Raw genomic sequence first — 72089 nt, 5'->3', positions numbered from 1 at the left:
CCAAGATAGCGGTATACAATAAACGTTCTTTAAAAAAAAAACACATGTTATTGCAGTGTCACTCGTCGAGATGCTCCTGACCAGTTACTGTTTAGCAACGAGCCACAGTCGACTGTGTCACAGATAAAGGCAACAGTAGTTTCTATATTTGAATCTCACATATCGATAATGATTACAAATTCAGGTAACAAATATAATTACAGGATTTGGCAAAAATATCCAAAAAGAACGAAACTGGGTGCGTGACCGTCAAGTGTTTTCTGCTACTTAGTATATTTCACAATTGGGAAGCGGACATGATCGGTAAATTTTACAGATTGAAGAAATATTTTAGTATTTAAAGTTTCAAGACTGCGAAAGCATGTTGCTTGTGAATTGATACAAAGATTTATCATACCTCATATCTCTGTTAGAGCAGTATGTGTTTAAGAAACACATTTCTGCTGATGAATTCCATATAGTTTGAACATGCACAAGAACAATGTATCAATTGAAATGTGAACGATAAACGACGGCGCAAGGGTTATGTTACTGCCGAGAAATAGAAAGTAGACAATAATTGGAAAGTGGAAATCGTCGTGTTATAGCTACAGATTCTAGTTTGAAGGCATCCATATCTGTCAACATCCAAATATAAAATTAGACTTTTTATAGATTCCGCAGTATCCTTTATCTGAAGTTCCAAGGGATATGTTAGATTCAAAGACTGTCTAAAATATTGGCTTTTGAGATCATCAATATATCTGAAATTGAACGTAAAGAACTTTTGTATCTTTTTAAATATGAGAAGATTGTGTTAGAACTATGTTTGCTTAATATGATTACACAAAAATGTCAATCAGTAGTGGTGCACATTTAGTACTCACTTTGATAACGACTGTTCGTTGAAATATCAATCCGCTAAACTAGACAAATATGTTGTCGATAAAAAAATCCAGCATCTTGGTTTACCCACCTACCATGTGTGTGTTTTAAGAATCAATGCGTTTGTACACAAAATAAGATTTGCTTTTATCTCAACCAAGAAATATATATCGTCGATTCCCATTTATGAAGAAAAGTTCTTTTTTTAGAATACCATGTATTCTATCTCAGAAATATTAATGTTCACAATTTAACTGCATCAGCTGTGTTTCAATAAATAATTATTCTTCTGTGGTGCTCGAGGCCAAAATATTTGCAGATTCGAAACCAATTGAAATTGTCTACAAGTTGATGAAGTATAACCAAATTTTGACAAGGAATCAGAATCTTTTACATGTTTTTAAATTGTGCATGTGGTATATTCATACAAAGCATAGAAAACTGCAAAACTGTCAAGAGTATGATTCAAGATTTTGCAGTACAGTTTAAGAATTTTTAAAAATAACCATCTGATAGAAATTCCTAGTTGAATGGTCCTCATCTTAATATTTCTGAACGCCACGTTAACCGTAGAAGGAGTAGTGGTAAAACATTGAAAAGATGTTATTTTAAGAACTTGTCGACGAACAGGCAACACATCGTTCGCTATAAGAATTTTTCTGAAGTTTAGGTAATCAGTCTGAAAACGGCAGATTTTCATTTTCCTATTATGATCTATTATGTTCGTAACAGAGACTAGAAGGACGGATTTATGAATTGTTTCTAAATAATTCCTCATTCGAAAATTCCGAAATTTAAGCGAGACATTTCAATTAATAGTAACTTTTTGCTTAACAACACACTATTGTTATAGGTTTTTTTTTCTGTTAACACATATTTGTCGAGAGAGATTAATGCATCAATAACCTACAGGTTTTTAAACTATTCTTAACACGTCTGCTCATTGGCAATGAACAATTTTGGATACGCTTCTGTATGTATGACCGAAGAGCTTTGGTTCATTTAAATTAAGTGTCCAGTTTTTGTTCAACTGAATCGTGCTGTACCCATTTTTCTGGAATGGTCGACAACTGTATTCATCGGGAACCTCAATTTGCTCTAGTTTAAAGAGTCTAAGAAATGTATTTATTACTAACGAAGCCAAGGTCTCAAGTATAAACAGAGTTGTGTTTTGGTGGATTGAAATTTTACATCCGTGAAGGTAAAGGTCTCTAATATCATCTTGTGAATGAAAATCGTGTATTCAATAGGTTTAATGTTGGTATAACTTATGACGGGTGCAGTTTTCTCTTTGCAATAGTCAGCCCTGTTTTCTTTTGATAGAAAACTTTGATTATATTGATAGCATAGAACCCTTTATTATTTATTATGTATACTACATTACATAAACTATTTTCTTACTCAATTTTGAAAATAATTTTCAGTGAAAAGCCTATGGATTTCATTGTCCATATTTACTGCAACCAATCTGTACTACTGAGACTTTTAATTAATAACGGAAGAGTTTTGTGCCTTTAGAAATAGAATACCATCATTGATAATGATATGAAAACAGTTTAGTTCTAATATAATGAGTTCCCAAAGGTTAAGAATACATCATCCTTAGACACGATGTGAACTGCAGGTGGTGTATACTTTCAATGTCCGTGACTCCTTTTGTGTTGAGCAACGATGTTTAATAATTATGAGTTTTTCATATCAATACACTTGAGACTGAGGAAATCGCCTACACCAATTTTGTCGTAGCATCCTTAAGGAATCGCATTTTCAATAATTAGAATCCAGAATCCTTCTCTTTGTTAGCCATATTGTGTTCTCTATATGGGCCATTCTTTAATAACATATTTTCTTTATAATCCTGGCTGTATACTATTAAGGTCATTAACTTGAAACCTGTATTAATTCTTTCTTTTCTGTTTGTCATGTATCACCGACATGGATGTCCATGAGTCTTCTAAAGGTACATTCAATATCGCACAAAATATAAACAGCAGTAAAAATTATATCATCATGACTACGTGTTTGTAATAGTTGGTGTCCAATTTCTTTTGAAAAGAGGTATAGTAAAAAGTGTACCTTCGTTTTACTTTTATAACGATTACATTTAGAAATGAACAAAATGTCGCAAGTTGTACAGTTCTATTACCTAAATAGACAAACTTTATGTTTGTAGTACATAAAGGAATCGGAAGACGGAACGAAGGTCGTTTTCATTACACCTTTTAAGATTTTCATAGGGTTACCTATTTCATTCGGTGTCGTTGGGTCATTGAAGACATCCGATAAAAACTTTTACTGTTGGTAAGTTATCATCAAGTATATTGTAGAAAAAAAGGATATAGAGAGTATCATTTCATGACAATGACACACATCCAGTACATGCACAGCCAAAAACACAAAAACAGCGGTTTCATTTATGTTCTTCAACTGAATCATGAATTGCTTCTTTTTCTACAATTGAACATGCTGCTAAGGTACCTGGATGATAGAATCATCGAAACAGAACTGTTTATCATAAGAGGTGCCGACTCGGTGGTTATAAATATAGTCAACATAGGTTTACCGATGTTCAAATCTGGTAAATTTAATAGAAGATGAACCTATGAATGACGAAACATAAACAGAGCAATCTGTAACACAGATATTCTATTGGTGGGGTTCGTGTTGTGTATTCTTTAGTTTTTTTATGTTGTGTCATGTGTACTATTGTTTGTCTGTTTGTTCTTTTAAATTTTAGCCATGGCGTTGTCAGTTTATTTTCGATTTATGAGTTTGACTGTCCCTCTGGTATCTTTCGTCCCTCTTCTATAACGGTCAACCAGAACCTGCACATTTTCAAAGAAATAACTTGACCTTGAATACCAATGGGATCTCTCCCTTCTTATCCTCACAAAATTCAGTTTTCTTGTTGATGGATTTTCGAGTAAGTTGGGGTCTTATGATATAGAATTTATTTTTGAAAGACAGTTTTCGGCAATGATTAGATATTGCGTATACATTTATACCATACGTTATAGATCCACTTTGATTTTCGTTCTGGATAAGTCATTCTTTATAATTGGTCCTTATACGTGGATATAGAAACATTGATTGAAAATATTAGTTTTCCGTACTTCTTTGTAAAGCTTGTAGTATTTGATTAAATATTTATCATACACTTTTAAGTTAATATATATCAGGAGAACAAGCAACAATTTAAATTTGAGTACTGTTCTTGTTTTTAATAACTTTTTCGACATACAAAATTGCAGAAAAACATCGATGTTTCTCAAGAGGAAAAATACAATCTTATTCCTTAAGGATTAGTTTAGTTGGAGTTGCAGTTTTGGAAATATATCATAACTTAAATATATTGTGCGGTCCAAATCTGATAAGATGAAAAACTCCAACCACGCCATATAAAACAAGACATTTTCTACAAGTGATAGGTTTAGCAATATTTAAAACCAGGTTTAACCCACCATGTTTTACATTTTTACATGCCTATAACAAGTTGAAAATATGACAGTTGTTAGGCATTCGTTTGATGTGTTTGAGGTTTTGATTTTGCCATTTGATAAGGGACTTTCCGTTTTGAATTTCCTCGGAGCTAGGTATTTTTGTGATTTTACTTTTTTTTCATTTTTTTTTATATGAACACTCCTCTAACCTCCTCAATCAGAAGCTTTTTCCCCACATGAGTAAAATCTCTTTCAATATTTCTGCCGGGTGGAATATTGTATTGCAATACTCTCAGAATGATTTTTCTTGTCGTGAGGACCACATTGCAAATATTTTTTTCTCGGCAACCATTTGAGAAACGTCTTACATATAGTATCAGCAAGACGATTTATACATTGTATGCAAATGCAACTGGAATATTGCTTATGGAAGTGTATTCTCGTTGACGTTAAATTAAGCTTTTGAAATAATCTGATGGCTAATTTTTATATTTATTGTGTTATTAGAAGACATGACTCCAGGTGTTATCCTCTTTTGAAATCGAGTGCATCGACATATACTTATCATTAACTTGTACCATATTTATGTTAATGTTAATGAGTTTAATCTTAACAATTTAGTATCATCTCTCTACTAGTCATAACAAATTGACTAATCACACAATATAAGATCTGAACTCTTGAAATTTGTATCGCGATATTCGCAACCTATGTGTTAAAAATGCATGTGTGGCTTTATTGTCAGCATTTGAAAACATCACCAATATTGACTGCAAATAAACATTGATGTGAAGGAACGGCTATATAATTCTTGATCTACCGTCTTTATTCCATTGAATATTTGTTGGTTTCGTAGCCCATTGGAATGTTTGTAGTTAGAAGGCACTTCCGTGAAATGCTTGTTTTATGTTTTGTATAAGCTGCTTAAGGATAAATCTGCTTCTTAATTTTTGGATAGTGAAGTCTTCATTCTTTTTAATTTGTATTTCGGTCAGGTCAGGATGTATACAATTAATAATATTGCTTTATAAGGCATCTCAATGTGTGTATATTGTTTTAGTCTACATCGCATGCATATTTTGCACCATTATTTCTTGTGCTTCAATTTCTAAAGTTTTATGATAATTCGTAATTGAATATTTGACACTACTCTGCAGGTGTAATACCACAAAACCATGGAACGTCACATCCGGTTGTATACGAAAGTAGGTCGAAAAAAATATTCCCTTGAATTTGACAGTTGTAGGTAATTAATCCTACATTATATTGCAGTAAAAACATTTCTGTGTCATAAACATATGTCTTGGGTATTTCAAAACACCATTATTTTCTATTTGGGATTTCTATAAAAAAAATTGTAATCTTGAGGTTACATAGTGACTAAACCTTGTACACAGATAAAATAAGGAGAGAAATTGGATTGGTTAACTTCCAATGATGGTTATTTTCTTATATGCAATAAAATGTTATGTGAAATTTTTTCTATAGAACTGAACAGGATAAAACTTCACTCATGACAAGTATTTCTTTATTTGAAACAAAGATAAATTCTGCATATTTTTTTAAAAAGTGCAAATTTAACAAAGACTAATAGGGGAAAATCAATGGTGGTATTACACCTGCAAATACTCTGGATACACAGGTCATTTTGACAATTTCACTCACCTACAAGAAGACATTAAAGTTTAATAAACTGAATGTATCTTTTTTCCTTTGTAATACTGGTTATTTTAAACGTTCCTGTAAAGTTATGTAAAAATCAGTTCAATAGTTTAAGAAAAATCTAGTATAATGAAGGACGATATCTACAGCGATTCGAGCAAAATTTCTTCGACAAATCCAAACCAAGCCGCATCAAGATAGAATATAGTGTGGCCCAATAAATTATCAAATATATATCTTATCTGCCTACAAACAGTTGAATAGGATCCACAAGATGATTTTAGGAAGATAAATACCACTAATGGACTTCTTTGTCATCTTTATAAGGTCTCTTTTGGTCAATTTATACCTCTAATTTCCTCAAAATTTCAACTTTTCAGGCCAATGAATAAATATAAGGAGATAACTTTCGCTCATTTATCAAACAAATGTTATAAAAAATGAATAATTGAAGTATTCAAGCAGAATGAACAATACATATAAAAGTTAACTGTCTCCAAGGAAGTTTCAATAAGTCTTCACGTAAAAATTAAATTTACGCCGCGTTCCAGAGAGGGAAATAAAAGGCTTCCTTTTTACTGAATAATTTGTTGTTACACCATTAAAAATAGTTTTATTTACTTATAACTATATATTTATTAAATTAATTCCTAAGAAAAAGTTCTATCATAGCAGAAAATAAGAAATAAGGAGAAAAGGCTCCTCAAAACACTAAGTATGGCTTGTTCTGCCAACTGAATATTCATGGTAGAGTCCTATTTCAAGGAAATGTTATCATGTAATATGTTTTGAGACTCAATAATCTCAGAGTTTTGAATTTTTAGTAATATTTCACTTAAATAGCAAGACATTTTAACACATAAGAGTACTCACAAGGTCAAAGGTGCATGTACAGCTTCCCATATTAGGTGTCATACCACCATTGATTTTTGCCCTATTAGTCTTTGTTAAATTTTCACTTTTTAAAAAAATGTGCAGAATTTATCTTTGTTTCAAAAAAAGAAATACTTGACATGAGTAAAGTTTTATTCTGTCCAGTACTATAGAAAAATTTCGCATAACATTTCATTGCATAAAAAAAAAATAACCATCATTGGAAGTAAACCAATCAAATTTCTCCCCTTATTTAACATGTGTACAAATTTTACAAAATATTCTATAGAAACCCTAAATAAAAAAATAATGGTGCTTTGAAATATCCAAGACATATGTTTATGAACCAGGAATGTTTTACTGCAATTAAATGTAGAATTAATAAGCTACAACTGTCAAATTCAAGGGAATATTTTTTTTGACCTATTTTCGTATACAACCGGATGTGACGTGATTTGGTGGAATTACACCACAATGGTATAAAGTATAAAAAAAATTTTCTGTTCAGCAGGAGGAACGATAAGAGTCTGTTTTTGCTCCGTTATATACGTACAATCGAAATATCAGATAAGGATAAAATGTCCTATTTATCAGGGATACATTCTCTTCATAATAGAAAATCTTAGAAATGATTTTAAATGAAAAAAGTGGCATAGATACAACTATTTTCAATTCATTACACTCTAAGAATTGCCACCTTCCATCTATACAAATCATAATTAAAAGAATTAATGTGTCTATGAATAAACATGCTACTTTATATATCAAAATATGGCTTAGCACCTGTCCTACCTCAATGAAAATTATGATGTTTGTCCCAGCAGAATAAGCCCCAAACACTAACGTTCTTGTTTGTACAGATTGACATCACATTACATAAACTGTTTGCTAGAGGAATTAGGTATTGATAATCCACTTGGAAACTCGATCTATATCTTAGGTTACTCACCAAATACGAAAATCATGAATTATCATTGGTTCGATCTTTGTTCGCTTGAAATTCCAAACAAAGACAAAGAACTACACTATGTATCTCTCCCTTCCTACGATCTTTCAAATCTTTCATTTACTATAATGATTTCTTTGATAGCTAATTGGTGTTAACAAGGGGGAGCTATTACTCCAAGAATACTAAGATAGGAAGTTATGATCTTCCATTGAATACTTTTATGAATCAGTTCACAAGTTTGTTGACCGTAATGGAATATATGTTTCACAGATGACAATTGACATTACCATAATCCCGGCGTGCTTGTTTTTTCAAATGTGTCTTACTGAATAAGGCTTATCACCAAATGTCTACATTCAAGAACAACACATAGGATGCCACGGGTAGAGCAGGATATTCTTACCCTTTCGGAGTACCTGAAATCACTCCGGTTTTGGGTGGGATTCGTGTTGCTTAGTTTACAGTTTTATTTGGGATGTTTATTGTTATTTTTAGAAAGTTGATTATCTTGTGGTCGATTTATGTTTTCTGCAATGGCATTGCCAGTTCGTTTTCGACTCATGAGTTGCACTCATGAACATCGTTCTGTTTGTTAAGTTTAGTGGATCTAATTTCCCGCTAACAAATTTGGTAAAAACTGTCTAGTCTATTTTTCCCCGTCATAAAGACAGATGAAATATTTTTCAAATGACGTCAAACAAACAACGATTTGTCAATCAAATTGTTCTACTTGTCAGTATGCAACCAGCATCTGCATATGTACCTAAAATATTTTTTGTTTTGCGAATTAAATTCATTGGAGGGACGCACATTTTCATCTTAAAATGGTGTAACCGTCGCCAACTATGTGTTTTCTTTTTATTTGATAACCTTAAATAGAGAATCAATGTTGTCTGAATTTTTATCTGAAAAATATCTCATTACTTTTCTCACTAATTTATACTTTTAGGTTTTAAAAGTATATTAGTGGTAAAGGTTTGAGATCTTTTCCAGACGGAGACACATTTGTACCCTTTATATAAAAAAAAACAAATTTATTTGATATCGAAGATTAACGCTTTATTTTCGTATTGAAATATAACAGATAAATTTGTAATTTTTAGAATTGAAGCTAGTGTGACTGTCATTCTATAAAATTAAAACTCTGATACGTGCTACAAAATATCATAACGCAGCTTTTAATAGCTGAATATGTGGTGTAGGTTTTGCTCAATGCTGTCGGCCTTAAGGTGACCTATAGTTATTAATTTATATGTCATTTGGTCTCTTGTGAAAAGTTGTCTCATTGGCAATCATACCACATATTTTAATTTTAATTAAGTATTGACACGAAACTGCCATAAATATAACGCGTCTTTAAGCTAGCTTACTTAAATATGGTCACATTTCCCCATAACTAGCACAAACAAAACGGAACTGTATGCAAATATATGGTGTTGACCATACGTTTATATCTTATATCATATAGTTTATGTATCTATTTGTTGTAATGTCCTGTAGAACTCAAAATTGTTAAACATATCCAACGATCATATTGATAAAAATGAATAACAAATTCATATAGGATAATCACCTATGCATAATACAGGCTCATAAAATTTTCTTAAAGATAAATCTATTCCGTGTATTTCAGTATCGAATTTTCATTATCTGTGCATGATATTGAATCAGAATTTGTTGGATTACTTTTTAGATGATACAGGTTGCAAGTATTTACAATAGGGTCATTTGTTGAAAAACATTTCCAATAATTTAAGATATAATAGTTTATTAATATATTGAATGAATCTGTGCAACTATTTACAATACTAACTGAAAAAAACGAGAAAAAACACAAAATGCGACTAAAAGTGAATTTTTACTTACCACCAGCAATTCGATAGTCGCATGTCATTAATTAAGAAAATTGGCTAACCCTTCCGTAGCATCTGAGATCACCTCCGTTTTTTGTAGGGTTATTGTTGCTCAATCTTTAGTTTTCTGTATAGCGTTTTGCTGACTGTTGTTTTTTGTTGTTGTCGTATTTCCTTTTGCAATGATCAGTTTCTTCAACTTATCAATTTAATTGTCCCTTTGGTATATTTCACTCTTTTTCAAATGTTGAAAACAAAAAGAAAATGAAATCTTTTGAAAATATGCACAGAAAAAAATACGAATATAAAGTTCGTTTATTGATATGTGGTATGAGATTTTCATGAACAATATAAAACACATTTTTCTACCATATAGAAATCGGAGTCGTTTTATAAAATTCATGTCAGGACCTAACCAACTATAGCTATAAAGAGATAAAGTACTTCGCATAAATAAAATTACAGCTACATTTATAAAGTAAATTAATATTGATGATGAACAATACCTTTGGGCATTGAAAGCGTCCCTATTCAGCGATCGTTTACTGAGAAATAATAAAGTATCACTCTCTTTCGTTTTTTAACGAACAGTTTGATATAATATTGACCTATTTCTCAGTTTTAATAATTGTTATGCCTTGCAGTCTATCGTAAGTTGTACGATTTAATAAAATTGGAAAGGAGAAATAATTAAAAATGATATGGAATCCATCCCAACAGTCGGTTGTTGTAAGGAAAAAACAGATTCCAACCAAATTCTTTAAAAGTATTTGCATAATGCAGTTTTCTTTTTCCGATAATACATTTAAAAAATGCATCTTTCGACAGTAACATTTGCTATCGTACATGTTTTAACCTTTAAAGAATAAACGGAAAATCAGATATATACTGACTGATGTTGCCTTTAGATATTTCTCTGATTGTGATATTACATGTGATAAAGACGTTTTAAGTAGACTTACTTTTCAATAGAAAATATATGTTGTTGATAATATATATGCCGACCAATACAAATTCAATTTGAGCATATTTTGGAGAGAAATATATTATGAAGATAATACGATAAACAAGCTGACTATAAAATGATATTTACTTCTTTTAATAGTTAGCAGCTTTATTTGGAAATGTACATACGCTTCATTCAGTTTTATCACTAAAACTAAAGAAATATTATGAACGATTGATAGATGTATTTCTTAAATTGAAAATTAACCAATTACAAGATAAAATGATGTTCATGATGTCATGTAACCCCAGTGCCTAAACTGTATACATATGTAGTAAATTGGTCAATAACTTGAACGGGTGAAACTCAATTTAAGTAAAAAATATCTTTACCAAAATTTGGGTCACACAAACAAAAAATAAATAATGAATAATGCGCAAATAAAACAGAAAAGAACTAAACAAATGTCTTTTATTACATGAAAATATCTTTTGCGTCGCCCATATTGTACTATAAAATTGAACATGAAGCTCTAATCAATTAATCAAGCAGTACATTGTTGCCCTTGCTTATGGTATTACTCAAGGGACAGACCATACATAGAAAAGTAGCACGACCCATTAAGATAGTGTCAATGCTTAATACAAGTACAATGTCGGGAAAAATCATATTTCCTACAAATTTATTCATCTATTTAAAAGTTAACACAGTGCATACAACTTGACTTTCATAACATAACTTGAAAAAAAGATCACTAAGAACAGTTCATAACAATATCGTGCTCTTTGTTTCCAGTAATGACAAAACTTCATCTTGATGTATGTTCATTGCTTTAAGCTAATGAGCTAACTAGTAGGTAGAACTAATTTGTTTCATTATATCCATACATTGCCTATTAGACGATGAAAACGTTATCTGTAGGTCCTTCCATGCAGAAGATCAAGCTTAAAATTATTTTCTTTAAAAAAATTGTTAACTCGTCTTATCAAGGGAATTTCTTTGTCTAGAATACACTGGTCGAATTATAAGAAAAGTGCTTAGGGTTATGCACTGGTTCGATATGTTTTTCCGTAATTTAATACTGTCCCTCTCATAGTGTTATAGGACAACTCCTTATAAAACAGAGTCGAAAAACAGCAGTGTGATATTCAAACTCACAAGTAAAAAAGAAAACTGACAATACCATGGCAAAAAATAAAAAAAAAAAAAAAAAAAAAAAATGAACAAAAGACAAATAACACCACACAAAACATAAATAGAAACCCCAGGGACTGAAACTCCACCGAAAACAGGGGTGATGCCATGTGCTCTTGAAGCTTACCTGCTACTCGCGTGGCACTCGTCGGGTTGCTCATTCAGTACTTACCCTGTGAAAGTCTTATTTGGTAGGTCATATTCCAGGAAGAGAAGACGGAATTATTGTTATGATAATTGGAACATATCAGTTGTCATCTGTGAAACAGATATTTCATAAAGATCAATCGACTCTTGATGTCGTAAACTAAAACTTTGATTCCAAAATTAATTACTTGTAACACTTGTTTTAATATCTTTATTCTACGCAGTTATCCTCTATTAAGGAATTCATGATAGGAAATGCAAGCAACTCTGGAAAATTGTATTAACTGGGGATTATAAACTCCTTAACAGGCACTGCTTGAATGTTTTCTACATATACATGTAAATGTAAAGTTTACAATTGAAAAACTAAAATCAATCCTTTTGTTCCAACTGTCCCTCACTGTCATTTTCCGGATGTAAGTCAAAAAAATAAGTATTATATGGATACAAGGGGATACTATATGTAAATATTGTAAGACTGTAATTTTCTGGCAACGTATTCATGTTATGAATTAATATCCTTATAATTATTTTTTGTAACTCTGCTCGACAAGAGGGGTGTTTGAGAGTTCACGTACTAGTTAAAATCACAAACGTACAAAAAAACTCAATCCGGCATTTCGTTTGATATCCTGAAATTCCATTAAAGTGAATCTGTTCTGGGCCACTTTTATTTAATAATTCAGACATTTCATTCAATAATTCATACAGAGTTTGAAACTATTATACGCACACTTTGGGTTATCGTTTGACTTGGTTTTAATGTTCCAATATTAGTACAGCTGATGACCAAATCAATATCAACAGCTATATGTGAACAAATGTAACCCATTATAAATGTAACATTAAATACAAACAAAGGAAATTTAATGAAGATATATCTTATGCTTGACCAACTGTACCAATTTCTGACACATATTGTGTATGGGAGTATAAGAAATAAGGTTTAACTTTGAGCTTCAGCCAGATATTGCAAATATGTAAATAAAACAGATTGATGCTTATTGTTTTTACTTATGAGCTGTAAGTGTTTTTGAACAATTAATCTTATACATGGTTTATCTCCATGATAGCCTGTTCTCCTTTATCAATTTACTGTTGGCAAATTAATGTTAAAAATGCATTTAACTGAAATTTTGAAGCGCTTTTCTCAGACTTATCAGGCGTGACTTCAAGGCAATAAAAGATAAGAAGTTAATGATTTCTATTTTCGTTCGGTTTCTCGTATTTTAACAAAATCTGCGAGCATGAAAAATTTCAACTGATAATTCGTTTGTTTTATTCTTTGCAAATTCTACCTGTTAGTGAAGATTTATTGCCTTTAAAATAATGAGAAAAAGCATATCAAACGATCTGTCAGAAAATGATAAGATTTATTCTTGTAGTTTTAAATCATCCATCTTTTAAATACGTCAGCATTTATATAGATATATAGAAAAACTTAATGTCAAAATTTAGTCCATGCCAGTGTGACCGAACAGCGCTTTATTTAACGAAAGCATGTAGTGCATGAGTAACTAATCAGTGTTGCTCGATCAAAAGTTGCACATTTTCCTATAATACATTTGTAGTAAATATTTTTAAAAGTCAACTTATAACGTAGAAAAAAAAGTAAGGAACTATAACCTTTTTCTACGAGTTTTGAATTTAGAATCAACGTTGATTATAATTGAACTTCTTGAAGACTTATATCGTTGTTTTAGATCAGATGCGTGATTTCCCGCGCATGTAATATGTGTTAATTGAGGTATTTATTTTTATGTAATATTATTATTCGATTTTTTTTCTAATAAGAGGAATGTCAATATCTATTAAGAATTAATATACAGCATCGAAATGGGTTGTCCGAATTATAACAGTTCCCTCACAAATAGTGTGATTTTGACGTGACTTAGTATTTGTACATCCAGCTCTGGACATTTCTGGTGCAGGTGGGACCAAGGGTATTATTCGGACGCAAGATGTTTTAAATGTGATATTTTCATTTTGTTTGATCTTTGATACGTACTTTATCGGAAAGTTTATACTAGTACTTCCTTATGTTTTAATAAACTATATACAGTCAAACCTGCTTAAAAGACCACCTATATTAAGCAAAAACCTGTGTTAAAAGACCATCAATTTAGATACCTCTGTAGTACATTTCATATAAATTCAACCTGCATCAAAAGACCACCCGTCTTAAAAGGCCACATTTTGCTCTCCCTTGAATGGTCTCTTAAAACAGGTTTGACTATCAAATACAAACATATTTGTATTGACGTCTTTGTCAGTTTAACTATCAACTACAATAACCTTGTTGTTGGCGCCTTTGTCAGATTTATTTGTATGTTTCTTTGAATATTTCAGTCAGCATTGTATATTTGTGATACATGTTTAACCAGGCCGCATTCTTGCGACTGTCCCAAGTCAGTCAGGAGCCTCTGGCCTTTGTTAGTTTTGTATATTTTTTTTATTGTTAGTTCATTTAGATGTTTTGGAATTTAGTGCGGCGTCCATTGTCACTGAACTAGTACACAATTTTATTTAGGGAGACCAGCTGAAGACCACCTCCAGGTGCGGGATTCCCCGTTGGTGGTCCTCGGCTGTTGTCTGCCCTTTGGTCGGGTTGTTGTCTATTTGACATATTCCAAATTTCCATTCACAATTTTATTACATACTTAATTTATAAGCCTGGTACCTTCGGTCGATATCCGTATTTGGCACAGTTTTTTGGAATTTTGGGTCCTCAATGCACTTCAACTTTGTACTTGTTTGGCTTTATAACAATTTTGATCTGAGTGTGACAATGACGAGTCTTATGTAGACGAAACGCGCGTCTTGCGTATCAAATCATAACCCTGGTACCTTTGATAACTATTTGGTGCTGGATACTAATTATTGCCACAATAACCAATTATATATGTTTGGATTGCGTACCAAAATTTTGCCAATAAAATGGAACTATACACAGCTCTGAAGTGGAGGGTTAAGGTATCTACAAAGCTAGGTTTCAACCCTTCATTTTCGTTATAAAAGTGATGTTCCATGTCAGCATGTTTTGCATTCATGTCGCTGGTTGAAATAGTTCAAACGTTTGATTTTGTCAGTGGAATATTTTTTAGAGTTCGGTATTCTTTTTAACTAGTAATATTTTTTTTAAATTCTATAAAGAACTCCAAACAAAAATGAATTTAAATTAGACGACCCGTCTAATTAATATATTTTACTCTGCTCCTTTATCCTGATTTTCGACTGTTTAAAGCATTCATATCTGTTGAATTTCTTACCTTACTATGTATCATTAGTAAAGTATAATTGAAAAGTTTTTGAAATCATATTTCTTGCCTGATTATAGGTCTAAATCAAAATGCACCTGCGATTTATTGGCAAAGTGAAATTTTCACAATGCAGCAAGGCAACTAATAGAAAGCTTAAGTCTTGAGAAAACTATTAGAGGAAGCTTAGTCGACAAAAGCAAAGAGAACAATGCAAAAAGAAAGATGTAATTATCAAGGATGATTATAGTGATGATCACAACAGCTGATAGAGAACGATATTGAATGACGTATTAAAGTTATCTATTTGTTGACGTAATCGTCATTCATTGTCGTTTTCTATAAGCTGTTTTGATCATCACCCTTCTAATCCTCATGGATAATTAAAGCGTGTTTTTTTCATTGTTCCTTTTGCTCTTTTTGACTAAGCTACTTCTAATAATTCTCTCAATACTTTATCTTTCGATTAAGGGTCATCTGGAGACGATAACATTTGGGTCCTTTTTAGAGTTTTCTAAATTCAAAACGCGTTCCCAGTAATTTTGTGTTGTTGCATGAGGACTATATCATGTTAAATTGTGCATTGCTTTTAACGTTAGATAGACAAGTAGAACTGAAACCATTAAGAATACTCTATAATCGGCTATTTTATAGTGACCATCATTACTGATGACATTTACTAAAGAGTATATTCTGGATAAGCCAGGTCTGTTCTATGTTCCTTTTGAATTTTAGCCAAAGATGAAGAACTGGATATCCAATTACTGTATTGAATTTTTCTTGGAATTCAATATTTTTGTGATTTACTTTTTTTGGATACCTAACATTCATCACTGTCCTTACAAAGAACGGTATACTGCTAGGTCTTCCAAGTGTTCCACGAACCCTCCTACTTATTCATTGTCATCAATTTCATCAGCAATCAAAGCCGGGCTTCAAAGTAATTGTGAAACTACCTATTCTACATGCTTCATAAAAAAAAAACAATAGTCAACGTAGATATAAGTATCTTGTCTTAGAGAGGGATAGTTCCTACCTTGTAAAAAATCACTCTGATTAAACAGAAATTTCTCTGAAACTGACATTATTAAGATTCTTGATTTCTTGATTGGTAACATGATGGTTACATTTGGAGACCGTGTTTTTAAACAAACAATTGACTTTCCCACGTGACACTTTTGTCCTCTTCTTGTCGACTTGTTCCTTTATTCGTATGGGGTTGACTTCATACAGGAACTTCTCAGGAAGAATAAAACAAGTTAGCAGTATCCTTTCACTTTTCTTTTCGCTATATAGATGATGTTATCTCACTACATAGTTCAAAATTTGGTGACTATGTTGAACATATCTAGCAAATCAAACTTGAGATGAAGAATGCTGTGTTTTTAAGTTTACCTCAAATCTTGACTTGCATCTAGAAATTAACATTGAGGGTATATTGAAAGATGATTTCAGTTGTGAAGTTTCCATTTCTATGTAGCAACATTCCAGCAGCGCCGACATCTCTTTTGCAATCATTCCATAAAATTGAGAATGGAAATGGGGAATTTGCCTAAGAGACAACAACCCGACCATAGAAAAAAACAACAGCAGAAGGTCACCAACAGGTCTTAAATGTAGCGAGAAATTCCTGCACCCGGGGGCGTCCTTCAGCTGGCCCCTAAACAAATATATACTAGTTCAGTGATAATGAACGCCATACTAATTTCCAAATTGTACACAAAAAACTAAAATTAAAATAATACAAGACTAACAAAGGCCAGAGGCTCCTGACTTGGGACAGGCGCAAAAATGCGGCGGGGTTAAACATGTTTGTGAGATCTCAACCCTCCCCTTATACCTCTAGCCAATGTAGAAAAGTAAACGCGTAACAATACGCACATTAAAATTCAGTCCAAGAGAAGTCCGAGTCTGATGTCAGAAGATGTAACCAAAGAAAATAAACAAAATGACAATAATACATAAATAACAACAGACTACTAGCAGTTAACTGACATGCCAGCTCCAGACTTCAATTAAACTGACTGAAAGATTATGATTTCATCATATGAACATCAGGCACAATCCTTCCCGTTAGGGGTTTAGTATCATACCATCATAACATATATGAGAAGAACATAACCCGTGTCATGCCAACAACAGGTTTTTGAATAAATGTGTTTAGTTCCGATGCAAAGACCCATATCTTCTTTTTTATATTGAGTAATCATAAAGTAGATATTTTTGCACTTATTTCATCGAAAAGTAAATAGAAACTAAAATATTTTTTAAAATATGAATACAAGGCGCGAAAGTATATATAAACAATATATCTTTTTAGAATCAGTGGTGTAAGTAAAGCTTACATGTGAGACCGGAAGTGACGTTTTTAAACCGGAAGTTGACAATAATCTCCCTTATTTCAGGCAAAAATATATAGAAACATTTATTTATTGAATCAGTATTAGAAAACCTATGCTTTGACGCCAAAAGTAACTTTGAGTTAACCGAAGGTAGATTATCATCAATAATTTATAAAATTGATGTTGAAAGTCCTACAATTGTTGTTTTTACTTTTATATAAAATTCATCTCACATACATCGAGTGTTTTTGGTTGACTGCTCACAGAAGGGTTGCCCTTCAATGACTATTTATATTACCATTTTCCTTATATTTTAGGCAAAAACTATTGTACAAAACAGTAAACATGATTAGCAAGTCATTATTAACAACAAAAAAGAGGTTTTAGTCATACATCATACTGTAGTCTACAATATTAGAACATGACCATAGTTGAAAATGTACATAGATTCGAGTGAGTGGAGTATCTCTTTAAAGCCTGTTATTCATGTATTTGTCCATTGGTTTGTTTTGAACACCGTTTTTTTTTGTCATTTTCTGATTATATTGTTGCAAATCCGGAGCATCCGTTCAGCTTTGTGGAATGTAATTATTGGATAGGGGTCTTTAAATCAAAGGCCTCGTGTTGGATGAGTACCACGCTCTCTTCAAATTTAAGAACGCTTGAAACAAAACTCTGCATGTATCGTTGTTGGCCTACGGTCACCATCCAAACAAAAAGTGCCATTCCACCTTACAGAGCCTCTGTAGTATACTAATTGTTTTTCGTTTTTCGTGAATTTACATGCTTTAATTGCATTGCACCTGGACGGTAAGTAAGCAACGATCAATCAAATTATAAATGTACATACTGTGACAAATATCATATTAATTAGGTCCGATTTCCTTGTAAATATTAATTTCGTTCTCTGATTAAATAAAAATATTTCTATATTACGATATATCTCTGACTTAGGTCTACACACGTTTTTACCGAGAGTTTGCTTAGGCACGCGTATCGTTAGCCTCAAGGGATGTTTTACTATGAAAGAAAAATAACTTAGAATGGATGAACGGTAATTATACTATGTACTGAAGGACAAGATTACCAACAGAGAAGAAAAGTTATATGCCAATTGCTTTCTAATCATTCATGCCTCTTTTACCTTACCACACTGATAAATACAAAGCTAACTTTGATGTAAACATCTTATCTAAAGTTTACAGAAGATGAAACAAAGACTAGAACAAAAATTGTCATCTGGGAAAACTGTTTTGAAAATACAGATGCTTTACCCAACGTACATCTCTATCTCGGCATAAAAAACACGTTAACACGATACATAATGATAATATCTGAAAGAAAAGTCCTCGTATCTCATAAATCTTGTATATTACTTCCTTGTGGGGGTTGATCTTAATAACTATAAAAGAAATGCTACATTAGCTTTTTCAGGATTTAGACAACGATAACTCGTATATTGACTTATTTTATACGCTACATATTACGTATCGATAGATATTACGTAACATGTAAAAGTACGAATGCATCTCCTATTTATTTAAGTTATTATAACTGTCAATCTTTTCTGTTATGAGTATCATTTGCATGGTTTATAACTTCATTAAATGAAGTAACTTACTTATTCAATTATTAATAACAAGTAGATATATTGACATACACTTTCTTGCGTCCTGTGGAAAAAAAATCATATTTATCTTTTCAGCAGCCAGATCAAACCAATATATTTATTTTCCTACATTAACTTATTTCAGAAATTGTATATATAAGCAATTTGATACAGAGTTCGCTGTTGATCTGCCAATCATAACCACAAATTATTTAGTAACATCCCTATAATAAAGCAAATTAATTGTTTGGCAGTTTTTTAATGATTTCGATCGTTCCTGAGGTTAATATTGAGAATCTTTACTTCAAATCAAAGGTTCAATAAGCTTGTGTAATCTATGTGATTTTGTTTATCGACCAATATCATTCGGCGTTCTGACTGTTCCTATTGGATAATATTCCGTTATAATTCATTCTCGAGTAGATTCAATAGAGAAAATTGTGGGATATGATTACCGCAAACGTTGTAATGATTTTAAAATCAGAGTTTATTCATTTAGGAATGTCTTGTCTTTCATAAGGAATTCAAATGAAGCTCTTACACTATTATTTACAACGGTTGAGATTTTTACAAACAACTGAACTATAGTAAAACATAAAATACAACTTTTCCGTATCATGGGATGTATTAATACGAAACGAAGGAAAGATGCTCTCCGCAAAGGAATCGACGTTACTCCAACAAAGCGGACCAAAAATTATTTGAAACAAAACAATGAACAAAACGATTCTCCAAGCAATGGAAGGTGTCATTCCGAACCCTTTCCGGAATTTACAGATCGACAAAAACAACTGGTGTTGGATTCATGGAAAATTATCCAAGAAGACATGTCTAAAGTTGGAGTTGTTATGTTTATGAAGTAAGTTAAATTTGCTTTTATACCCTACACATTGAAAAATTTACAATCATTTTATCTAAGACTTGAACTCAATTCCTATAGTTAATAGTGACATGTGATGATTGTTTATATTGCATACATGTAATGCGAATATAAATTATTTTTGTTTTAATGAAACGTAGCATTAAAGTAATGTATCTACACTCGAGCGACTAGTCCAGTATTAAATTGTTCAATTCATTCACTCTACATTAGGCATAAATATCTGAAAAAAGTCATAAAATTTAAAAACAGATTAGTTTTAGTTATGAATCATGTGTCTAACTCATTAAATATCAAATACATCCATAGACACCCTTATCGCTTAACCTTTACGAACTGATTTGGATCTAGTAGTTATGTTTGTCCATTGATGTAAGTAATCCTACTTTATCGTACAACGATAATGTTTGTCCATTGACATTTTTTGTCAGTAATCCGTCTTGTTTATTGTACGACGACATTGTTTGTCCATTTATTAAAAAAAAATCCTAGCTTATCGTACAGCTGTAATGCCACCAAATAATAGTATATCACATCCGGATACATTCGAAAAGCAGTCGAAAAAAATATTTCCTTGAATTTTAAAGTTGTAGGAAATTAATCTTATATTTCATTGCAGTAAGAAACTTCTGGGTCATAAACATACATCTTAATCGTTTCTAAGCACCATTATTTTTTTTATTTGGTGTTTCTATGGAATATTTTGGAAACTTGAGGTTATATGATTACTAAAGCTTGCAAACTTTACTCATGCCAAGTATTTCTTAATTTGCAACAAAGATAAGTTCTTGAAAATATTTTGAAAAGTGCAAATTTAACAAAGACTAATAGGGAAAAATCAATGATGGTATTACACTTACAATGACATAAACATGATGTCATTGTAAGTGTATTTGGCCATTAGTTTATCGTACACATACAAATTACTTTTTGCCAGTGTTGTCAGTAATCTTAGTTTATCGTACAATAATAATGTTTATCCATGATGTCAATAATCCTAGTTTATCGTACAATAACAATGTTTATCAATTGATGTCAGTATTCCTAGTTTATCGTACAATAACAATGTTTATCCATTGGTGTCAATTATTCTAGTTTATCGTACGACGACAATGTTTGTCCATTGGTGTGTCAGTAACCCTAGTCTATCGCACATTAACAATGTTTATCTATTGATGTCAGTAATCCTAGTTTATCGTACAATAACAATGTTAATCCATTGATGTCAGTAATCATAGTTTATCGTACGATGACAATGTTTATCCATTGATGTCAGTTATCCTAGCGTATCGTACAGTGACAATGTTTGTCCATTGATGTCAGTAAATTAAATTTATCGTACAATAACATTGTTGTTCCATTGATACCAGTAATCCTAGTTTATCGTACAATGACAATGTTCGTCCATTGTTGTGTCAGTAATCCTAGTTTATCGTACAATACTAATATCAGTTATCTTAGTTTATCGTACAATAATATCAGATTATTACATGGCATTTTTCATATCACATGTATTATCAGCCCTAGGTTCAATATCAGCCCAAGAGCCGCATGGCTCGAGGGCTGATATTGACCGAGGGCTGATAATGCATGAGATATGAATATTGACATGTTATGATCTTTTTATCATATGCTTCAATAATGGAGAAAAATAACAGATTCATTAAAATGATCCTTTTACGTAGTTCCAAAATAGAAGTCCAAAGATTGAAAATTCACTGACGTCGGACCCGAGATTTAGTATATTCGATACGCAATCTTTCTATCATGAGCCTCAACAAAGAAGAAAAATATTTTGATATGGACGAATCGACAAAAATAATTCAACAATATACATAAGGAACACTGTTTGGAAAAGTCAACTTTTTTTACAGAAACTTTCTAAATTATGTTTGAAACTTTCAAAAAATGCGTTTATTTAATATATTTTTTATTATTATTATTTATTTTTTTACACAATATACTTTCCAGTATCCAAATAGTTATTTTGTACACTACTTTGTAATGTTTTTCACTGAAAACGTATCATTGAGGTGTAATTTCCGGAATTTGCCGAGTAACACCGGAATGCCATGCGATTACGTTACAGAAAGGCATGTGATAGCAATCGAAGCATGTGATAAACTTTTCATATCAGCCTGCTGTCTGTTCTTCTATGGTCGGGTTGTTGTCTCTTTTACACATTCCCCATTTCCATTCTCAATTTTATGAATAGCTTGTACATGTTTTCATCTAGTCTTTGGTAGAAATGCATTGACAATCATACCATCATATCTTCTCGTTTTTAATTTAATCATATTGTGGGTATCATCAGCTATATATAAAACTAGTCAAGAAATTGTAAAAAGCATCTTCTCGTTTTTAATTTAATCATATTGTGGGTATCATCAGCTATATATAAAACTAGTCAAGAAATTGTAAAAAGCAACGTTAAGCAACCAACAATCAATCAAATAATTGTAAAAACAACAACTTAATTATAAACGTGTTGCTCACTATAAACAATATAAATGGACCTCAGAAGACATTGTAGTTATTTTAAGGTTTTAAGTTATCGTAAGAATCCTCATAGTACACTACGAGTCGCTATATGTTTCAGTCGGCCAGTTAAGAATACTAAATGTATTTAGCCCCATTTGCCATCGGAAGCTACATGTATTCTGTGGATATTAAATGTTTGTGCCAATTTATATTGAATTCAGTTTAAGTTTCTCATAAGAAATCTGTTATCACAGTTAGTTTGATATTATTTATATTCTACTAGTTTTTAGCATTCTCTGACAAAATTTTATGGCATCACTCGGAGATATCAATTAAAGGAACATTAAAATGAACTATTGTAATGGACTAACCATGGAAGTAATATTGAATTTTAAAATTTTACTTCCATGGACAAACAGACTGTAACCCCTTTAAGTGTACAATTGGGAATTGGTGCATATATCTAGTGCTTATAGTGTTGCCTTTGTTTGTATTTATCACTTTGTTTATCATATTTGATAAAAGCACTATTATTTAGAACTTGAAATGCTAGCTCATATAACACCGATTATCATCTAGTATCGTTTTGAAACTATTCAATAAAGAAAATATTATTATTATAAGAGACATACAGACAACAAACTCCAATAGACATTTAAAACATTTACGGGAAAACTGTTGCCGTTATAAATGTTTCCAACGTATAGTTTCATGATACTATTTACAGATGCGTCAAGTTGTATGTATGCGATGATTTTTAGAAAAAAATATAACTGTATTACTGCAAGCTATTAACTAACATGGACATGCTTTTATCAATGCTGAATACATTAAAGGAAATGAGTTTTATTTTTGAAAAGCACCATGTTTGATATATTTTATTTTTTGAAGAATACGATTTCAAGTTATAAAAATTCTCAATACCAAAGAATAATTGAGCACTAATGGTGTTCTTATTTTCTTATTGTTTTATGGAGGCTACTTTTGCTAAGAATCTATACATTTGCTTACGAATCACCCTTTTATTATAGCGTCCTTAACATAAAACGTACATTATCAATGCGATGCATACAACTACAATAATACTTCGATGTTTAAGAAATGATCAGCCAGCTATCACATTTTCAGCCTTTGTTTACGTTTCAGCAAACTGCTTTGAAGTTGATGCAATAATCTACTGAGAAGAATGTACTTAATATATTTATATTGAATATGCACATGTGGTAAACAGAAAGAGAAAGTCATCTAAACAATTCATACTGCTCTGACGCCAAATAATTATAAAGAAGATCTTTTCTTTGAATTTGTATATATTCTAACCTGTATTATACATCGTATGTGTTTTAAGTTCCGTTGATATACTTTGTTTGTTGCACACACGAAGGCTTCATTTATCAATATTTTCTTATACATGGTTACTGGTATTTTTAACATAGATTTATAAGATATCACTATCAAAATGTATGGATACATTTTTTTTAAAGTATTGTATCAGATGATTATTGTTTGTAACAGCTGCAGCATGTCCTGTAAAAATTAGAGACTGGCACGTTTTACAAAAGTGGATAATTTTATAAAGAATTTCGACACTTTTCAAGGTTTATCTTACAGTATACAAATATTGATAAATAAAAAAAGAGAAAAGGCAAAGAGGACATTTTAGCGCATAGATTAGACAATTTAGCGACAAAAACATTGATGCTTTAGCGCAAAAGTAAAACCTATTTTAGCGACAAAAATTAATACATAGAATAATAACAAATGTATATAGTATGATAATAACTCAATCATTTCCATGTTTCACCAAATTGTAAATGCAAACATCCTAAACTTTTAGCTAACATACATTACTGTGATCTGATTTACATGTATCATGGTCAGACAAGATTTCACTAAAATGGGCTATAGAAAATACTGGTGTTAGAATTAATTAATTAATTATACAGTGACGTCAATGAAGACTGCACATGCCATATGAAAAAAAAAACCAAATAAACAAAACAAAAACCAAGGTCAAAAGGTCAACATACAGTCTTCAACAATAAATATGCGTTCATAAATATTTTAAGCTTTACATCTTCCCTAGTATTAAAGAAAAGTGAATGATCTATTTATTATCTATTTTGATTTAAAATCAATGGTAACTTAATTTTACCTACGGTGAGTGATATTCTATATTTTGTTTATAATTCATAAGGAAATTTTACAGTCACGCATGATTTCCAAATGACTGAAATTAATTTTGTGCAATATGCTATTTTTTTCAATTATTGAAAGAAAACATGGGCAATTGATTAGTCTAATAAAGAAATGAAAACAAGTTAGGCACTGTATAAAAATCAACGGTCTAAATATTAATGATGTTATTCATTGTTTGTGAAAAAAACTACGAAGGAAAACAATCCGTAATTGTAATAGAACCAATCTTATTAAATATAGATCACTGATTTCGTTATGCTCTTCGACGAGCACGCGAGTTACGATTGACCGAATTTTTAGCCTGAGGTAATAACAAGCCTTAAAAGTTTACACATTTTGCATGCAATAATATCTGGAACAAAAATAAATTACCATGCAGATCTTCTCAAAATATAATCCATAGGTTAAATCATGGTTCAATTTAGGTTTTGTCTAAGCATGTCCTACTTATTCTTTTTTGTTCAATAAAAACTCAGAATTTGCAACATCTATCAACACTTTTAAATTTGTACACCTCTAATCATCTATACTTGGGTATCATGTTAAAAATCGACAAAATGTTTTAAAACCCCAAAGTATGTGATAATCTAAAACAAGTTGATGATTTTGAAATATTTAGAACGTTGCCAAGAAATAAAATCAGCAGTAATTGGTCTTGCATATCTTTTACAGACTTATATTTTGACCTCTTCTACGCATATACATTTCATATGTTTTTCAAAACTGAAAAGAGCACCCCTACTTTGTATTCAAAAGATTTTTCGTCTTTTTAGAGACACAACTAGGGAATTTTTATGTTCCAATAAAAATAAAGTTTGACAGCTGTAGCTGTTATTATATCCCCCTGGTGTATTAAACATTTTCAGCCTTAGCTTAAATTATAAGGAACTAAAGGCATGTTACTAATAAAAAAAGCCACACCAAACCCTTTACTTTAATATTTGCCAAAAAAACAAAACCACCAAGTGTACTTGAACTTTTCATTCCTGTATATCATTTCCAATGAAACTTAAAAGAAAAGACGGCATAGTTAAAGACGTAGTATGAGTTCTTATTGAAAGTCGAATTGTCAATTTGACTTCCGGCTAACCTCAAACGGGAAACATGTTAAAGGTGAAGGGCCATCGTGAACGTGTATACCTCAAATTGGTATCATTTTGAGGGTATATGTTTATATTTGTGTATTAAGTAGTAAGTGACAAATTGAAAAAAAAGAGATTCTGTAAGTACTTAAAATTGAATAATTGAAATTATTTTGTCAACCTTTCTAGGCTCTTAAGTGTTCCTGTTGATCCTTTGTTTTCCTCTTATATTTGATGTTTTTTTTCTCGGTTTTAGTTTGTCGTCCGGATTTGTTTACTCTCTATCGAGGTATGACTTTTGAACACCGGTATTCTATTGTTGCCTTTATTTACAGGATGCTAACTGTGATTACTTTTTAAATATAACTGTTTCTCTTTCAGTTATTCTTACGTTCATCTGGCATTTTACTGAAGTTTGGGTTACTAGTTTTTCAGCTGTGACAAAAGTTTTTAAAATAGAATATGACCTTCAGTGTTGGCACTGCCCTTCAGCATTTTAAAAAAAAATTTGTTTGTTAAATTTCGCTGATGTAGAAAGTTTTTTTCTCTCGATATATCTTACCAGTGAAATTCAGATTTGTTAATTCCGAATTGGCAAATTAGTACTGGCAACTATTTTCCCCCAATTTTTTTCTTGGCATTTATATTTTTCTCTTTGTTGTCTTCTCTATCAACTTCTTATTCTGTGTTCCATAAGGTGAGTTCCCTACTTTTATTTAGCACATGGTTAACTTCATCATTTATTCAGTTAGCGTTAAAATAATTTTACGTCCTGGTGGTCATTTCATCTGCTTGTTATGCTCTGCATGGACGATCTAGACAAAAACAATCTCTTAATTCAGATATCTTTAATCTATACAAATAAAACAATGAAACTTGCATACATGGCCACATACGTACACAGTTTATTGTTAACTGCTTAATACAGTTTTCTGTATCAAGAATAATCAATAGAATACATACTCGGGCATAATGTTTTGGTGAAATACTTTCGCTATTACTTAATGTTTCCAGTCAGTTACCATTAAGACTATATTTGTCTCCCTTCTTTACTTGATAAAGCACGCTCGTAAGTGGTCTATCAAGCAAATAATGATTTATGACCCTACACACTCCCTTCAATACCGTCTCCTTTCTGGTAAAACTCAAACAGATTACGCTTGTCTTACGTCGTTAAAGCAGTTGTAAGTAAACGAATAGGAATCATTAAGCAGGATTTATATACAAAAATCCCATTATGATAGAGCAGATAAATCTCCAGGGACACTGTTTTTGTATCAAATGCAAATAGAAATCCTACTATACTACATTTAATATATTTTAATCACGCACTTTACAACATCTATTTAAAAAACCTTAAAAGACTGACAGCAGGACTTAATTGAATCCAAAGAAAAGTTTCCTGTCGTAATAATTTCACTTTCGTGGAGATTCTGTTTTTTTTTTTTTAATATTGTACATGCCTTTTAATCTTCATGCCTGCTAAAAGTTCGATGAATGGAAACAAAAAATATTTTGAAATGTTTGCGATCGAATTTGTGTGACCTCGAAATCATCCTGCACAGATATTTGAACTAAGTGCAAAAGGTTGACAGAAAATTCAAAATACATTAATGGATCGACATTTAGCACAACTTAAAACCGTGAGTTTATTGACAAATTTTGTGTTTTCAGGATTTTAAAGACAGAAGCTGATTCTAGTATATTGTCCTATAAAAGGCTTATTGAAATTAAAAACATAATGATGTAAAACAGCTAATTATGAGACTCGAATAGAACTTCAAATTGTGAGACTCGAATAAAATAGAAAGCTGGTACAGTTACATTTTGTAGTTGAAGTGTAACATTCAGCATAACATGCTTAAGTCATCGCTAAATATTAGAATTTCTGAATGTAAACAATCTATTATATGACAATTAAGGCAGAAAAGCCATTCGGACGCAATAAATTTAGAAAGTCTTATTTTATTCTATAATACATAGTTCTATACGATACACTTATAAATGGCAATATTTATGTTTTGGAACATTTTCACTAGCTCAGTGGAAAATGGATTTTCATTATATGCAGTTTTTTTTCCAATTTACTTTTATTATATGTTACAGTAGTTAGTGTTGCATAATATGTTGTTAACCTTGTTGTCCCAAAAATTTATTTTTATGGATTAACTTTCAGTAAATTCAATATTTTTTAATCTGTCAATAATGTAGGTTTAGAAATCTCACAACTAAATGAATTCTACACATTTGTCTGATCTACCTCAACAGCTTGGCATTTGTTGCCACTTATACTTTATATTACTGTCAGTTTTGTGTGATGTTCATCTATTGTTGTTTTTGATATATTCATTCACAGCTTTAGTGAGATTTCGGGTGATAAAAATTTGACATGATACTTTGTTAATTGTCCACAAGTTTCTATTGTCATTAATCCACATGTACGTATCAATTTTTGATGAACATTTGCTGTCCGGCTACCTATATATTTTTACCCGTCACATTATTCAAAATTTTCTATGATGATTTCCCTTATAACAGATGTAAATTATTTGAATTAAGGTTTGAAATGTATACATATTTCTTCTGCGAGACTATGGACTCATATGACAGTTTTTTGCTTTAAAGAGGTGATTTTATAGCATCAGGGACTTTATATAATCCGCCAGTCTATGTATACTCTTGCAAAAATACATAAAGCTGTCTAAATCACAAGTCGATTTTTAGGGTCAACCATAAGTAATGTTTTCTCCAGGGTTTATCAACCTTAGCCGTAAAAGTCAATGAATTTCAAACACTTATAAGATAGCAATATAAAATTTTCTGGCGATTTGACTAAAGAAAAAGCTTTCATGCACAATGCTTTGTCTTAAAATGATTTCAGAAATTGAAGCATCACTTCAACAGTATTCTATTACAATATGAAATGTAAGCGGTATAAAATATCCTTTTATTAATGTTCGAAATTCTTTGAATATACTTTTTTCTTTAATCTCAATAAATGCATTGGTTATCGCATGACATATTTCATCAAACAACATCAAAAGCAATCACTCATCTATACTTATATTTTATCAAAATGGTTTGTTGACATAATTGATGCTATTCTCCTGTTTCAAGTATTATAATATTAATACGATATGTTTTTCAAAGGATAATAGATCCGTTTAATGTCTTTCAGCAAATTTACAAAAGTTGATGTCCAATTACAGAAATTTTAAGTTATTTTGAAAAAAAAAGTAAAATCTAATAATTTACTCGTTATCTTAAAATCAAAAAGTTTGAATGGAAGGAAGCAGGTAGGATACACATGGATCGGTTTGTTCTGCACAGCCATGCAATGGCAAGGGATAAATCCTAGTATTAAATCGAACCAAATAAGCTTGAGTGATAGTTGAAAGCGGATAAAGCTAATGCTAAATTTCACGATATTACTTCTTAATGAGTTTCTTATCTTTTTACAAAAATAATTTCCTCCCCAGTTGTATAGTTCTATTTTTTGACAATTTTCTCATTTTCGAACGAAACTGAATCTTTGCTGGTTCGTGTTTAAGCACTGAACCCCATTACAGCATATTGATCATTAAGACCTACACAGGAGATATAGCAATTATTCAGTAAAGATATCCCCTGAATAAAAAGCCTACATCCATTTTAATCAGAAAGTAAAGTACATGACAATACATTTTAAATTTGAAAAATTGTTTTGGACTGCATAACATGCCAAACTTTGAAAATAAAAGCTATTCTTAGAATTGATATGCAATAGCATGATTAGATTTTACCTGCGACAAGAAAAAAGTCGGGATAAAAAGATTGAAAACAACGATTTCATTTGAGAAGAAGCTTTTGTCCACAGTGACACTTTTGATGAATTATAGGATTACGACTTTGTACAGAAGACAAGATTCAATCACATAAGCGAATGACTAAATGATGTATTGCAGGTTCTTGGTGAATAGTTTTCATACCGGATAATAGAAATGTGATAATTTAATATGGTTAAATCGATGCCTTCTGTACTGCAGTTTCAATCAAAGAGTATAATCTATTCAAAATATGATTGACCGCCAATTCCTTTGGTCTTCATATTTTAGAATATGTTTTGTCAGTTTGCCATGGTCTTTCGTTGTACATTGTATTGAAACATGTACATTTATACAGCAGCCAGCAAGTCGTCACATTTGCCATTAATTTTGGTATGAAAATCTCCTCGAAAATATTTATATCCAAGTAGGATAATGGTCAACATTACATAAATGTTTGATGATAATTGAATGATCACCATGTCTCGTTGTATGTTAATCAGACATTCATTTACAACGTACTAGTCTGCTGTTAAAGCCGCACGAATACACGACTGAACGTTATTTATACATCTAAACATCCGCCACTTGCTCCACTTGGCAATGCCATGTTTAACAGTAAAAAGCGGTATAACATATAAAAATTCGTTTGTTTAAACATGAGGTTTAGAAATGTCGGCATAAAAATATCTGCATGCTCTTTATCTTTTCTCTGACGGAGTGGGGCACGCAGTATATGGCATTGCCTACGTCCTTTATTTCGCCAGACTTTTTGTTAGTCCATCTAAAATGTTTGTTATATTCAACTGAGGCTGTTCATTACCTTTTGATTTGATATTTGATAAAGAACATTTTTATGATATCTTCTTAGCATTCTTATTTCCAAGCTTATGTACTCAGGAATTGTTTGATTTTTTATCGGAAAATTTGTATATAAGTTTTATATTCATTGTAAGAGATTTCAAGAACTTCAGGGCATTTTATTTCTTCTATAAAACGATACTTTGAATTGTTACACCCTTCAACATGCTGTTTCATTGACTGATTACAAGTAGGGGTACACTTTTCACGACATCATGTGCACCTCTATGTTTCATTTTCAATGTTGAGTGTTTCACTATGTCACTATTGAGGTGAGAGTCTGGAACTAAATTCACATTTTATAGCATTCTTCGTGTAGTCCAAGAGTAGAAGTTTAAAGGATGGACTTAGAATGGAACATATGCTTGTTGTATTTTTAAATACGCATAATTTTCCTATACAATCTGTTTAATCACACTACATTGCTTATCATGATGATATACATTTGATTATTGCATCAATCCGGAAATTGAATTCAAGCTATCAAATAAAACGAATTTTGAATACTAAGAAAGTGCAGTAAAAGGTCTAGACACCACCATATATTAGTAATGACAGCTCATTATGACATAAAATCCAGGCTAAACTTCGACGCTCAGAAAACTTACATTGACACAAAGAAATAATTGTAAAATTATCTTCGGTTCAATGGGTTATGTCGTTACCAATTTATAAGGTTTCCGTTTATAGCCGTAATAGTAAGAATGTTAGTTAATTCGTCACCTTGAGGAACATATGACAAAATGATTTTTCCAATAAATGCCTCATAACTCTTTTGTTCATATATTTTATATCCTTGCTAATTGCAATATCAAATCCAAGACTTATAAGAGGACATCATTTTTCAGCTGAATTTTATTTATTTATTACAATAATATTGTTTTAATATTGAGCACAACTAAGTAAAAAAATGAAATATTAGGATTGTATCGAAAATTTTGATGAAAATATATTTGTTTTTTATTAGATCTGATAAGTTTCCCCGATGGGTTATAGTCTGTTTACTAGGTACTAAGATCTTTATACCTTCTTTCCTCGTTGTTATTGTGCCTAGGAGCATCAAATGAATATTTCCGCTAAAAGAAGTATTATCATTTTTAAAGTTTGATGAAAATCGTAATACGGTTTAACATTTTAATATCAGGTACTTAAAATGTCTATAGCTTACATGTAAATCTCATTAACATGGGTGCATGTACACTTTTTAGTTGAAAAAGGCAGACAATAATTTTTACAAAATTGAAGAAAATGCGTCTGAGGACACGAATGACCCTGCTCAAGTTTACTATTAATCGAAAATGGAACACGACGGAAGAAAGGGAAGACGGATAAAAGGGAATACCACAGGACGGAAAGATGGACGGTCAATGGTAACACTTGATGCTCCCTTCGCCTTGCTGCGAGGATATAAAAAAAAAAAAATAGACAACTAGTAGTCAACAAAACACTACAGAGCAAACAAAATATCAAGTAACACAAACCCTACCAAATAAAACAAGTAAAATAAAGCATCGTAAATGCATGTGTGTAAAATGCCTATAGGTGTAACTCACATGCATACATGTATCAGGACGAGAAAGTGTGATGTGGGTTATTTGAACATGAACCCGGCTTTGTTCTAGACAGACATGGTGTGAGGGATTTTTAACCTGTTCATTCGTAAAATATTACTGGAAGACGGCCATATCATTATGACTCCGAACTGAGCAGTTTTTGCTTCCCCCTTAAGGACATGTACTTGTTGAAGGCCATTCGATGATGTATAGATGCTTTTATCCGCGTAATTTGGAAGTTGGTGGATGAAATTGTCCCATTGGCAAGTAGACAACATCTCCTTTTATTCTTTTATTTTTTACATTAGATGCATTTCAATCACAATTTATATGATTGCCAGGGGATTTTTTTGCGACAAGTGCTGTTTTTTTTTCAATATAGATATATAAGTTGCTCTCCATGTTAAAGAAGACGCATTTTAAAAAAATACCGGTATGCTTTACATGTATATGTCTGTTACATACTTACAGGTTCAGATTTACAATAAGCCATTTAAATACTCCATTCGTTTACCTGGTAAAGTACTACTACAAATAACTAGAAACGAAGATAAGGATGTAAGATCGTATCTTGGCCAAACTGGATATTTCAATACATTTAGTTTTTCGTGTTGTCCATGAATACAATTTTGTTGAGATTATAGATAAGTAAGTAACTTGCTCTCTTGACCAAAGGAGGAGCGGTTGTAATAACCAATGACAGCTACTGACATTGATCTATTTCTATTCTTTATCACATTTTGTCAGATATTTTGAGAAATTTATGTAGGCTGTAGCAATCCATTTCTAATTGGACTTCTTACTTTTTGAATAATTTATTTCAGCCCTTCATTTAAAATGCTATTAGTTCAAATGCAATTGCATCGCCATCTCTTTGGCTGTCGGATTAACTCAAAAGTGTCTGAGATCTACTTCAACAAATGTCTGTTATTTGAGTTTTAGTAGTTTCTAATAAATCATTTCGATAAATTTATTACAAATTCATAACATTGTGATATTTTTAATATGTTTGCGATATTATTTATTTCTTTAATCAACTCTTAAGGGTTTGATAGTGTACAATGGTTTAGTTTCTGTTTTCTTAGCATCAATTTGGTTCTCTAATGAAATTCTTAGACGATAGATTGTCAGTCTTTATCGAATTGCGTCATTTTGCATTACCAAATATAACTGCATGGATTCTTAATGTATTTAATAATTTACAACACTTTAGACTGAGTGATACAAATCACCATTAGAGATACGTAAATCTTTCTGAGAGAGCTTGACATAAGACAGAGATGTTTGAAAATACTATAGAGAAACAATAATGTAGCATTTGAAACTAATAGACGAATAAAAAAGGACGAGACAGGTAGCCAACAACAGACATCTTAAAGTCAACAATATATGTAAATCACCGAATTTGAAAATCGTTGTCATTTAATTCAAAAAAAAGAGTTCAAAACCTCACTAGTGTTATTAAGTATATCAAAACTCAATGGTTTTTGTTTGTTTGATATTTGAATAGCTGTGTTAGTTTCAGAACGACTACACATTTCACAATCGAACAAAAATATTATATCATAATTTTACCATTACCACCCAGAACCAAGTCAGAAATATGTCAATTGTCAACCATTCGTTTGATGTGTTTGAGCTTTTGAATTTGCCATGTGATTAATGACTTTCTGTTTTGATATTCCTCGGAGTTCGGCATTTTTGTCATTTTTACTTTTTTCTTGAATTGCAGTGCCCTCTGTGACAAAAAAAAAAAAACAACTGTTTTTGTATCATTCACCCCTCTTTTATTTCCATTGGTGAATAGGTATGGAGAAACACTCAATCCAGTTCTAAAAAAACCACTTAGTAACATGAAAATTAAAAAAAACGACAAAACAATGTCGTATTTCGCAGTATGCCGTTCTGATTTATTAGAAGCAATTCCAACCAGTTTAAGGAATAATACCTATAGATGAAAATGTTTTGTTTGTGCTTTACGAATCTTGTTACAGTATTACTATAATTTTGTTATTTTTGTATTAATCAACATAACTCCAAGTAATTGTTGTAGAAGAAATGACTACAGCATTGTTATCAAGTACATTCATTTAACACAGAAAGTAATCAAAAGATTAAAGTATGGCTGTAAGACCTACATCACTCACGGTATGAAATCACCATGTTCAGTCAAATGACGCGTTCACAGCATTTCTTCAGAGAATACCTTATCAATACAACGTTTTCATGATTAATTTCATCTCCGCCATTTTATAGTTAGTAATCAAACAGAACGTCAAACACTGGCGAAGGCTGACTTAATATCTACCAATTTAACAATTGCCAAAAAAAACCAATAAAATGAAATTAACAGTTGCTTATGGCTAAAGCTGGTAATTATATTAGATTTATTAAGAAAAAAGATAGACCGTAATTTGTTCGTTACAGGATTATAATTATGAGAATCAGATCTTATTAAGCTACAACATTTATTAATCAAAAGTAAAAAAAATGTGTTTTTTTGTTTGTCGTTTGTTTGTTGTTGTTGTTGTTTGTTGTTGTTTTTTTTTTTTTTAGAAAAAAAGCAATACTTATTTTCTATGGCAAATATAAATATAAATGTTAAGCCAATTTAACAATTTAAACTGGGTTTTCCTGAAGTTTTTTTTTAAATCTTGTTTTGTCTAGCAGTTTTTGACATATATAAATTGCCAATGAGACAACTGTTCAACAGAATTTAATTTAAGTGAGTGTAAGTAATTATACGCTACCGTACTTTATCAACAACGAGAAAACCTATACTGTATAGTCGACTATTAGAAGGCCAGACATGAAAAATGTGAAATAATTCAAACGGAAACTATCAGGAATATTTATAACAAAACAGTTTACGAAAATGACACACATGAACCAATAATAACTACTGAACTACAGGCTCCCGACTTGGAACAGGTGGTTAAACATGATTGTGAGCGACCATCCCTCCGCTAACGTGAGATAGTAGTTTAAAAGCACAACATAAAAAGAAATTGTAAAAATCAGTTGCATTTGGCGCAGCTTAAAAGATTGGTACTAGGCACAAACACAACTAACACAAAAACGATAGACACGAAGCACATACATACTCGCTGTAACTGGGAGCCAATAACAAGTATAATGTAATAGATAAATCATGTTCCCCCAGACTAAAGCATCAATCAGTACACATCCAACAGGTTTAGTGTGGTGACGTGATCAGTAAGTTTATAAAACAGTTGCAATTCTAATCCCAGATCTCTTAACTTGAAATAATTAACTGCCATTCGTTGCAGTATAGTCATTCTGCGGCAACGCGATGAATGAAATCAAACAACTGTTATTTTAGTTTCTTCTATGTATTTCGGAGTTACGTAAGATGTAATGTCCATTATCACTCACCCTGCATTAATACACATTTTTGTTTAGGGGCCAGCTAAAGCACACCTCCGTGTGCGTGATTTTCTCGCTGCTTTGAAACCCCATTGGTGGTCTTCATTGGTTTTCTACTCCTGGGTCGGATTGTTGTCTCTTTGACATATTCCCTTATTTTAGACTGTCTCAATATTTTGGTATCGTATGTTTCCCTGAAAATTCTGCCTTTTGGTACTCTATGTGCATTTTAATGATTATAAAATGTTTTCGTATGTTTGGAAAGTCTTATTTTGTTTGTATTTGGCAAATCAATATCCTTGGGAATTTTTATCCTTAACACTCTTCAACCTTTTGCTTTATTTGTCCAACTTTTTTATTCGAACGTCATCGGCGAGTTTTTCATATAAGAAATGCGCGTCTGACGTACAGAATTTTAAGCCTGGTACTTTTGATGAGTGTTTTTCTCACAAAAAAAGAAGAAATTCAATCTAGCTTACTGTTTGTTTTTAAATTAACTGGTTGACTTTTAGTCTTTCGACCAATTTTATCAATACTTTTCTAAATTATTTTAAAGTAATTCGACAGAAATGGCAGATGAGATATTGTTTATAGGATATTCAATTGACAAAATAGATCAGAAGTATTTTGTCATCTGTAAGAACAGATTAAGTCAGATAGCTTTATGTTTGTAAATTGACCAGTTTTTCACATTGAATCGATTCAATCTGAAGAATTTGTGTTAAGCATGTCAGTTACTTTTTTATTTTGTAGTTTTTATAGTAGATACCGGAATTATAAATCCGTTTTTTTTACACCGACCAGCTGATTTTCTTCCCCAAACCATTATGATACTAAGATAGTTTTTAGTATTACAAGTTTTGATCTGGATCGAAACCCACCATGTTTGATGTTTTGCTTTTGTTTTTTTCTGAGATAGAAGTTATAGTATTCATATAAACCGAAACACCTTATTGAAGATTTAAACATAAATCAAGCTATATAGCATTTGACTTGCATAATGATGATAATCATTATTGCTAACATGTCCAAATTTGATATATTTTCTTTATAGTAATGACTTCCATCCATCAGTAATATGTTGTCTATTTCGTTATAAGAATATATCTAATTTCTTTCTCGTTTTTCATCTGTTTTAATGAGACATTTTGCGTTTGTTTGTTGCATATAGAACATTACATCTTGTATCAATATGATCTTTTTATCGTTATGCTGTCAAAATTGCTAAAAGGAACCAAGTTATAACAGTAATTTAGATACGTAAATTGCACATTTCTCCAGGCTGCTTACTTAATGTACAAGAAAACGTCCTTCAGTATAAAGTTTCAAAAGAGCAATGAATTTAGATAGAGAAATATGAGTTTCCTTTTCGTATGTCTATAGTATCAGATGTTCAAGGAAGGGCCTCAGGAATTTTCATATTTTTATATCTTGAAATCTTGGAAGTGTAAACGATACTGAAAATCATCTTCAAGCAGTCTACCTCAAATAAAATATAATACGTATAGCTTCATTAAAATGTTAGATAGAGATTTATTTACAAACGTTGAAGATTACTTACATTCCATATAAGCCTATAATCTTACCTAAATTCTATAACTTAGATTTATTTTCTCTTATTCAAAGAACTTTTCATCACCGACTGAAAATCAACATGTTTATGAATAATACGAAGTGAGTTAAAGAAAGTAATTTCCAATAGGTCATATGTTATTACGCCAAGCGTCCATCTGAATTTGTTATCAAGATTAGTAAGATATTCTATCTACAATTCTTTGATTATAGGAGCTAGCATTCGGTAATTGCTAATAATCTCATGTTTGTACCTCGTGTATAATGTAACCGCTTCCTCTCAGCATGCATATATGAGGTGGGATCGAACTAAGAAGTTAAAACATGTATTTTCTGTTTCATCAGAAACTCGAGAACTCGAAATGTAGAAAAAAGAGAGTAAAGACTGGTTCGTCCGCAGCCAAAATATGATGTCCAGGTAGAGTGACATATCTACCCGACCAAAGTATCGAAGTTTAAACAAGCACTTAAAAATCATTTGTTCAAAGCATCGTTTATTCACAAGATATTAACATTTTGCCATTAGTATGTTTTAAATATCTGCCACTGGACTTTAAGCAGACATTAAAATGAAATTAACAAACGTCAAAACCCAATGACACAATAACCGAAATAAAACATATATCTCAATTTTCCTGACAGTACATTTGTATGATTCTTGAATAGCTAACGCTTAAAGATATCAGATGAACCTGTCATTGTTTGTAGATGAATATTTCTATATCTAGCGTATTCTCTGATAGTAGAAATGTCGGCTTCTTTGTTTATATAATTAAAAAACAAACAACTAGGGTAATGTTTAAGAAAACGCCAAGCTGATGACCTTTTAGTCAATGTTTTTGATGAACATACTCCATCTATAAATAACTTATTGTAACAATATACAGACACAATGACTTTTTATACGAGCACGCATTTATTTAAAAGCTCTGTACTGTGAATTTTAATGAAACTTGAACTTTGAAAGACATGGCCCTAAAACACCTAGTAAAAACCATGATTCTGTAGTGACGACTGAATGTTTGTAGTTACTGTAAGCAATACATAAGTACTAAATGAAATCATTACGCAATACACTTTTATATCGGTTTCCGTACTTCCAATCTGATTTAATACAAACAACTTCAAACAATTATACATAATACACGACCGTGTACAATGGCTAGAATAATCTTGTACAGAGTTCCAGGAAAAACAATTTAACTTTTGTTGTTACTATAAACAAACGAATTCTTCACTAAAAGAACCAGACACCGGTTTAATCAAACACCAGTTATTAAACAGCGCAAGTAAAAGAAGCCGTTCCGTCGATTTATTCTTGGAAGATCACATTTCTTTTTCTCGTTTGATTAAATGTTCATTTCAATTAGTGGTATAGCAAAATCATTCAATCACGTCGTAGAGGTACATTCTATAATAAATGATTTTTTTCCTCAAGTATGCAGATATCTGGAAAAGTGTTGAAGGTCACACGACTTCATTGTTCATACTTCTAATTGAAGAAAGGAGTGCGTTAATGGATGGCAAAACTTTATCTTGGCAGACGTTGAAGAACATTGACAACTATCTGGTTTATCAATACGATATTCTTGAATATAGAGATTTTACTGCTTCTGCTATTCCTACACAGTAATAACATTTCTTATAATAGATTATTTTTCGTATATATGTTGAGTGTTAAAAATGCTATGCAATTTTGTAGAATTGTCTTTTTACACCTTAATAAGGCGAAAAGGGGTGGGGGGGGTCTGTGGTTGACCAGGGATATGCTGTATTAGTTTTAAGATAATAGAAAGAATCGTTTAAGCAGTAAATGAACTTGAAATTATCTTTAGCTAAGCACATTTGGTTAAGGTTTTAAAACACTAAATCTGCCACATGTTCATCTGCCTGTTCCAAGTCTGGAACCCTGAGAGTGGTTGTCTTTACATATTTTTGACTGTTTGTGCTTATTGTTATTTTGGGGGATGTGTCACTTGATGACATATCTGTTAAATGTATTCACTATTTTATTATCAATGCAAATTAATCTAAGCTTGACATTGTACATATAAGCTGTCTATAGTTGAAGATCATATGTTGAAATTTTGAATGCTTTGGGGTAACTTGGGCAACTGATGTGGTTCTGTCTCATTACCATGTACCTTATTCATTGTATTTCTTTGAATACAAATCTTTGAATACTTAAAATGAAGGTTCCTAATTTAGACTGCTCTTTTTAAAATTTTCTGTATTACTGTTTAATTCATCCAATAAACTGTTAAATGTTTCTGGAGCGTGGTCTGACAGGAACATGAGATCACACCGGTTTTTGATTTGGTTTTATCGTATTGTCATTCAGACTGCTGTTTGCTTTATTCTTCGTTTTTTCCACATGATATTGTATCTATTGCCTTACATTGTTACATATTCAGTATGATACTAGTTTTAATAAGTTTGCACACATGATGAAATATATCGCCTAGTTTACCGAATATGATGGTATTTAATTTTGAAAGTTTTTAAGATAATGATTTTACTACATATATCACATAACAAAGAACTATTGACATATTGCTAATATGAAACTACCTCACCACGTAAATCTAACTTTGGTCATTTATCTATGAAATGAGATCAAGGTCAAATGATTCTTATATAGTTTCTTTAAGCAGCCACTGAACCATATGAACGAGGTGAAGGACAAAAGAATACAATGTATGTTAGAAATTGAGGCATCTTTATGACAAGATGAGTTCATGGCGTTTAGTATTCCGATCTTCTGCCTTCTGATACATAGTCTTTTAAAATGGTGTAAGATGTGTTCGCCGCCGGATTAGAACCCCAGTGTCTCGTATTCTGTCGCAGACAAGACAAAAAAAAACAAAAAAAAAAAAAACAACCCAACCCTAAAACGAGTCAAAACTACTTATCCCTATACCATGCACATTCCTATTTCTTATGACAAGCTACACCAACTGCACAGCAGTTATTTCCAAAGAGGTAATCAGTTATTGGATTTATCTTTAGTTATTGCAGCTTCTGCAGCAAAGATCTCCATCCGAAACCTTATCCAATTTACTAATGGAAGTATGCATTGTTCTTAATAAAGTTCCAATTACATGTTTATGTTTACCAACAATCTGAAGTGATCGATAAAATTGCAGGTGCACAATGTTCCACCAAAAACTTAACTATCTTTTAAGATAACTATTACATTTAACATTTGCATATACTCTTGTTTTTGTATGTAAATTAGTTTTATTAAATTTTTATATAAACTTGTTTGCTCTTATTGGCATTCAGTATCCATCGTTGGTTTTATTTAATTATTCTATATCAACTACTACATTTGTGGCAATCGATTGTGAAAGTTTAATGAGCAAACTTTTTATAAGTAAGTTGTATCTGACTGTGTTTCTGTCAATGCAATCACTGACTTGCTTCAATAAAGAAAATAACCCCCAAGTTAGAAAAAAGAAATATCTGACAGTTTTAATATATAAATATCGACTACAGATACACTATACTTGGCCTCGTCAATATTCTGAAAGTCGATCCTAACTTTGATAAATCTACACGACTTACGATAATATCAATCTTGAAAAAGAAATTACAATAGAAAGTATTTAATTAGACAGAAAGCTATATTGTATTAAGGTTAAAGCGAAGTAAACTCAGATTGATACTTGTATATAGCAATTCAAGTCCTTCGTTTAGCTTGATCGATTTGTCCCAAACTTCGATCAGACGTGACATTTGGACAATAATTCTTATTTCTAGCGTAAATCCTCCATCATTGATAGAGAGTGCCAACATGTAGAATGATTTAAGCTTTTCAGTTAAGGCTAATGGAAAATAAAATTGGAACGCTGTTAAATCGTTGTCGTCAACCTCTTGAGACGAATGTTTTATTTAATTACTTGTTCCATGCTTCAGAGTTTGTGAACAGTCCCATCATCAAATTTTTGATAAACTGCAGATTTTTTTGCAAATGAGAACGTAATTTACAACAACTCATATACTACTGAGAAATAAAAATGCGTTGATATGATCCATTTATACATGTATAAAGAATTGTGTAACACAGTTAATTTTGTGTAACTCAAACATACAGGTATGACCTCCTCCATCCCTCCTTAAAACGTAGAACTAGATTGAAGTTAGATAAAAAAAAAAATCAGATATGCACTATTGTAACTTCAAACTAACGTTATGGTTATTTTGTTCCAACAACCGCCACATATGATTAAGAATTATAGATGTTGTTTACTGTGATTCCTTGAAGAGACAATACAAAAAAAAAAAAAAAAAAAAAAAAAAAAAAAAAAAAAAAACAGATATGGATAAAAACATACAGGCAAACAATAGTCTACAAAGCACTAAATACATGAATGCTTAAAGATTGAGAAAGATGAGAAATACATATTTTCTTGATTAGATTTTAGAGACTTCGGGAAATGGAGCAACATGTTTAAAACGGACCTTTAAAATTTGAATTGATTTGTTTTTATACCCTCCATCTGTTTGAGCACGCTCAACGAAAACTTTTGACTGCTTTACATAATGCTCTGTTTGTGAAGATAAGCGTCATTTATGTATGCCAACTGTCGAACATTGGCATTATCATCGTTAAACTGCCAACATTTATATTAAATCACATATTTTATTATCAAAATAATGCTTGATTTGGCTCTTTTAACAACACTTTTACAACATATGATCAAAATATGCCAAAAGTGGTTGTACGCACGTAAATTTCATTTCACACTACCACTGTTTGTCACGGCCTGTGTCAAGTCATACCATCTGGACCATGGGTTGTTCGATGTTGTCTTTAGGTTTTGTGTTTTTCCCCTTAGTAATTGTGTTGTTGATGCTTAGTGTGGTCAGCTATACTGTCCAATAATTTATTATAACAGATTTAGAGAAATAAATTCCGCCTTAATTATTAATACAGCAGTGCGTGGCCGTATGCAATATTAGATTCAAAAGTGTCGTTTTTATATAGCGTGTTAGGTTATATTTCAGTTTTTATCTCAAATCTCCTGATATTCGTATCATGTTTGTTTTATGACCGCCACATAATTGATATTTGGCGAATTCAAATTCATAAACATTTTTAAATATTCAACTTCACAACAATTTGTTATATATGGAATAAAGGTTGCTGAACTGGATAGCAATCATACTAAATTTGAATGGAACGGACATTAATTCCAAATATACATTTATATTGTCTTGCCAGACTAATATATCAACCATTGTTTAATAAATCTTAAATAAAGGATTTTAAAATTCTAGGACTACAGGACAATTATACTTAACACTGGTTAGCAGATTGAATTCATCTGATTTGAACATTTATAATCGACTGCTTGTCGCAGACATATTAATAAGATTAAACTAGGTGCCTAGAAGCCAGGAATAGTATTGTAAAGTGCTTGTAAAATTATTTTTCATACGTGAAATTGCAACACACACGATAGCAATTCTCTAGCTAAAGATCCTTTCAAATATTAAGCAGAATCGCTACACATCCTGATATGGATGAACAAATTCTGCATTTTCGCGAAGATGTCAAGATGATTATTTATTTTTTACTGTGTTTTTCATCTTGGGAGTTGCATAAAAGCTTTTAGCATGAATAATGTTATCATGAAAAGGAGGTACATTAAACAGTATGGATGTTTGTAACCAATACAATGTTCAATGCTCTATGCATCAACATTTTGAGAACTTTCTCTTCGTTAAGTGTCATACATACACATATATTGGGGTCCCTATTACTGGATGGCTTGATGGTTACTTTTTTGTTTCGTCATCTTTAATCAAATTCATCCTTTTATCTTATCTACAGTGTATATTAAAAACTCTCTTGATGCTTACAGACTAAAGGAAAAAAAGAACAATTTGTCTCTTCTAATGTTATGAATTTATGCCTTATTTTAAGGTGATTGTATAACTTAAATGTTTTCTATGTTGTGTCATGTGTACTATTGTTTGTCTGTTTGTCCTTTTCATTTTTAGCCATGGCGTTGTCAGTTTATTTTCGATTTATGAGTTTGACTGTCCCTCTGGTATATTTCATCCCTCTTTTAAAAGGTCCAGGATAGCTTTTCAGTTTCAAAAACGTAAATCTAATTCTTCTTCAATCAGCAATTCGTTTGAAATCCTAGAAAACCAAAAAATCTCTTTATCGCATAATAGGCGTTTGGAAAACGAAGAACATATTGCCTAGACTCAAGGCAAGTGGGAACATAGTATTTGTACATGGTTATAGATTAAATGAAATCATCATAGATACCAGGATTCAGATTTGTATGAAAAGCGTGTTTTTCGTCTACAAAAGACTCACCAGTGAGCAGCTCATCCTTGTTTAAAATGCTACGATGACCTTCATAAAGTAAGTGTTGGATATCATGTGCTGTTGTAATGCTGACTTATTAATGTTTCATTTCATGAGTACGTATGGAGTAAAAACAAAATGCACATTTAGAATAGACAGAAATTTGTGAGACTTCTGAGTTTGCCATTTGACATGGGACTTTCGTTTTAAAATTTTTCCCGGAGTTCAGTATTTTTGTGAGTTAGATTTTTGTCATATTAATCAAGAGTTCCACATTGTAGGTCATCGTTCTAGAAGTAATTATACTTTAGTGCAATCAAGACCGAGCACTTAAATAGTACGGACATTTATCAAGCTGGTCTCTATATTTACAATTAAACGAATACATCTAAAATATTGGCATGATTTTATTAATTTTTAACAATTACTATGTGTTTTATAATCAAGGATTATATGGCACGAAATTAATGATCAGGAAGATTCCAAAAACCTTAAAAATTATTTTTATAAATATCAGTTCCCAAAAAGTAAATTGGTCTATTTTCAAGAAAATCAGGCTAAAAACAACATGTGTCCGAATAGACGTTCGTGATAAAGGACCCAGGTGTATAAAACTATTAAGATCATAGAGCTTTTCAATATAATTGAGGTTGATTTAATATTGAACGTCATGTAACAAACAATTATTACCTGTCGAAAGAGCTTCTCTGACTTCGGAGTCTAATTAAAGATTCGTTTTACAAAATGAACAAGAAAAAAAGGATCAGTTGGATAAATATGTTGTACATGCACCTGTTCAATGTTGAGTTGACTTTTTTGGTGTCGTTATGTTTTTCCAATGCAATGGGCTACTGTTTCATTGACGTATAACCAAATTATCTTTTTACTTATAGATACATTATTTACTTCTAGATTTGTTAAAGCTACTTTTGTCTCTTTCAGTGTTAAAGCCACTGTTGACTCTACCTTTGTTAAAGCTACAGATGTATCTATCGTTATTCAATCCACATATGTCTTTTTTTTTTATGGAACCACGACTGTCTCTTACATTTTTCAAGCTACAACTATCTTTTTTCATTGTAGGAGCTACACCTGTCTCTTTCATTGTCTCAGCCACATCTGTCTCTTTCATTGTTAAAGCCACTAATGTATCTTTATGTGCTATAAGCACAGCTATATTTTCCATGCACAGCTGTATTTTCTGGGTTGAAACCACAGCTGAATTGTTTTATTGTTAAATCCACAGTTTTCTGAGTTGAAACCACGGCTGTATTTTTTTTTATTGTTATAACCACAGTTGAGACAGTGTTATGGCCACTGATGTCTCATTATGGCTTATAACCATAGCTGTATTTTTCATTGTTAAAGCCATGCACAGCTGTATTTTTCATTGTTAAAGCCATGTACAGCTGTACTTTTCTGGGTTGAAACCATGTACAGCTGTACTTTTCTGGGTTGAAACCACATCTGTATTTATCTGGGTTGAAACCATAGCTGTATTTTCAATCGATAAAATCACAACTTTGTTTTCATTGTTTAAGCCACAGCTGTTTCTTTTTTGGTTAAAACAACAGCTGTATTTTTCATTGTTAAAATCACAGCTGTCTTTTTTATGGCTAAAGCTACAGCTGTACTTTGTATTGTAAAAAAAAAGTGAAATCACCAAAATTCCGAACTCTGAGGAACATTCAAAACGAAAAGTCCCTAATCCAATGGCAAAATCCACAGCTGTCTCTTTTTTAGTTAAATCCATGACATATTTTGTTTCTTTTGTAAGACTTTTCGTGTAAAGCTAAAGTTGTCTCTTATTTCTTAAACCCACATCTGTTTTTTTCTTTCTTTGTTATTTCTTAAAAAAAAAACCCAAGCACACAACTGCCTTTTTCTTTGTTAAAGGCTAAGTTGTCTCCTACTTTGTTTAACCAGTCATAACTATATCCTAGTCTTTTGTTGACGAAACGCGCGTCTGTCGTAAGTACAAAATTTAATCCTGGTATCTATGATGAGTTTATTTCTTTAAGTAAACAAGCTCTGTCTCTTTCTTGGTTAAACCCACAACTGTGTCTGTTTTCAATAAAACCAGAGCTTATATTTTCACTATTTAAGGCACCGCTTTTTTTTCATTTTTGTGTAAGATTTCGATATCTCTTACTTTGTTAAAGCCACAACTGTCTCTTTCTTTGGTAAAATCATTACAGGCTTACAGTTGACATATTATTTAAGTATCGTCTTTGACCCTTTTAATCAGTTTTTCGTCATTCATTTTATTATCTGAAGGACGAAGTACCCCTTCAAAATTGAGAGAGAAATAATCACATATGCAAAATATGCAACCAAGGATTAATTTTTATCCTCCCCGTTGTTCATAACTTTTGTATATTTGTATATTCGGAAAGGAAAGTTGCGTCCCCTATTGTGTTCTTACAATCATCAATCTTATTAATTGAAGCAGCGTATGCTGCTCAATTTGTTTTTATCTAGAGAAGTTTTGACGAAATAAGCATGTTTTTAATTGTTAAAACTAATCATAACTCTTCAAGGGCATACCAAGAAAAAAAGAGCAAAACTATAATACATTGTGTCATCTTACTACTTCATTCAGCATTTAGAGTATTAAAGTACCGGATAGCACCATTTCTTGAAGATTACGTAACAGCGAGAACACGATATCATTTCTTTAATGTACTATCAATCATCTAGAATATTTCGGTAATTGAGAATGGTTAATGCATTTACTATTATAAATTAACCTGCTTACAGTTGACTAATTGTATTTGGCTGTGTTTAATCTAATTATACTATGAGGGTCATTATTATCTTATTTTGTGAGTTGCTGATTGTGGAAGTTTTGGGTTATTTTAAAATAGTTATTGCAAACAGATTTTTAACTCATGTTGTTGGTTAACATTTTTTTTTATCATCGCGATAATGAGATAATCTTACAAAACAATACTTGTTTTGAGTTCGTTGAATCTTCTCACTTTTTAACATATATGTTTTGTAATTGTAACTATAAGAGTGGCGTCAATCATTTTGATGGAAAAAAAAAACTAGTTACATAATAATTACTTAATTGGCATTTAAGTTTAATCACCAAAACTGTCAATTATTTCTTGTACAAGTAATGTTACTGCACTTAAATATGTAAAATTCGTTAGTAAATTTCATGTAAAGTTCATAATACTTCAATTTGTAAATAATTTCCTCAATAATTTATGGTGGTGCAGACCTTTTACTCGATTGTCGCAATGTAATTCAGCAGTGTTTTCAATTCAATAACGCAGCACCAAGTACTGTTAATGTTACTGTTCTCGATGGAAATATACAAAGATGTGATCAAGTTCAACTTTTAAAGCAAGGTTTTCGAAAGTTATCAAATCAAATAATTTAATCCACAATAATTCCAGTTTAAAACATTCCTATGCATCAACATTTGTAAATTTGTTTGATCAGAACGATTAACATTCAATGGCAGATATTCCATACAAGAATGAAGAAAAAAATAAATAAATAATACAACCAATAGAAAATTATAACTCTGCTAAGTGGGTCAACGATGCTAAAGGGTGTAAATATAGACTTCAAAATTCACAATGAGGGATAAGGCATTTTTAAATGCTTCAATTAATTTTTCATTTTCATAATGATTGAGATTACGAGACAATGATGACTGCTGTATCTCTAGTTTTGACATTTTTACCTATTACGCCTGTTTGTTTTGTTGTCAATATAATGGAATGTATGCGACTGTCAAATAAAACAGGAATATGACAGTTATTATCCATTCGTTTGATGTGTTTGAGCTTTTGTCTTTGCCATTTGATTAGGGACTTTCCGTTTGGGGTTTTCCACGGAGTTCAGTATTTTTGTGATTTTACTTTTTGATAATATTACTATAAACCACACTGTATTCTGTTTCATTTCCACAGATATAGACTATCAGTTAAAACACAACCTATATATATATATGTTATGGTCGTTACAATAACTTTTTCAGTAGCAAAACCTTAATTTGCTTTATGAATATGCAATGGAATGGTTAAACCATTACCGATGACAGTTACGCTCAGTTTGGAAGTTGGGTTTGTCGATTCGTTTTATGTGTTTTGTCATTTTACCATTTGATTAGGGACTTTCCGTTTTGAATTTTCCTCGGAATTCAGTATTTTAGTGATTTTACTTTTTGTTACCCCATTTGTCTTTACCTTGTCAATTTAGGATTTTAACATCGTTAAACTTCGATCGTCTTAATGATTCCAACACAGTTTGCGCTTGTGCCAAGTCAGATTATCCGGACCATGTTTGTTCGTTGATGTTCGTGTGTCTTTTATTTCCAGAGGAATCAGGTGGTTGCTCTGCTCCAATTTTTTATAATTCCTGTTATCCTCTATATGTACTATTCTTTCAATTAATTTGTATTCCGATAGCTATCATAGAGATGAAATGATTATCTGTATCCTTTTGTCCCTATCTGTTTTACGATACGGTTATTTCACTGGTAATGTTGCAATAAAGCCAGGATTTATGTATTGTGGAAATAAGGATCTATAGAAATAGGACATGGCAATTACGGATTCATATTACGTCTCAAATTGGAGAAAAATAGGATAAAAGGAATATGGCAAAATGTGATTGAAGTTCATTAGATAGGATATACACTGATGACAGATTTATTCAGCTTAGTTTATAAGTCTTGTCCTGCAATCGACCAGTTTATCATATATCAGATATACCAGTTATCTCTTGAATATATATGTTTACATACTTAACTTAACGTTGTTCTTCACCCTTATGCATCTAAAAGTTATCGATAATGAATTGCTTTTTCAACACCTAAGTTACAATTTTGTGAACCTTTTTGGTCAAAATGAAGAGTTTAGAATAAAAAGACAAAAAAAAAAAAAAAATAAATGTTAAAAGTTTATGATTTCGACTTGAATTTGGCAGGAAATAATTAGAAACTGTTTGGTAACTCTCAGATTTTATTCCAACAAATTGTACAGATACTTTCTATACATTTATAGCATCAACTAATCACATCTGTTGATTTTCCAATGATTTTTAAAGCTTTTTAATTCAGTGCTTAAAAGTGTTCCTCAAGTCATAATTAAGAAACGCACTTCGAACGCGATAAACTATCCTTGTATTAACGCTACACCGGAAAGCGTAAACAGGAAAGTCAGTTATGACAAATGATTTATAACGAGAAACAGGATGTTAGCAATTTTTTGCCGATTTTCAACTGAAGAGGTTCACTTTATAAGATTCAAATACACAGGTTTTTTTTTTAAATATTTACAGGTAAATTGAATGCATTTTTGTATGTTGTTTTTTTTATTTCAGCATTTTTGTTTTTAAAGAAGTTTTAGTAACACTTAACAATTCTAAACCAAAAAAAAATCATGTTTTTTTTAATGTTTATTTTTTGAATGGGTTCACCAACAGGCTTACGATCCACAGGCACTTGTCTCAGAAAAAAAATTTCCTATATACCTTAATATAACACAAGGTACTTAACTAAATTTTTTGAAAAATGACACCCAGTTCCGAATTCCCGTTATTTTTCGATTTCTCGGTTGTCAAACCTACTTCAACTTAATATGCCGTAAATCTAAATTGATTTATCTACACAATGGTATATGACACGACTATCATTGTTATCGGGATCATTAGTAGCAGCTAGGCCTCAGAAGTCGGTCAACGGGATTTTTTTTGCATTCGTCTCAAGCTTTGGCAACACCCAGCCCGCAGTGATTGAATTATTATAAAAATTATTAAAATAAAAACTTTCAGCTTCCCTCTGACTATAAATTATTATCATTATTGTAAATTCTTTACAGATTATGTAAAACAAACCCAAATAAGTGTTTTTTTAGGTCTGTCGAATGTGTCAGGAGTTTCTAATTTTAGAACTCGGATTTTCCCATTTTATTGACATCATTCAGACTCTCTCTGGACTTTACATAAGATATTGAGATAACTCCAAAAGGTTTAAAAAGCGAGAATTTTGAAGTATGGAACTGAATGAAAAGATGCATTTAGCTAATAATGCTATTTGTTCATGGTATGTATATTTCTAATAACATTTTGATATCATTTTGAGTAGGGAAAACAAAACAAAAACATATGTCAATCCTTATTTGAATGGTAAAATTGACATTTTTAAAATCCTAAACTTGCAGAACCCCTTGTATTTTTGAAAATGTTCATCAATAGTCAATTTTTGTAATAGTTTGTCATTAGAAAAATGACCATCTGCTATATCGGAGCAGGAATGGACAGTACTCCCACCTATATTCAAGGAAGCCACTCCCGTTGTTCCTGTGACTGCGACCGTTTTCCCCCCTTTTTTTAGTTCTTGTTCTATAGTACAGACCAAATGGCTCTTCCCCGTTCCACTTTGCCCCAGAAGCAAAAGGTTATGACCATTTTTTACCTCATTCAATGCTATAAGCTGTTGACATTCATTTTGTTATGAAACACACGTGTACACAACGACACTACTGTAGAGTTATAAATTGACCAAAATTTCCCACATTTATTTTTAGCCAGACGATTGACCAATGAGAAACCAGTATAAAATTACATGCGGACTGGGTGTTGCCAAAGCTTGAGACGAATGCAAAAAAAATCCCGTTGACCGACTTCTGAGGCCTGCTACTAATGATCCCGACAACAATGATAGTCGTGTCATATACCATTGTGTAGATAAATCAATTTAGATTTACGGCATATTAAGTTTAAGTAGGTTTGACAACCGAGAAATCGAAAAATAACGGGAATTCGGGACTGGGTGTCATTTTTCAAAAAATTTAGTTAAGTACCTTGTGTTATATTAAGGTATATAGGAAATTTTTTTCTGAGACAAGTGCCTGTGTTACGATCATGCACTGTTCGAAAAGTAAACCCTATTTATGCAATGTTAACAATCTAACTACAAAAAACAGAAGAAAGAGTACATCGAAGAGTATTCAATATAACTACAGAAACTTGAACAGAAGTTAAAATATATTGGATAGTATATAATCAAACTAAGTGTTATTTTTTTAGTTCACAGTATAACGCTTCGGTAGAAACTTCTATCAATGAACTTCATAACACTGGGAAGCAAAAACATCACCTTGTACATTAAATACTGCATTTTAACTACAGTATTTATAAACTGCATGGTATTAGAAGGCACACATTACAATAGATGGTATATGGAATGGTATGTGTTGTGGTCAATCTGAAAGTTGAAAAATCACACAAATAAAGGCAACAGTAGTATACCTCTGTTCGAAATTCATAAATCGATTGAGATTGAGGTTGTGGAATATTGTAGAAACTCATTCTCCATATGTAGATTCTTCTGGGATAATGTTTAATTGGAATAGTTCACAATAGGAAAATTTAATTCATATCATAAAATATTAACAGCGAGTCAACAAAAGGAAAATGTTTGGACAGGTGGGAACCTATGCAATACGTTACACAGATAAATGCAATACGAATATGATTTTATTGCTTCACTTCAATTACAAATGCTTTACAAACTTTATAATTCTTTCTCAGTTTTCTGAACGTCCGAGCAATCGTGATTGAAGTAAATTATAAAACAGATAATTGCAATCGAAATATACTAGGAAATTAAAAAAAAAAAAAAATAAAATAGAAAATACCCCACAAAGTAGGAACATCTCATAAATATTTCATTACTTATGCATTGTATAATAGCTGTTGCAGTGTCAATTTTACAGTTGGTGCAAAATACCCTTAGTTTTGGATAAGGAATAGTTATATTATATGCGACCCGTTTTTTCTTCTCCAGATTATTTGAAACTCACCCTGATGTACAGGAAGTTTTTATGCCTTTCAAAGGGATGACAAAAGAAGACTTGCAATACAGCAATCAATTGAAAACACATGCTTTACGGGTGATGGGGACTGTCGATAAATGCCTTGCTAGAATCGATGACACGAAAAAAATTCAAGAAATGCTCCATGATTTAGGCTCTAGACACGTGATGTACAATGCCAAAGTAGACTACATTGATGTAAGTATCTTAAAATGAGGACTTATTTTAGTATTCTTGGAATACTCGACATATAGGAGTGCATTTGAAATAAAAGAACCATATTACACCTTTTTCCATGCTGTATTTTTACAGCTTTAAATACAAAAACTCGACTGTATCAACCGTCAGAACGAATGGAGCATAAATATCACATTCCGGACATGGTACTGACGCCCGATTCTATGTCAGATTTAATGATAATATAATTACTCGGTCCAAGTACTTAAAGTCTTTCAATGATTGATCATACAAAAAAAAATACGAAAGTAAGAACGCAATGAATGAGGTTGTTAAATTTTATATTTACGTTTTTGTTCTTCTTAGTTAAATATAAGTTTGTTTTATTGAGATGAAGATTGACATAATTTTGTCTGCTGTACCCCTTATTTTGACTTTTTTACCCATTATGTCTATTGGTTTTGATCATACGTTATTTGCTAATATAAGGGAATTTTATGCGACTGTAATACAAGTGAGAGGTTGAGCGCTTTGAAATTGAGTTTAATTCACAATTTTCTACATAAGAAAATACCTTTAACAAGTCAGGAATATGGCAGTTATTGTCCACTTGTTTGATGTGTTTTGTCATTTGATTTTTCGTGACTTTCCGTTTTGAATTATACTCGGGGTTCAGTTTTTTTTGTGTTTTTACTTTATGCTGGCACAAAATGACATAACCTTAAATTGAACATTAAAAATCATCAGATCGATAGATAGCCCAAATAAAAACTAGCAAATTCACAAAAGATACTATGTACATATCTGAGAGTACTCGCAGTTACTGAAAGTTAGTTCAAATCTAATGACAACAATTCCTATAAAAAAATCAAGTATCTAATATAAAAAAGAAGATGTGGTATGATTGCCAATGAGACAACTATCCGCAAAAGACAAAAATGACACAGACATTAACAACTAAGACTAAAACATCACCCAATATACTTCAAACAACCAATGGATTTATTGAATGTGTAATAAAAGTAAACATACTCTACATTTAACTCACAAAACATGTATTTATACTTTGCTATGCATTTTCGTTCGGACTGGACATGACGTATGTAGACAACCAGTTCTACCTAAGGAATACATTACCTTAGCTGTATTTGGTAAAACTTTTAGGAATTTTGGTCCTCAATACTCCTCAACTTCGAACATCATTTGGCCAATCAACTTTTTTTTCGAGCGTCACCGATGAGTCATTTGCAGACGAAAAGTGCGTCAGGCACAAATTCAAATTTTCAATTCTGGTATCAATGATCAGTTTATTATTCAGTTGAAATATCCCTAGAGTGGTTGCTACTATCGGACATAAGAATCCAAAGTAACCAAATGTATACGTTCTTACAGCCTTGGGTTAACTAGTCTAGGTTAAATCTACTTATATCAATAGCAAAATCGTCCGTGTTAATTCGATTATAAGGACATGTTTTTGTCTTAAGGCATGAAGACGTTTTTTACAAGTTCTGAAAACTCCAGTTCAGGTTTTTAAGTTCCAAATACCGAAACAAGTATTGATCAAATCTCAATTGACGATTGCAACCTTTAGAATTAATACAGTACTGTTATCCCATTTTGATAGTAGTTAAGCATTTAACATTTAAATATTTGAAATACTATGAAAAGATAAACAATGATTGCACACAGTTGTTGGCATTAATTGCGACCGTCACCAGTGGAATTGACAGCCGACATCATGTAATACAACTTGGGGCATCACACATCCTTTAGATGCATAAGAATTTAGATTTTTTTTGATAATTAGCATATTTTGATAGTTCACAAAAATATTATAATCTTTACTATTGAAAATTATTCTTTTTCAGTTGATAGGCCCGCAGTTTATATGGGCAATACAACCAGCTTTGAAAGAACAATGGAATAGAGAAGTTGAAGAGGCGTGGTCAGATTTGTTTAAATTGATATCGCAGCTTATGAAAACAGCAATGACATTTTAGAAGTTGTATCTTATATTTTATTTACAAAGACGTTCCGAAATATTACAATGAGTTAGTGTACAGGTCATAATCAGTTATATTGTTAAAAAATTTAATACTAGGTACGGAAATTGACAATCATTCCCACTTGACTTAATAACGTCAATAAACAATCAATTTTAATTTTGACGTCAATGTGTCTTGTACCAACAGCACACAATTAGATAACTTTAACATTTCCTGAAATGGCAGACGAATTTAAAATGCATTAAATATATTAATCTGGTTAACGTAGCAAACACTCTATCAATAAAAGATACATGGCTTTATGATTATAAAATGTTATCAACAACTTGAATGTTTATAATACAAAGATAATTAAAGTTGACGTTAATTATCTATGAAATCTGCTGAAGAAATATGACTGATCATGATTGATATTTAATACAGTGATTATCTCACTACAAAATCATTCATTCTCAATATCAAAATGTACCTCTATAATACGAGTTTGTGTTTAAGTATTTTGTTCGTACACATTTTACTATTAAAAAACCTTTTGCATGAGCTCAGCTGTATATTGGTTTGAATTTGCCATGGTTAGCCTCTATTGTCTTTCGTATTCTTCTCCACATCGTCAAATTTCAACTTACATTTACTTACAAAAGTGTTTCTTATATCAAGGAAATTTTGATGAGGGCATTATTTTTTATAAAGTACACGTGGAAATGATATGAGCTTTTATATGAGCTTGTAATTGACAAAGTGAGTGATTCCTGCTATACATGCATAATCCGACATATTTTCCTAGAGAAGTGATGAGTGATCATAGATAACCCCACTCGCAACAATTCAGAGTTCATGATTCTCTTGTGCTTCAAAACATTCCAATTAAATTTTAATTAAATTAATTAAAAAAGATTTTCCATTTATTATCCGAAAAACCACCAATCAAGTACTATTACTTTTTAATGGTAAAATAAAAATAAAAATTAAAAACAATTGCATCATTCATATACCACAAAATATAATTTTTTCCAACAATCAAAATGCACAACTCTGGAATGAAATACAAACGACCAAAATAAACAAAATGTGTGTATAGAGGGCAGTAAAAAAAATCTATATTGCTAACAATTTCATCTCAGGAATATTCCATCTTTTTTTTAGAAACCACAACGTTTTGAATATTTTCCAATTATGTACCTATAGTCGCCGTCAGCTGAAATTCGTAGCGGTTATCGGTAAAAATAATCTAAACTATCAATCGCGTTCACTCGAGATATAGTTTTTCGCATTCCATTCATAAATCGCAAAAAGAAAAACCACTACTGACCTACCTTTTAAGTAATCACACTGTAATAATCCTGACCTTCACATTTTCCAGAATATTTTCCATTGTAATTCCGCCATCTTCGTTTCTATGAGGATCATTTGTTTACATATGACATTCGTCACTGTATGCAGTTTCCTGAAATGTTCCTTTCATTATTGATGTGATAAGGTTTCCCGCGCTTTATGCAAATTTTATGAAATTGAACTCCACGGAAACACTTCCGGTAAAAACAATGGCTGATTCCACCATTCAAAATCGTCTATGAAAAAGTGAAGGTCAGGATTATTAACAGTGCGATCACTTAAAAGGTAGGTCAGTAGTGGTTTTTCTTTTTGCGATTTATGAATGGAATGTGAAAAACTATATCTCGAGTGAACGCGATTGATAGTTTAGATTATTTTTACCGATAACCGCTACGAGTTTCAGCTGACGGCGACTATAGCTCTGGAACCGTAAATGAATATGCAGGCATTCGGTTGTTGTTTAAATTGTTTCAATAAAATCCTAGCAATTTCATTATTTTTTCAAACAAAAAGTTCCTTTACCCTAGAACAGTAACATTATACACGACGCAAAAACATTCCATTAATTTAAATTTCAATCATTTTTCAACAAGAATGTGTCCATAGTACACGGATGCCCCACTCGCACTTTCATTTTCTATGTTAAGTGACTGTGAAATTGAGGTAAAAACTCTAATTTTGGCATTTAAATACATAAGATCATATCATAGGGAACATGTATACTAAGTTTCAAGATGATTGGACTTCAACTTCGTCAAAAACTACCTTGACCAAAAACCTTAACCTGAAATTTGCACTATCATTTTCTATGTTCAGTGAACCGTTAAATAGGGGTCAAAACTCTTATTTGGCATTAAAATTAGCAAGAAAATATCAAAGGGCACATGTGTACTAAGTTTCAAGTTGATTGAACTTCAGCTTCATCAAAAACTACCTTGACCAAAAACTTTAACCTGAAGCGGGACAGACGGACGAACGGACGGACAAACGTGGTGGGGCATAAAAATGGGCGGTTATTTTTTACCAGGAAAACGTTTCTGAACAGTAAAAGTCTAAAAAACAATTAATACAAAAAATTTCAATCCATTTGATAAATGATTTTTTCTATAATGAAGTATCATTTTGGAACGGTAAAAGTGACTTGTCTTTGGTGGTAAAAAAACTTTTTTCTAAAAACTCAAACAAAAATGTTCGCAAATGAAATTTTCAAATGAAAGTATCACAACTTTGTGTTAGTAGAAGTAAGAACAACGAACATTGAACCTATTATATCTTTAGTGGTCCAAAATATGCCATTAAAAGTCATGTCATATTCAGAAAGTGTGGTTTCCCAAATACCAATCTAATCTGAAAACCAAAAAAGTATTATAACTCTAGAACAGTACAAGAGAAAATGACAAAACTTGAAATTGTACTCTGTTTAGCGGTAGAAAAATATCCCCTAAAAATCCAACCGATTTCAAAAAGCAGTACTATCTATATTTTTTGGAAATTTAGTGTGTGACGGACGAATATTCATATACATCCCGACTATGTCCCGACAAGAAAGGATATAACATGTGAAAATAGTGTTAGGTTTTGATCAGAATATTTACAAATCAAATGATTATTGTATTGCTTAAGATCTCACGAAAAACATATCTCGTAAACAAAGACATCGTATCAATTAACTTATTCGCGATAGCGACCGTAAAACTTGCGTAGCTTCCCTCTTCCACATGATGTATTCTGATATAAGAGTGTATGACGGAATGGTTAACGTCAGAAGGTTGAATTAAGAAATGGTTGTCAGATATATTGAGAATCCTTTTCTACTGTATGATGTTACATTTCTTTGCTTGTAGCTGTGTTTTTTGTTCCCTTATCAGAGTTTCAAAAATTAAGTTAGCCCGCAACATGTTCATATACCGTGATTGATGTGCAGCCTCATCAGTGCTTGTTTTTGTTATGTCTCTTTACTCAAGCGCAAGGAAGACTCGAGTAGATTTTAACGATTTTATTCTATTTGCGTATCTAGTAATATTATTAATTCGTATATTTTAAAAAATTTGATTCGTTTAGGGATAGTCACATGTTAAACTATATTTTCGAAGGTAGAGAAAAAACGGCGGATCGCAAAAAGCATATTGACCGGCAAAAAGCATATTGCACGGTTATTTTTAGAATATATAAAAACCGATATACTTTGTGACGTCATGTAATGAATTTCAGGATATTGCTTAACGTTTTGAAACAAATGATATCTGTGATCGATTATTTGACGAAAAAAAATCTTCAAATACATAAGATGTCCAAAAATGAAATAACGACTAATATGTTGATATTGTCAAGGGGACAATGTAATATGTATAAAGTTCCAACAAACCTAAATGACGATTTTGATACAAACATGGTCGGAAATTAATAATATATCAAATATAGCCTTTGTATGAGGTCAATACAGGATATAGCGACCCAAAGAAGTATATCGACCTCGGACTTCGTCCTCAGTCAATATACTTCTTTCAGGTCAATATATCCTTGTATCGACCTCATACAAAGGCTATATTTGTATAATATCCAGCAAATGCCGATGTTGAACACCAAGTAAATGATTCTTATAAGTACATTTTGAAAGTTTAAAAAGAAGATTTTTAACGAGAGAAGCAATTAAAATCGTATGTTGTATGTCACAGTTGACTTTGAATGCGAATTCAATTTCCGTTAAACAATTTTACCGTGCAGATGAGGAGTAACAGTTACTCGCTCAATATATGCAACTTAGTTGTCATCCCGTTGGTAACTCAACTGTGCGATTTTTTTTATTATTGTGTGCGTGCATTAAAGACTCATAAACGCGCATGTTTGTGTGAATGTACCACCCCAAAAAGTACATGTTCATTTTCGGGATATCTGGGTCATTTGTTGTACGTTGATATCTGTCCTTGTAAGCCTATTTTCTTAACTGTTGTGGTCCGGTGTACTCTTTTATGTTTTTTACTTAATCATATTTTCCATTTACGCATTTCACTGACGCAAGCATGTTGACATATGTGAATTTTAGTAAGAATAATGGAAAGCCAGCTGTTAGGTTATTTCTACACATGCATTCAATGTAAGATACAGAGAACTTTTATTCAGTTTTAACAGCTTCAACAATGATGTTTTTTTTTCCGTAACATCTTTTGACAACCGCTGCCATCTTTTTACAGAAATCTTAGTGTAAACAATTATCCATGCTGAAATTCAAGACACATAACTTCCGTCAGTTGACAACCAGATGTATTATAGTTTTATGTATTATTTGGTTGCATAATGATTGAGGTTTACCCTAAATCACCCTTCATTCATAACTTGCATATGTAAATGATATATAACATAAAGTTTAATAGTTGAAGCCAACCAAAATTTAAAGATAGCTGATTGATACAGGCACTTATTGCTTTCATTTGCAATGTATGCACATGTGTTAATGAAAATCAAAACTTGTCGGAAAGTATCTAAATTCCGTGTGAACGATTATAGGGTGCCAATTAGTTTTGCGGAAAGTTGAAGAAAAATCGACACGTAATTTTCTAAGTACTAAATACAATTTCAAATTTGTTTAAAACTATTCAATATGCTTATCAAGTTGTATTTCATGTTGTAACAAATGGGTTTAAATATTGTTTTTTTCAAATTTTTGGGGAAAAAAGGGTTTTTTTGAAATCTCAAAAAATGCAAAAAAATTTTTTTTTATTTTTGTCTTAAATCAATGCTTTAGATATGAAAACAACACACAGTAAATTTGGAACCTTTCGGATTAGTTTTAAGATTGTGACCGCTTTTTGAATATCACTTTACACATGCTGTCTATGGTGAATCAGTTGATAATGTATACATTTTAACGATTTCTCGTGGGGCCGAACTTTGCTTAAGAAATAATCGAAGAAACTGTATGATTTTTAAAAACAATTTGATGGCAAACATTGTCTTTACCTTTATATGAGAGGTTGGCATCATTAGTTGGAACTTCTGTTTTTTTCAAATTGTCGTTTTATGTAAATTTTGTAAAAAAAAAAAAAATCGCCAAAAAACGTCACGAAAGCAAAAACATTTTTTTTTAAACGGATTTATATTTCCATAATGATTAAGTATTACTACCTTCAATATTGATCCTATAAACGGAAAACTTTATCTTTAATTTGAAAAAAAGTCTTGTATCGTTTCTTTTGTTGACTAGTATATGATTTAAAAAACGGTTAAAGGGAAAAATAAATTGAAAAATTCATCGCAAAAAAAAAAGACCGAAAGACATACACCAGTACACAACTCACAACATCGAAAACTAAGGACTGAGCAAAAAAGAAAACCACGTACCCCACCAAAAATCAAGGATTATCTCAGGTGCTCTTGAAGGGTAAGTAGATTATCCTGCTCCACTTGTGGAATCAATCTTGTTGCTCTTCCAAGTACTAGTCTGGTGATAAGTCTAATTAAGTACGTCAAATCTTGGAAGAGAGGACAGGATTTTGTTTACGACAATTGGAACAGATCCATCGTCATCTACGAATGAAATATTTAACTGTCAACCAATTCGTGACGAAAATTTACGAAGAAATGGTTTCAAATTCACCTCTCAGAATACTTTTTTTGGATATCTTCCTTGTGAGTGGCGACCATCAATTCTGGAAATCCTGATAGAGAATACAAGCCCTGGAATATCGTCTCCAAAAGGGTGAACTATATTCCTTATACAAGCGCGACTGGAATGTGTCTACATAGAAATGAAACTTTCACAATTGGGTAGTTAAAAACATCTCTTTTGTTTTCAACCGACCAGTAATGTCAATTTCTATATGTAAGTCATATATGAGGCAGATTAATCTGTATCAGTTGTTTCCTTCATCCCAAATTCGATAGGTCAGATGAGTCCAACGCAAGCACCAAACTTTAAAATATCTAGTAAGAGGACATCATTTATATAACAGAAAATAAAATTAAAGAATAATGCAAGCTTATTCTCTTTCGTGATTAGAAGCTTCTATATAAAGTGAGCCTCACGTGAAAAAAAAAAGAATAAGTGGACAAGAAGAGAAAAAAAGTTGGTTTCAATTGAATGCTGAATGTTGTTGAAAAAAGCGTCCTTAAAACGTTACAAATATGTTGTCAATAAAGAAATCAAGCATCTTCATAATATCAGATTCATAATTTTTTTATTTGAATCGGTTGCTTATTTCACAAAGCACAGTTTATTTCTCTCTGAGACAAGATACCTGTATCTGCGTATCTTTTTTTATGACACAACACACACTAGTTCGGGCCTTTGGATAACACATATCGCAGAAACGTGAGATTGAGAATGTCTGTGTCATTGACAATGTATAGGTTACCAGCTATAATGTAGACAGTCGAAATTATACATGAATGGGGAACTAGCACAGGTGCAAATACGAGGTTTAACCTTTTTCAACTTTTGATCCTCAGAGCTGTACAACTTTGTTCCCCTTTTTTTGACTTTCGAACTTTTATATCTGGGCGTCACTGGTAAGTCTTGTTTGGACGAGGCGCGTTTTTGACGTAATGAATTTTAAACCTGATGCCTTTTGTTATCTATTATTCATGTGTTTCTATGCTTAATACGTTCTGCTATTTATTTGTATTGTAGTCCTGTATTATTATGTTGTCATTTTAATGTTATATTTAACAATGCCATCAAAGTGCGAGGTTTGGCATGCCACAAAACCAGGTTCAACCCACCATTTTTTTCTTTAAAAATGTCCTGTACCAAGTCAGGAAAATGGCCATTGTTATATCATAGTTCGTTTCTGTGTGTGTAACATTTTTACGTTGTGTTTCCGTTGTGTCGTTTGTTTTCTCCTATTTTTGAGTGTGAATTCACATTACTATAAGACGTGTCACGGTACTTTTCTATCCCAAATTCATGTATTTGGTTTTGATGTTATATTGGTTATTCTCATCGGATTTTGTCTAATGCTTAGTCCGTTGCTGTGTGTGTTACATTTTAATGTTGTGTAAAGTCGTTGTTTTCCCCTAATATTTAATGCGTTTCCCTCAGTTTTAGTTTGTTACCCCGATTTTGTTTTTTGTCCATAGATTTATGAGTTTCGAACAGCGGTATACTACTGTTGCCTTTATTTAAACTTGAAGCTGTCAATATTGTCGAAAATAAACTGACAAAAACATGGCTAAAAATAAGAAAAAAAAAAGCAGACAAATAAAAGTACACAAAACACAACACAGAAAGCTAAAACTGCAACACGTGATAACTCGTCATTTCAAATACTAAGTGCAAAGGATAGTCAGACACCGTAAACAGGGAATTGCAAAGCGATGACGTTTAACACATGCAGACAAATTCTAGTTTCAGACACATTGGCATTTACACTTGTCCATACGTAATGTGTTAGATAATAGGACTGATATACAATAATCTTGAACACATAAAACAAAAACATTTCTTAAATATAGTAATGGATTTAGGTGCTGAATATAACAGCCATTGGTAAAAACGTGAAAGGGAGACAGCTCTTTCCAGATGATTAGTGCTGTAAATTGCATAATTCCATGATAAATAAATTGCTACTGTAGAAGAAAAGAATGTTGTTTTGTTTGTGAAATCACACTATTTACATAAACTGCTTGATGTAAGAATACTGGTATGGATAATTCGCATTGAAACTCAAATAATTCTACAACGACATTTACGAAACATAAAATAGTACCTAATTATTGTCAAATTCCATATTCGTTTTAAAGTTCAATCAACGATGAAAAATTGAATCTTGTGTTTCTTCAATGGATGATTAAATTACACAAAAAGTAGAATAACAAAAATACCGAACTCCAAGGAAGATACAATAAGGTAAGTCCTTTATCAAATGGCTAACTCAAAACTCAAACACACCAATTGACTGAAAAACAACTGTCCAGTCAATTTTCTTCAGAAGGACAAATAACAACAACACAGTAAACAAAAGTATTGTATCTGTTTATCATTATAATATTAATAAAAAAATATGAAGTACCCTTTACAGGGTAAATATCTTCGTGTAGTTTGTTTTTACTATTATAATCTCCAGAATTGCTAACACAACCATACAAATATGATATATATATTGTTGAAATAGATAAAATAAGATAGCATTTGTATGTAAAAAAAACCCTTTCTAACATAATTTGAAATGGCAATAATAATAATAATAATAAAAATAATAATGAAAATGATAATGATAATGATGTTTAAACATATTTTATTGTTCAAAAAAGACAAATGGACTAGACACAAGTTTTTCAACTTAGTAACGTCTTCTCCAATGATAATAATAATAATAATAATAATAATAATAATACTAATAATAATAATAATAATAATAATAATAATAATAATAATAATAATAATAATAATAATAATAATAAAAATAATAATAATATAGGGTTATTGCATGAATATTGGGGAATATTGTCCCGAGTAGAATTTTATATTGCACGAGCTTGCGAGTGCAATATATGTTTTACGAGGGACAATATTCCCCAATATTCATGCAATAACCCTTTTATTGTATAGCAATATAATATTTGAAGGTAAAAATTGGTTTAAACTAAGATTTTGTCGTTGATGACGTCATGAATTTTGAAGATTTATTGCACTAGTGCAATATTGGAATTTATTGCACGCTAACGTTTGGTTACTTTCTGTGGGAAATATTATATTGCTATACAATAATATAGGGTTATTGCATGAATATTGGGGAATATTGTCCCGAGTAGAATTTTATATTGCACGAGCTTGCAAGTGCAATATATGTTCTACGAAGGACAATATTCCCCAATATTCATGCAATAACCCTTTTATTGTATAGCAATAGAATATTTGAAACTAAAAATTGGTTTAAACTAAGATTTTGTCGTTGATGAAGTCATGAATTTTGAAGATTTATTGCACTAGTGCAATATTATAGGGTTATTGCATGAATATTGGGGAATATTGTTCCGAGTAGAACTTTATATTGCACGAGCTTGCGAGTGTAATATATGTTCTACGAGGGACAATATTCCCCAATATTCATGCAATAACCCTTTTATTGTATAGCAATGTAATATTTGAAGGTAAAAATTTGTTTAAACTAAGATTTTGTCGTTGATGACGTCATGAATTTTGAAGATTTATTGCACTAGTGCAATATTAGAATTTATTGCACGCTAACTTTTGGTTACTTTCTGTGGGAAATATTATATTGCTATACAATAATAGAATTTATTGCACGCTAACGTTTGGTTACTTTCTGTGGGAATTATTATATTGCTATACAATAACCATAATTATAACAATAATAACAATAATAATGATAATGATAATATTAATAACAATGTTTATGTACTAATACTAAAAAAAGTGAAATGACACCTTCAGCTGTATTAAACTTCAACCAGTTGGAAATCAAAATGCTACATTGATCTTGAGCTGTGAAAAAGGTACATCAGATGAAAGAATCCCCTGTTCAGATCAACTTTTGAGAAAGACTTGTCAATAGTTATTTAATTCTGATGAATAGTGAATTGTAAAAGTACTTTTGCAATTCATAACCGATCTCTCATTCAACATGAAGCAGTTATTTAACTATACTAAATATCCAAATAACATTTAAAAAATATAACAATGTGCTAAGTTGAAATAGGTGTAAACTACAATTGTCTATTAACCATATATATCTTATATATGTCTAAATATAGAAAGAATTAAAGCTAAACGTGTTTTAGCACAAACATTAAAGATATTTCTGTTTTCCTGTAACTTATTATAGTACATACATGTACTTTTATCCATGGTGATACAAAGATAAACTGATAAAAAAAATATGTTGCAATTTATACCAGTTTAAAATACTATCACTGTAAGTGTCTGATATCATTTAATCAAATCAGATGCAACTGGACCATAAAATATGAACACTAATTATTTTTGTTTTCTATAAAATGGAGTAGTCAGACAATTGATATCCAAAAATCAGAACAACGCATCGTACTGACGTAAGTTAAACATTTACTTATTCACTTATTTCAATATATATGTTTTGACCAAAAAACCCACACATACTAGTAATCAAAACAAAATTGTGTCTTTATATTTAAAAATATTTACTTGATATAGAAAAGTAAAGAACTTCTAAATACGAGGTGTCAAACACCTTTTAACCACAATATAGGAAAAAAACCATTTTCTTCTACATTGCAAACTCATTCTTAAGATATTTGCTTGACCTCAAATTCAACATTCATGAGGGGTTGATTTGGCATTTAGCGTTCCTGATAAATATAAATCCAGAAAAGCGACTCGGACGCATGACAATTATAACATGTTGTTTTCATTTTTGACTGACAAATAGTAATGTGGTCATCTATACCTCTTCGTTGTTTTAGTAAGACCTTCGTCGCTGTTCGGCTAGAAGTACCGAAGTTAATAGGGTATTCGTACGATTAAAATGGGATGTTATAGTATATGTGTAATACCACTCGGAGAGAACCGCATTCCACTGAGATTAGAGAACCACTGAAACGGTAATTTGAGGCATTGAAAGGTGGCCTATTAGTAAAATGTCGTAACATATTGAAAATATCTTCTGTTATAGTGGCTTCTTTCGCCATGCTTTCCGGTCTAACCGCTTTGCTGAATCTACTTATTGATGGATTGTTTAATTGGTCCCTTTCATAAATATGTATGTAAAAATAAACAAACGTCATAAATATGTATGTAAATATAAACAAACACAATCAATCAATAACAAAATATCTATACCAATTATATATCATATCTATCTATAAAGAGAATTGGTTTATACGGCAAGACACATTAGCTTAACAACAAACCAAAAATCCAAAAAGACATATAAAGAGAGGTCAACATATGGATTCCCATCAGTCATGTATTTATTAATATGTCATGCTCTAAACCGCACTAAATTTAGACTACAATAACATAATAAAAGACAACCAACAGCGAGGTTCTTGGTGGAGTCTTTCGATTCATTTTGGGCCAACAAGCATCCCTCAGCGAAATAACCACACGGTGTTTGAAACAAAAATACAATAACAAATGAAATACTTATACATGAAAAACATTTTTTTAATTTTTTTGTGTTACCAAAAGTAATTAATGGTCTCCTGCTGAAAAAATGACATTTTCCCCTTATTTCGGCCGCTGTATTTAAAAAAAATCACACATTAACACCATGATGTTAAAATGAGCGTTTACACCATTGCATTTAAATGATGATAAGTCTTATTTTAGTGTTATATTCAATATTGCCATGAACGTGCGAGCTTTGGCTAGCGACAAAACCAGGGTCAACCCACCATTTGTTTCTTAAAATGTCCTGTACCAAGTGGGAAAATGGCAGTTGTTATCTTATATGTGTGGGTTGCATTGACGTTTTGGTTTTTTGTTGCACTTCAGTGTTTCTGATGTTTCGTTGTTTTCCTCTTATAGCTGAAGTGTAACCTCAGTTTTAGTTTTGTTACCCGGATTTGGTTTCTTTTGTTTGTTTATGACTTTCGAACAGCGGTATACTATTGCCTTCATTTAGACGGCTCGTATCTAGCTTTATAACAAATTAAAAAAATTATAGTGAACATAGTTTGTCTAGTTTATTCAAAAGCATTAAATGTTGTTAAATTATGTTTGTTAGTTCCATATGTCAGAGTTTCTGTCTGTTTTCTTTCCCTTTTTTAAAAAGAATAATACAAATGAAAAAACATTCCGATGCGTCTACGTTCATAATCTTTCTTTTTATTACCTCAGGACGAGAAATCAACAATCGGAAATTAAAAGTTTTTTTGATAAAATGTTACAATGCTTTTTGATTTTAAATTAACGGAATATATCTTTAATACGGGTATTGATAATTCGCATTGAAACCAAAATAATTCTGCGACGATATTTACGAAACATAAAATAGTACCTAATTATTGACAAATTCTATGTTCGTTTTAAAGTTCAATCAACGATGAAAAATTGAATCTTGTGTTTCTTCAATGGATGATTAAATTACACAAAAAGTAGAATAACAAAAATACCGAACTCCAAGGAAGATACAATAAGGTAAGTCCTTTATCAAATGGCTAACTCAAAACTCAAACACACCAATTGACTGAAAAACAACTGTCCAGTCAATTTTCTTCAGAAGGACAAATAACAACAACACAGTAAACAAAAGTATTGTATCTGTTTATCATTATAATATTAATAAAAAAATATGAAGTACCCTTTACAGGGTAAATATCTTCGTGTAGTTTGTTTTTACTATTATAATCTCCAGAATTGCTAACACAATCATACAAATATGATATATATATTGTTGAAATAGATAAAATAAGATAGCATTTGTATGTAAAAAAAAACCCTTTCTACAATAATTTGAAATGGCAATAATAATAATAATAATAAAAATAATAATGAAAATGATAATGATAATGATGTTTAAACATATTTTATTGTTCAAAAAAGACAAATGGACTAGACACAAATTTTTCAACTTAGTAACGTCTTCTCCAATGATAATAATAATAATAATAATAATAATAATAATAATAATAATAATAATAATAATAATATAGGGTTATTGCATGAATATTGGGGAATATTGTCCCGAATAGAATTTTATATTGCACGAGCTTGCAAGTGCAATATATGTTCTACGATGCACAATATTCCCCAATATTCATGCAATAACCCTTTTATTGTATAGCAATAGAATATTTGAAACTAAAAATTGGTTTAAACTAAGATTTTGTCGTTGATGAAGTCATGAATTTTGAAGATTTATTGCACTAGTGCAATATGTATAGATTATTACATGGCATTTTTCATATCAAACCCTTTATCGGCCCAAGGTTGTGATATCAGCCCAAGAGCCGCAGGCTCGAGGGCTGATATCATGAACGAGGGCCGATAAAGGGTCTGATATGAAAAATGATATGTAATTATCTTTTTATCATATACTTCAGCAGAAGATATACAGACAAGAACTATTAGAATTCAATTTTGTTTGTCTTTGCACTTTCAGAAAATATTTACAGACAACCAAAACAAATTCTTTACAAGTTTAATTGTTTTATTGATATAGCAAGCATTTTATTTGTTTTGTCACAACAATTATCATGTTCTTCAATAATATTGTCACCTCATTTATGTCTTTCAAAACATGTTAAACTTAATTCATTTTTGCTCCTCAACAATTTCGGGAAAAGTCTTGTCACTTGCCGTTTTCCGCGTTCTGTTGTCGTTTTCAATCAAATTTCCGGAAATGCACGAAGTTGCGTGTGATAAACGTCACGGAAATTAACGGAAAGGCATGTGATAACATTCCGGAAGCAGTCAATAAAGGTACCTTTATCAGCCCGCTATGGAAATTCTTAAGAATCTGGTCAATAAACCTAGTAATCCTTTCATAGCCTTTTGATATTTTCAAATGTTATTGAACTGTAAAATTTTAGTAATATTTTATACAAGTATATGATAATAGAATTTATTGCACGCTAACTTTTGGTTACTTTCTGTGGGAATTATTATATTGCTATACAATAACCATAATTATAACAATAATAACAATAATAATGATAATGATAATATTAATAATAATGTTTATGTACTAATACTAAAAAAAGTGAAATGACACCTTCAGCTGTATTAAACTTCAACCAGTTGGAAATCAAAATGCTACATTGATCTTGAGCTGTGAAAAAGGTACATCAGATGAAAGAATCCCCTGTTCAGATCAACATTTGAGAAAGACTTGTCAATAGTTATTAAATTCTGATGAATAGTGAATTGTAAAAGTACTTTTGCAATTCATAACCGATCTCTCATTCAACATGAAGCAGTTATTTAACTATACTAAATATCCAAATAACATTTAAAAAATATAACAATGTGCTAAGTTGTAATAGGTGTAAACTACAATTGTCTATTAACCATATATATCTTATATATGTCTATATATAGAAAGAATTAAAGCTAAACGTGTTTTAGCACTTACATTAAAGATATTTCTATTTTCCTGTAACTTATTATAGTACATACATGTACTTTTATCCATGGTGATACAAAGATAAACTGATAGAAAAAAATATGTTGCGATTTATACCAGTTTAAAATACTATCACTGTAAGTGTCTGATATCATTTAATCAAATCAGATGCAACTGGACCATAAAATATGAACACTAATTATTTTTGTTTTCTATAAAATGGAGTAGTCAGACAATTGATATCCAAAAATCAGAACAACGCATCGTACTGACGTAAGTTAAACATTTACTTATTCACTTATTTCAATATATATATGTTTTGACCAAAAAACCCACACATACTAGTAATCAAAACAAAATTGTGTCTTTATATTTAAAAATATTTACTTGATATAGAAAAGTAAAGAACTTCTAAATACGAGGTGTCAAACACCTTTTAACCACAATATAGGAAAAAAACCATTTTCTTCTACATTGCAAACTCATTCTTAAGATATTTGCTTGACCTCAAATTCAACATTCATGAGGGGTTGATTTGGCATTAAGCGTTCCTGATAAATATAAATCCAGAAAAGCGACTCGGACGCATGACAATTATAACATGTTGTTTTCATTTTTGACTGACAAATAGTAATGTGGTCATCTATACCTCTTCGTTGTTTTAGTAAGACCTTCGTCGCAGTTCGGCTAGAAGTACCGAAGTTAATAGGGTATTCGTACGATTAAAATGGGATGTTATAGTATATGCGTAATACCACTCGGAGAGAACAGCATTCCACTGAGATTAGAGAACCACTGAAACGGTAATTTGAGGCATTGAAAGGTGGCCTATTAGTAAAATGTCGTAACATATTGAAAATATCTTCTGTTATAGTGGCTTCTTTCGCCATGCTTTCCGGTCTAACCGCTTTGCTGAATCTACTTATTGATGGATTGTTTAATTGATCCCTTTCATAAATATGTATGTAAAAATAAACAAACGTCATAAATATGTATGTAAATATAAACAAACACAATCAATCAATAACAAAATATCTATACCAATTATATATCATATCTATCTATAAAGAGAATTGGTTTATACGGCAAGACACATTAGCTTAACAACAAACAAAAAATCCAAAAAGACATATAAAGAGAGGTCAACATATGGATTCCCATCAGTCATGTATTTATTAATATGTCATGCTCTAAACCGCACTAAATTTAGACTACAATAACATAATAAAAGACAACCAACAGCGAGGTTCTTGGTGGAGTCTTTCGATTCATTTTGGGCCAACAAGCATCCCTCAGCGAAATAACCACACGGTGTTTGAAACAAAAATACAATAACAAATGAAATACTTATACATGAAAAACATTTTTTTAATTTTTTTGTGTTACCAAAAGTAATTAATGGTCTCCTGCTGAAAAAAATGACATTCTCCCCTTATTTCGGCCGCTGTATTTAAAAAAAATCACACAACAACACCATGATGTTAAAATGAGCGTTTACACCGTTGCATTTAAATGATGGTAGGTCTTATTTTAGTGTTATATTCAATATTGCCATGAACGTGCGAGCTTTGGCTAGCGACAAAACCAGGGTCAACCCACCATTTGTTTCTTAAAATGTCCTGTACCAAGTGGGAAAATGGCAGTTGTTATCTTATATGTGTGGGTTGCATTGACGTTTTGGTTTTTGTTGCACTTCAGTGTCTCTGATGTTTTGTTGTTTTCCTCTTATAGCTGAAGTGTAACCTCAGTTTTAGTTTTGTTACCCGGATTTGTTTGCTTTTGTTTGTTTATGACTTTCGAACAGCGATATACTATTGCCTTCATTTAGACGGCTCGTATCTAGCTTTATCACAAATTAAAAAAATTATAGTGAACATAGTTTGTCTAGTTTATTCAAAAGCATTAAATGTTGTTAAATTATGTTTGTTAGTTCCATATGTCAGAGTTTCTGTCTGTTTTCTTTCCCTTTTTAAAAAAGAATAATACCAATGAAAAAACAATCCGATGCGTCTACGTTCATAATCTTTCTTTTTATTACCTCAGGACGAGAAATCAACAATCGGAAATTAAAAGTTTTTTTGATAAAATGTTACAATGCTTTTTGATTTTAAATTAACGTAACATATCTTTAATACGGGTATTGATAATTCGCATTGAAACCAAAATAATTCTACGACGATATTTACGAAACATAAAATAGTACCTAATTATTGACAAATTCTATATTCGTTTTAAAGTTCAATCAACGATGAAAAATTGAATCTTGTGTTTCTTCAATGGATGATTAAATTACACAAAAAGTAGAATAACAAAAATACCGAACTCCAAGGAAGATACAATAAGGTAAGTCCTTTATCAAATAGCTAACTCAAAACTCAAACACACCAATTGACTGAAAAACAACTGTCCAGTCAATTTTCTTCAGAAGGACAAATAACAACAACACAGTAAACAAAAGTATTGTATCTGTTTATCATTATAATATTAATAAAAAAAATATGAAGTACTCTTTACAGGGTAAATATCTTCGTGTAGTTTGTTATTACTATTATAATCCCCAGAATTGTTTGCATGCCGTATTAGTAAAAAGTTATAATAATACATGTATATAGATATAACGTGGAAAATCAATTTAATATTATCTAACATTATCCTATTCTAAACTTCATTTATAGGTATGTATTCCGTCTGTGTTTTAATCTTACTAAATACTTTATTGCTTTCCGATGATTTTCTTCTTCTTCCAGTTAAGCGGCCGCAATCAACTGTCTGATTATTCTGCCACTGTGTGTTGCGCATGAAAGTCCAAAGAAAATTTAATTATATTTACATTTTGTGAAAGTTAAAATCCTATATACAGGTGCTCATTAAAAACAAGTGTTTATGTCTATTTTGTTAGCCGAGCCTTGAAGAATTCAAGACTCCGGGCGGTGATAGTGGAAAGTGGTAAGGCATTCCATTCCCGTATTGATTTTGGATAGAATGACATTTTCCTTATATCCGTTCTACAAAGAGGAACCTGGAAACATCCAGTCCGAGTTGTTCTTGATGCTCGTTTTTTTTTGGAATAAGCCTAGATGTTGCATCTATATTAACTAGGCAGTTAGTTATTTTGTACATCATGCACATCCTTGTTGTTGATCTCCTCTCTTCTAGTTGTTGCCACTCGAGTTGATTTATCATGGCGTCTACTGATGATGTGTTACGGTATTTGTTGGTAACACACCTAGCCCCTCTGCGTTGTACCATCTCAATTTTTTTCTTGTTGTTCTGTTGATGGGGGTCCCAAACTGCGCTTGCATATTCAAGTGTTGGTCTGACTAATGACATGTATGCATTTTCTTTCAGTTGTTTGTTGCTGATGTTAAGATTTCTTTTTAAAAACCCAATAGTTTTATTTGCTTTTTGGCAGATGTTATGTACATGAGTACTCCAATTTAAATCTGAGCTGATTGTAACTCCAAGATATTTTGCATCCGATACTCTCTCCAGTACATGGCCATGAAGGATATAATCTTTTGTGATTGGATTTCTTTTCTTGCTGATGGTCATGACATTGCATTTGTCTGCGTTGAATTTCATGAGCCATCGTTGTTCCCAGTCTGATAATTTGTTCAGATCCTCTTGCAGTGTTGTTGGATCTTCATCTGATGTTATTGTTAGATAGATGATTGTGTCGTCGGCAAACAATCGTGTTCTAGATCGAACCCCCTCTGGCATATCATTAATGTAGTAGAGGAAGAGTGCTGGTCCAAGGACTGAACCTACATCAATGAAGCCAGAGCTTACACCTTCAACCACTACTGACTGTTGTCTACCACTTAGGAAGCTCTGGATACATCTGTTGGTTTTTCCATCAATCCCATATCTATGTAGTTTATGGATCAGTAGTGAATGGCTTACTTTGTCAAAAGCCTTGGAGAAGTCCATGATTAAGCAATCAGTTTGCTTTCCTTCGTCCAGGTTTTGCGTGATATCATCTATGAATTCGATGATTTTTTGCGGAACCCATGCTGCATAGGATGTAAGATATTATGTTTGTCCGAGTGAGCCATGATGTTGCTGGTAATTATGTGTTCCATGATTTTGCATGCTATACACGTTAAAGATACAGGGCGGTAGTTTTCTGGTTTGTTTTTTTGGCCTTTTTTAAAGATTGGACAGACGTTGGCTGATTTCCAGTCTATTGGTAATTCTCCAGACTCATATGACTGTTGAAAGATGATGCTAAGTATTGGTGCTATTTCGGTGGCTAATTCGTTTAGAACCTTCGATGTAATTTGGTCTGGGCCAGCTGCCTTGAGTGGATTGAGGTTTTTCAGTATTTTCAATATTCCATTATCTGTGATTTTGATTTCTGGCATAGATGGACAATTTTTGTTTAAAGATCCACATCTGTCTTGGAATTCCTGATTTGAAAAGCTTGTTTTTTCAGTAAAAGCAGACTGGA

General features: G+C 31.5%; 1 protein-coding gene across 1 annotated transcript; it reads left to right on the top strand.

Moving 5' to 3' along the window:
• The first annotated feature begins 19497 nt into the window (after positions 1–19497).
• LOC143067942 (uncharacterized) lies at positions 19498–53843 on the top strand. The gene is made up of 3 exons (XM_076241589.1): positions 19498–19995; positions 51093–51318; positions 53166–53843. Exons 1-3 carry the CDS (start codon positions 19754–19756, stop codon positions 53295–53297), a joined length of 600 nt encoding a protein of 199 aa, XP_076097704.1. The 5' UTR covers positions 19498–19753; the 3' UTR covers positions 53298–53843.
• The last annotated feature ends 18246 nt before the right edge of the window (positions 53844–72089 follow it).

Source organism: Mytilus galloprovincialis, chromosome 3 (assembly GCF_965363235.1).
Source record: "Mytilus galloprovincialis chromosome 3, xbMytGall1.hap1.1, whole genome shotgun sequence".
NCBI lineage: Eukaryota > Metazoa > Mollusca > Bivalvia > Mytilida > Mytilidae > Mytilus > Mytilus galloprovincialis.
The sequence above is the reverse complement of the archived record's forward strand: the minus strand, read 5'-3'. Positions and strand labels throughout refer to the sequence as shown.

Bases quoted from the DNA above. Each gene is read 5' to 3' on its own strand.
- LOC143067942 (XM_076241589.1), top strand. From the start codon at position 19,754: ATGGGATGTATTAATACGAAACGAAGGAAAGATGCTCTCCGCAAAGGA. The intron at 19,996-51,092 runs GTAAGTTAAATT...TTTCTTCTCCAG, and splicing joins GGAGTTGTTATGTTTATGAA to ATTATTTGAAACTCACCCTG. The intron at 51,319-53,165 runs GTAAGTATCTTA...ATTCTTTTTCAG, and splicing joins CCAAAGTAGACTACATTGAT to TTGATAGGCCCGCAGTTTAT.